Source organism: Hibiscus syriacus, unplaced genomic scaffold (assembly GCF_006381635.1).
Source record: "Hibiscus syriacus cultivar Baekdansim isolate YM2019G1 unplaced genomic scaffold, ASM638163v2 tig00116946_pilon, whole genome shotgun sequence".
In the NCBI taxonomy this organism is placed as follows: domain Eukaryota; kingdom Viridiplantae; phylum Streptophyta; class Magnoliopsida; order Malvales; family Malvaceae; genus Hibiscus; species Hibiscus syriacus.
This window is the reverse complement of record NW_024063481.1, coordinates 136734-208822: the sequence shown is the minus strand read 5'-3', so window position 1 is coordinate 208822 and position 72089 is coordinate 136734. Positions and strand designations below refer to the sequence as shown.

General features: G+C 34.3%; 1 protein-coding gene across 1 annotated transcript; it reads right to left on the bottom strand.

The window, feature by feature from the left end:
• Positions 1-36248: 36248 nt before the first annotated feature.
• Positions 36249-37447, bottom strand: LOC120188505 (leucine-rich repeat extensin-like protein 6). The gene has a single exon (XM_039191913.1). The coding sequence runs from the start codon at positions 37425-37427 to the stop codon at positions 36288-36290; it is 1140 nt and encodes a 379-aa protein (XP_039047844.1). The 5' UTR covers positions 37428-37447; the 3' UTR covers positions 36249-36287.
• Between the last annotated feature and the right edge of the window lie 34642 nt (positions 37448-72089).

Genomic DNA, 72089 nt, shown 5'->3' with positions numbered 1-72089 from the left:
CATCAATATGCATCCACTAGCATACACATATCCATTGCCGTGACATTTGTATATATCAAGACTAACTATACTTAGATAGAATATTGCATTGCTTTGGTTAGACTTTTGTGATTTCACCCAATCCCTATGGAGACGATATTCACTCATCATTATATTACTTGAGCGATTGTGTATACTTGCACATTATTTGCGTATATTTTATAGTACTCACAACACGCGAACAAGTTTTTGGCGCCGTTTCCGGGGATTGGCAGCCTGAAGTTATTTAGTTTTGTCAGAGCATTTTATTTTGTTTTGCAGTTTTTTTGTATAGTTTACTTGATATTTTTGTTTTATTTTTCAGGTTTATTTAGTGTATGCCTAGAAGAAATTCTGAAGAGCCTTTGGAACCAATAGAACCTGAGATTGAAAGACTCTTTAGAAGAAGAAGACGTGCTCAAGGAAATATGTATCAGATTGGAAACCAAGGCATTGGTCAAGATGACGGAAATCATAATGCCGCGGCATTAAACAATGCTGAACCTGCTATCAGGCCTCGTGTTATTCGAGATCATTTAAATCCGATGCTGGATGATCTGAATCCTGGGATTGTGGCACCCGAAATTCAAGCTGCACATTTCGAGCTGAAACCAGTCATGTTCAACATGTTGAATTCCATTGGGCAGTTTGGGGGTATGCCAACTGAAGATTCCAGACAGCACATCCGCAATTTTTTAGAAGTTTGTGATTCTTTCCGCTAAGAAGGAGTGCATGAGGATTTTCTGAAATTAAAGCTTTTTCTGTATTCATTGCGTGACCGAGCAAGAGCTTGGTTGAGTGGTGTACCAGCCGGTTCGATGAAATCATGGGCCATCTTTGCAAGAGTTTCTTATTGAGGTACAACCCACCAAACATGAATACACAGCTAAGGAATGAAATATCATCTTTTTGCCAGGGCGACGACGAATCCATGTATGAGTGTTGGGATCGTTACAAGAGTTTGCTTCGAAAGTGTTCAAATCATGGTTTTCATGATTGGACTCAAGTAGTCATGTTCTATAATGGAGTCAATGCACCCATGAGGATGTTACTGGATGCCTCGGCAAATGGGACATTGTTGGACAAATCACCTACGGAGGTGTTTGCTATCTTGGACAGAATTGCTAACAATGATTATCAATTTCCTTCCTCAAGACTTGGAGTGGGAGGAGAGCACCTGGATCATTCGAGTTAGAAGCCAAATATTCGGTGTCTGCTCAACTCTCCGTTATTACTAATATGTTGAAGAACTTATAATGTTCCACTGATGTGAAGGAAGTGAAAACAACTAATCTGGCATGTCTGTTATGCCAAGGCAATCATCACGAGAGCGAATGCCCAACCAACCATGAGTCCATCAACTTTGTTGGTAATTACAATCGAGGTAATAACAATCCTTACTCAAACACTTATAATGCTGGATGGCGTCAGCATCCTAATTTCTCATGGGGAAATCAAGGAGCCCACAATGCTAATCAACATACTAGGCAGCAGAATCACAATGAGCCTCAAGGTTACCAAAATGCTATGCCATGGCATAATGCTAACAAAGGAGCTTCATCTTCAGCGAGCATAAGTTCCTTAGAAGCTACAATTCAAGAATTCATATCTACTATGAAGACAATGCTGCAAGACCATTCTACTTCAATTAATAATCAAGGAGCTTTACTTCATAGTCAAGGCGCCTTACTTCAAAGCCATAGCTCGTCTCTGAGAGCTTTGGAAGGTCAAGTTGGTCAGATTGCTACGGCATTGCAAGAGCATCAGCAAGGACATTTTCCAAGTGATACTGAAGTCACTAAAGGGCCTGGAAAAGAGCACTGCAATATGTTAACTCTTAGGAGTGGAACACAAATCAATCGACAAGTCAAGGATAGTGGGCCACATCATGATGATTCTAATCCCACTACTGAAGCTGAATTACAAGATGATAGAGTTTCTGAGAAGGACAAGGAGGAGGATTCTGCCAAGGTACCAGATTCTGATGCCAAGGCAAAAGAAAATTCTATTCCTACAGCTAAGGAAGCTAGACCTCCCCCACCCTTCCCGCAAAGATTGAAGAAGCACAATGATGAAGTTCAGTTCAAGAAGTTCGTAGACATTCTTGATCAGTTCCATATCAATATACCTCTCTTGGAAGCTGTTGAACAGATGCCGATGTATGCCAAATTTCTGAAGGACATCTGTACCAAGAAGAGGAAAATAGAGACTGTTGCCACGGCAACAGAATTTTGTTCTTCATTGAGTAAGTTGCCGCCAAAGAGAAATGATCCGGGCAGCTTCATTATTCCTTGTTCAATTAGAGCTAATTTTGTTGGAAAGGCTTTATGTGATCTTGGTTCAAGTGTCAACTTAATGCCGAAATCGATATTCTTGAAGCTTGGCATAGGAGATGCAAGACCCACCTCAGTTATTTTACAACTTGCCGACAAATCCCATGTTAAACCTGAAGGGAGAGTCGAGGATGTCATAGTAAGGGTGGACAAGTTTGTGTTTTTAGTCGACTTATTAATTCTGGACTGCGAAGTTGATGCCAAGGCACCAATCATTCTTGGAAGACCTTTCCTAGCCACTGGACGTATCTTGATAGACTGTGAAAAAGGTGAACTCACCATGAGAGTGGCTGATCAGTGTGTGACTGTCAATGTTTTTAGAACGCTCAAATATGTTGATGACACTGAAGAATGCCAAGGCATTTCTGAATTGAACTAAGTGATTGAAGAAGAGACTGAACATCTTTGCCAGAACAACTTCATTCAGCTAGCAGAAAATGAATATTGGGTGGATGATGAAAGCTTAGTGGAGTCCGACGACTTTCCAATTTTGGAGGAGCAATCTAGCTTAGTACAAGTTAGATCAGGTATGAATTTTGAACCTTGAGTTTTGATGAATTCATTTCTCCTAAGCCTTCATTATTGCATGCACCCAATCTAGAGCTTAAGACTTTGCCAGGGCATCTTAAATATGTTTACTTAGGTAGCGATGAGACTTTACCGGTGATTATTTCCGCTATTCCTTACTGCTAACCAAGAGCAAAGTTTGTTAAGTGTTTTGATGCAGCATAAGAAAGCAATTGGTTGGACTATGGCCGATTTGAAAGGCATTAGTCCCACGATCTGAGATTCTGCTAGAAGATTGCCACGGCAATTCAATTGAACTACAAAGAAGACTCAACCCTATTATAAAGCAAGTGGTGATGAAAGAAATTCTGAAATGGCTTGATGCTGGAGTGATCTACCCTATCTCCAATAGCTCATGGGTGAGCCCTGTCCAATGTGTTCCGAAGAAAGGAGGCACGACGGTGGTTACGAATGAGGATAATGAGCTATTACCCACTCGCACTGTGACCAGATGGAGGATATGTATGGACTATAGAAAACTCAACAAAGCTACGAAGGACCACTTTCCTCTACCTTTCATCGACCAAATGTTGGATCGATTGGCCGGCAAAGCATTCTATTGCTTTTTGGATGGGTACTCGGGGTACAATCAAATTGCCATCGCACTAGAGGACCAGGAGAAGACTACATTTACTTGTCCCTATGGCACTTTTGCCTTTAGGAGGATGCCTTTTGGACTCTGTAATGCCCCGGCAACGTTTCAGCGCTGTATGCAAGCTATATTTTCAGATATGGTTGAGGATTTTCTGGAGATCTTCATGGACGACTTTTCTGTTTGTGGGGACGATTTTGAACGATGTCTCAACAATTTAACAAAAGTTCTCAAGAGATGTGAAGAGGCTGAGTTGGTCTTAAATTGGGAAATATGTCACTTCATGGTGACTGAAGGCATTGTATTAGGCCACAAAATTTCACACAAGGGTATTGAGGTAGACAAGGCGAAAATTGAAGTGATTGAAAAATTGCCACCACCAACTTCGGTCAAGGGAATAAGAAGTTTTCTTGGACATGCTAGATTTTATAGAATATTTATCAAAGACTTCTCCAAGATTTCTAAGCCCTTGTGCACATTGCTTCAATAAAACCAACCCTTTGTGTTTGAGGAATTATGCCTCGGCGCATTTACTGAGCTGAAACGATAACTGATCTCGGCACCCATTATAGTCCCTCCCGACTGGACATCACCATTTGAGCTGATGTGTGATGCAAGCGATTATGCCGTAGGAGCTGTTTTGGGGCAACGCCGAGGTAAAATCTTTCATGTTATTTATTACTCTAGCCGCACTTTAAATGAAGCACAATTGAACTACACCACCACTGAGAAAGAATTATTTGACGTAGTATTTGCTTTTGATAAATTTAGACCTTACCTAATAGGCACTAAAGTTATTGTTCACACTGATCATCGGTTATAAAAACTTAGTGAACAAAAAGGATGCCAAGCCTAGACTTATTAGGTGGATCTTACTTTTGCAAGAATTTGACTTAGAGGTGGTAGATAGAAAAGGAACTGAAAATCAAGTTTCTGATCACTTATCTAGGCTAGAGAACAATTCTGAATGCCATGACACTGTAGATATCCAAGAGGAATTTCCTGATGAGAAAATTTTATATGCCGCGGTAATCCCGTGGTACGCTGACCTTGTTAATTTTCTTGTTAGTGGAATTGTGCCTTTTGATTTGAATAGTCAGGCTAAAAAGAAGTTCAAGCACGATGCAAGGAACTATTTTTGGGATGAGCCATATCTATTCAAACATTGTGCCGATCAGCTCATTAGACGATGTGTACCTGAAGAGGAGCAAAGTGATATTTTGTACCATTGTCATTCGGCCCCAAGTGGAGGCCATTTTAGTGGAGCAAGGACTGCTGCTAAGGTCCTGCAATCAGGCTTTTACTGGCCAACTTTGTTTAGAGATGCCCAAGCATTTTACAAAGGATGTGATCGATGCCAACGGACTGGAAACATCTCCAGACAACATGAGATGTCGCTGCAAAATATTTTGGAGATAGAGCTATTTGATGTGTGGGGCATCGACTTCATGGGACCATTCCCATCTTCTGAAGGAAAATTATATATATTGCTTGCTGTGAATTATGTGTCAAAGTGGGTGGAAGCAATAGCAACATCAAGTAATGACTCCAAGACCGTACTCAAGTTTTTGTACAAGTATATTTTCACTCGATTTGGAGTACCTCGTGCTATCATCAGTGATGAAAGAACCCATTTTGATAACAAGTTGATTGCCAAGGCATTGTTGAGATATGGAGTTCGACACAAGATTGCCACGGCATATCATCCGCAGACAAATGGCCAAGCTGAGATATCTAATCGAGAGATCAAGCAGATTTTAGAGAAAGTGGTGAACCCAAAGCGAAAGGATTGGTCGCCAAAGTTGGATGAAGCACTTTGGGCGTACAAAACAACATTCAAAACTCCTTTGGGGATGTTGAACATAAAGCTTATTGGGCTATCAAGCGATTGAATTTTGATGCTCAACTAGCTGGGGAGCAGAGATTATTAGAAATTAACGAAATGGAAGAGTTTAGAGCACAAGCATATGAGAATGCTCGGATATACAAGGAGAAAACCAAGAAGTGGCATGACCAAAAACTGATGCCACGGCATTTTCATGTGGGGCAACAAGTCTTGCTTTACAACTCCAGACTTAAACTCTTTCCTGGGAAGCTAAAATCTCGATGGTCAGGGCCATTTGAGGTGCATTATGTCTATCCCCATGGAGCTGTTGACATCAAGAGAATATACAATGGGAAGATCTTCAAGATCAATGGCCAGCGTCTGAAATCCTACAATGGAATTCCACCACCGCACAATAAGGACGTGTTACGGCTGCACGATACTGAAGCGTGCTCAGAGGAGAACCAAAATTCGATGCCTCGGCATTGAATTTGTGTCTGTGCATAAATAAAATTTAACATTCAAGTTTTTTCTTTAGTTTTATTTTATTTTATTTTGTAATTAATTTTTGATCTGATTTGTTGGGACCACATTGCTGCAAACCGTACAAGGAGCGGTTACTAAAGGAGGAAAGGACAGAGCATTAATTGGAGAGATATTCTTTTGATTTGTTTCTTTTTATTTAATTTAATTTCTGACATTTCTTTTTCTCTTTCCTAAAACTTGTCCTATCACCATCATTACCTTTTGGCATTTTTTCCCTTCCCTATACATGCACAACCCCCCACCCACTAATTCCTCTCTTAACCGTCCTATCACCTCTTTTCCCTCCCAAATTTTTAACTTTTTCTTTTCTCTTTCTTTATTCATTTTTTTCTCTTTCATGTTAACTTTTACTTTTTCTCTCTCTTTTACTCATCTTCTTCCCTTATTCTCTCCATAGTCGAAATACATCGAAGTTTTTAAAGCTTTCAAAAGCTTATTGCTTTTTCATTTTTCTTACTTCAAAAACACTGAAAATGGTGCGCTCAAGACCAGCTCCAACCGACACGACCGCTTGGCAACAGTTTGAGAAACGATGAGGCCAAGACTCGGTTCTAAAACTTCAAGAACCGAAAACTCTTTTTTGAGTTGGGATTTATTTTTACCGAGGAAACCGATGGTGGTTTTGGACCCGATGTTATGGACATCGTGACGCCGCTCAAGTGGCAGAAGTTTGCCTGTCATCCTGGTTCGATGAACGCCTCATTAGTTAAGGAGTTCTATGCGAACATTTCCAATCCCAATCAACACTCCATCTTCGTTCGAGGTAAGAAAATCCATTTTACATCCACTGCTATTAATCGTTATTTTCATTTACAGGAGGTAGTAGACGGCCATGCCATGTTCGAAGAGGAAGCTGATAGCAAAACATACGATGGGGTCTTGGAGGACCTTTGTTTTGAAAACACTGAGTGGAATGGACGACAAACGAGTAGATACTTGGTCAACCGAGAACGTCTTCAGCCGCGCGTAAAGTTATGGAATCACTTTCTCAAGCATAAACTAATGCCCACTTCCCACAACACTACGGTATCACTTTCACGCTTATTGCTTTTACATTCTATAATGGTATCCCGTCCGATCGATGTGGGTCGTATCATTGTTCAGCAAGTTCACGACTGTTTGGGTAAAAAGGCAAGTGCTTTGGTGTTTCCTAATTTAATTACTGCTTTATGTCGTAAGAAAAAGGTTGAGGAAAATGCTTTTGATGAAATTTTACCTGGATTATCGGGCATCACTAGGGCTAGACTTCCACTGTTGTTGGGAATTAAAAATCCCAAGTCTAACGACCCTGTTCATGAGCAATCTGCAGGTACTACAGAATCGAATGCCGAGGCAAGCTTACTTGCTCTCGAGGAAGCTGTGATGCAAACTCAAGCTCAACTGCATGCTTTACACGATGACATCTGTAATTTCTTTGGATACGTGAAGCATAGAGATGTTGTGGTGGAATTGTTGTTTCAAGAAATTATTCCCCACGGTCAACGGAATTTCCCTGGTTTCCCAGACGAAATTCTACCGACATTCAATGCCGAGGCATCTCCAGAGCCTGAGCACGATGCACCCGATCCTCCTGCTGATGACCCTACTCCTGATACACACCATTCTGAAACTCCTGAATATCCATCCACTGTCCTTGTCGAAGAAACAATCAGCCCCGTCCCAGCACCCAATCCTTCTCATGCACAACGTAGTGGTCGCCGCACCAAGACCACGGCTGGACGCATTGCGCACTATCACTCCAATTCTTCCGAGTCCAGCCCAGCACCTATCCGAAAGCGCACCCGACGAGGAGCTGCTAGCACCTCCAAAGCACCACCAACACGTAAACATTGAGGTACCTCTCTTGCATCCATTTTCATTTAGTTGCATTTCATTGCATAACATATAGTTTATAGTTAGTTTAGTTCTCTTTAAAGCATTGAGAACAATGCTTCCCTTAAGTTTGGGGGAGGTATTGTTCTTGGTAGGTCATATGCATGATAGCATTAGCATAGTATTATGCCATGGCATTAGTAAATGGTATGACAGTTAGATGAAATGTTTTGAGGATACCTGATGATGATAATTTTGTTAGGCTAGAATCTGAATGTAAATGACTGTTGAGAATGATAGAACTCACTCTAGGGCTTGATGCTTTGTGAAAAATATTTACACGATTTGTATGTTTTCTACACTTAGAAAATTTAGGAAATTTTTATGAAGGAACTTTAGTTAGTCTTGGCATTGAAATATAGTATGGTGTTTAAAAGAAAAATAAAAAAAACTCCCTTAGAAATGAAACTGTGAATAAATGCTTAAGCATAGCTATAGAGGGACACTCCTCTTTGCCGTGGCATTTCCTGGAACTTTCTTTAATAAATGGAAGCCTTGTGCATATGAGTGAATGAAAGAAGTCACGGGATGACTCTACTTAACTAGCTCGGGATGGAAGGTATGCTCCCTTTCATCTAGAGTGTAGGAGAGTAGGTGTGATGAGCTGACTCCCTTCGTAACAGTTTAAAAAAAATCAAAGAAAAGGGAGTAAAAATGTGCTTAATGATAAGTAAATGCCTTGACAAAAACTAGGGGACTTGATTAGAAATTGTCTAAATTCGCTAAGTATAGATTGGATACAATCACGCACACACACTACCACAAAGGATTTTGACCTAGGGAAAAGTACTTGAATTCTTGATAAAGTCTAGCATGTTGAAGCCTATCGTTCTGAGGGTTGAAATTCAATTTTGTCCTACTGTCTTACTATCGAACTTTGCAATGACATTATGCTTATGTAACTGCTATCCATTGCTTGAGGACAAGCAATAGCTTAAGTTTGGTGGTGTGTTAACTTCCTAAAAAGGCTACTTTTAAAGCCTTTTTCACTTAAGTTATTATTTGTTTAAAAGCTCATTTTAGTCATTTTAGTATCATGTAGTTGCATATAGTTGCATTTGTGGTGGTTGTGCTATTTTATTTCTTAATGGTGCTATTTGAGGGAAAGGTGCAGTTTGTCTATGGTGTGCAGGGAATAGCAAGAAAAAAGATTCTTTGGGAAGTAATTCCGCGACATCACACGTTGCTAAAGCAGATTGAAATGCCTTGGCATTTCTGGCGCAGAAAAAGACAAAAAGATATTTCTGCATCAGGACAGCTGGCACTGGACAGCTGTCTCTGCACGTGAAGGACTACTGTAACCGCCTGCCAGAGCTGCCAATGGACCACTGCCACTTGGAGGATAAGGTTCATGCACAACATGTGATTCTAGGGGTATGAGGGGTATTTTACACCCAACAAACTCATCATTACCCCTAGATATTTTTATTATATATGACACCTCATGGGAGAGAGATAGATACAGAGAGAGCACACGCATAGAGCAGAAAAATCACATTTTTATTTTCTCTTTTCCTTTCTTCTTCCTTGGGATATTCCTCCATTGATAAAGCTCCAAGGAGTGGCAAGCTAGGCGCCGAAAGGAGCTAGCGAGCTAGGTGGTTCGTGGTAGCCGAGAGGAGACCTCCGGTGGCTCGTCGAAGGCTTCTTCTCACTTCCCTTTTTGCTGTTATTTTTATATTATTTTGTGGGTTGTTGGAACGAATATTTTCATGACTTTGTGTTTGGATATTTCGAACCCCACCATGAACTAACTTATTTGGTGGTGGTTGATTTAATGGTTGTTTAAACTTTATTTTTAATGGTATATTTAAGTTTATTTTTGGTTCTTTATTTGCTTTGCTTATGAATGCTTAACCATCTAGGCTTGTAAGAGGCATGGAAATGTCCATCTCTTAGATGAAGGTTAGGTATTCAGAAGAATCCTAAACTAAAAATACTTGTAAGTATTCGGAAGAAACGCAAGATAAGATCCTCATAAGCAATGGGTTATGGTATTTTCAAGGGGCTTTGAACCGGCCTAGGAATATTATAACTTAATCCCTTAGATCTCGGAAGAGACTAGGATAGGATTTCAACGACTAAGAAGGGTGTCTTTATCAATAGGGTAGGCTGTCCAACATCGTTGAGTGAGAGCAGATGCCTTGGCATCCTATTCTGTTAGGTTCTTTTGAACACCTTAGGAAAGCCCTGTCGAGTAAGTAAAGACAAGATAGCTTAAATATACTTGTGAAATAAGTTTAGAAACCTTAGACCAATCCTTACCATTCATTTCATTGGAAGCTTGTCACGTGAGGATTATTTTCTTCTTATTTTATTTATCTTTTTATTTACTGTCTTTACCATTTCTCATTGCCTCAACATTTCACCATACTCAACATTAAACATCCATCATTGCCACTGCATTTTCATTTGCTACACAATCACACCATCAATCCGCATCCACCAGCATACACATATCCATTGCCGTGACATTTGTATATATTAAGACTAACTATACTTAGATAGAATATTGCATTGCTTTGGTTAGACTTTTGTGATTTCACCCAATCCCTGTGGAGACGATACTCACTCATCATTATATTACTTGAACAATTGTGTATACTTGCACATTATTTACGTATATTTTATAGTACTCACAACACGCGAACACTCGTGAGGCTTTGTGAGAGTATATTCTAGTCAGGTCCTACACATTTCATTTTTCCTTATTTGCTAACATGTATCTTCCATCGAACATCTTTGTAGTCAAAAGAACCTTGAACATTCAAAGTCAAGAGGATGAACAAAGAGAGAACATCTTCCATACCAAATGTCACGTGGGAGATAAAATTTGCGTGGTGATCATTGATGTAGGAAGTTGTACAAACGTAGTAAGTACTCACATGGTGGAAAAGCTGGGTCTCAAGACTTCCAAGCATCCTCATCCATACAAACTTCAGTGGCTCAACGATGTGGGAGAAGCCAAGGTAACCAAACAAGTTATTGTACCTTTCTCAATTGGAAGATACAAAGATGAAGTCCTTTGTGACGTGGTGCCCATGAGTGCAAGCCATATTATATTAGGACGTCCTTGGCAGTATGATAAGAAAGCTACCCATAACAGATTCTCTAACAAGTACCCTTTTCAGCATCAAGGAAAGAAAATCATATTGGCACCCTTGTTACCAAGCCAAGTTCATGAATGTCAAGTAACCCTCAAGTCACGCATAGAAGAATGGGAGAAAGAAAAGAAGGCCAAAGAAATTCATACTCCGAAAATGAGTATATATGCCAGCAGAGGAGATGTTCGGAAACATTTATCGACTAAGAAGGCTCTACTTATACTTATGTATAAGGAAAGTTTTCTACTTACTAACCCTCCAAAAGGCATGCCTTCTTCTATTTCTAATCTTTTGCAGGAGTTTGAGGATATGTTCCCTGAAAAAGTTCCCGATAGATTGCCACCAATTAGAGGAATTGAACATCAAATTGATTTTATTCCTGGAGCCACTATCCCTAATAGACCAACATATAGGAGTAATCCCGATGAAACAAAGGAATTACAAAGACAAATCAAAGAACTCCAAGACAAAGGTTACATTTGGGAAAGTTTAAGCCCTTGTGTTGTACCCGTTTTGTTGGTGCCAAAGAAAAATGGAACTTGGAGAATGTGCGTGGATTGTAGGGCTGTGAACCAAATCACTATCAAATATAAACACCCTATACCTCGATTGGATGACATGCTTGATGAACTCAGTGGAGCCAGCATCTTCTCCAAAATTTACTTGAAAAGTGGCTACCATCAGATTATAATGAAGGAAGGTGACGAGTGGAAAATTGCATTCAAGACTAAACAAGGTTTGTATGAATGGTTATTCATGCCTTTTGGCCTAACTAATGCCCCTAGTACCTATATGCGTTTGATGAACCATGTCCTACTGCCTTACATTGTTAAGTTTTGTGTTGTTTATTTTGATGATATTTTGATATACAGTAAGTCTCTGAAAGATCATGTTGAACATTTACGTTCCATTCTTAGCACTTTGAGAGAAGAGCACTTATATGCTAATCAAGAAGTGTGCTTTTTGTACTAATCAAGTTACTTTCTTATGCTTCATTGTAAGTTCACAGGGGTTGTCAGTGGATCCAGAAAAGATTAAGGTAATACAAGAATGGCCAAAGCCGGTCAATGTCAGCCAAGTCCGAAGTTTCTATGGATTAGCCAGTTTTTATAGAAGGTTTATACCAAATTTCAGTTTTATTGCTGCCCCCTTAACATGGATTATTAAGAAGAATTCGAACTTCTTTTAGGGCAAAGAACAAGATGAAGCATTCAACGAACTCAAGGGTTGTTTAACAAAGGCTCCACTATTAGCATTGCCAAACTTTGAGAAAACATTTGAAGTTGAATGTGATGCCTTTGGAATTGGGATTGGTGCTTTTTTAAGTCAAGAAGGAAAGCCCATCGCCTACTTTAGTGAAAAATTAATGGTGCAACTTTGAACTATCCAACATATGACAAAGAAATGTATGCACTCATTCGATCCTTAGAGAATTGGCAGCACTACATATTGCCAAAAGAATTCGTTATCCACACTGACTATGAGGCGTTAAAGCATATCAAAGGACAACACAAACTCAACAGGAGATATGCTAAATGGGTCGAATTCCTTGAGTCTTTTCCTTATGTCATACACTATAAGAAAGGAAAGAACAATATTATGGCATATGCTCTTTCACGCAGGTATGTCTTACTTAACACTTTGGATTCCAAACTTCTTGGTTTTTCAATCATTAAGGAACATTATGTTACTGATTTGGACTTTGGAGAAAGGTATAAGTTATGTGAAATAGGTGCTCATGATAAATATAATCAGCATGATGGATATCTTTTCAAAGAGGGACGACTGTGTATTCTACTAGGTTCCATAAGAGAAGTGTTAACCAAAGAAGCACATGAACGAGGATTTATAGGACACTTTGGTGTTGAAAAGAAACTTAGCATTTTGAAGGAACACCTCTTTTGACCAAAGATTAAAAGGTATGTGAAAGGTGTTTGGTATTTAAAAGGGCAAAATCAAGAGTCATGCCTCATGGATTATACATGCCCTTGCCGATACCAACCATGCCATGGATAGATATCTCAATGGACTTTGTTTTGGGATTACCAAAAATAAGGAGTGGAAAGGATTCAATATTTATGGTGGTTGATCGATTTTCCAAAATGGCTCATTTTATTCCATGTCACAAGACCGATGATGCTATTCATGTTGCTAACTTATTCTTCCGAGAAGTGGTAAGGTTACATGGACTTCCTCGAACCATTGTGTCGGACAGAGATGTTAAATTCTTAAGCCATTTTTGGAGAACTTTGTGGAGTAAAATTGGCACAAAACTACTATTCTCTACTACATGCCATCCTCAAACAGATGGACAAACTAAAGTAGTTAATAGAGTTTTATCAACACTACTAAGATCTATCATCAAGAAGAACATCAAGACTTGGGAAGAATACCTACCACGCGTAGAGTTTGCATACAACCAAACCATTCACTCGGTAACCAAATATTCTCCATTTGAGGTAGTGTATGGTTTCAATCCTTTAACTCCTTAGGACTTACTTCTTTTACCTGTGATCAAATAGTGAACAAAGATGGAAAGAACAAAGCAGAATTTGTTAAAAGACTCCATCAACAAGTCAAGGACAATATTGAAAGGAGAACGAGATAATATGAACAACAAGCAAACAAAGGAAGGAAGAAGGTAACTTTTGACGTGGGAGATTGGGTTTGGGTACACTTTAGGAAGGAAAGATTCCCAAACCAAAGGAAGTCTAAACTACTATCCCGAGGAGATGGCCCATTTCAGATTTAGAAAAGATCAACGACAATGCCTATAAACTCGAATTGCCTAGTGAGTTTGGTGGCGTCAGTGCCTCATTCAACATCACCAACTTATCACCCTTTTAGAATGGACACAATTTCAGGACAAATCGCTTAAAAGAAGGGGGGATGATATGGTCACACTTACCCCAGATCCGGAAGTCATGCCACAAGGTCCCATTACTAGGTCAAGGGCCAAACAATTCAGGGAAGTTCTCCTAACTAAGTGTCTTGAAGCTTTTGATTCATTTGATAACTTAACACCCTCCTATGTTATGTTATATTAATAGTTAAAGAATAACGTAGTATGAACACAACATGCACATTGATATTTAAGCATATTAGGATAGTTTTATAATCATATTAAACATGATTACCTCATATACATCAAGGCAAACATCATTATAATTCATTTTATTAGTTCATATGCATTTATATTAGCTCTTAAGCTTCATGCATTATCTTACACATATTATGAGGTGATATATTTAGCTCATGACCTTCAATCATAGCTCACATTACCATATTCTTATATGACAGCAAGGTATTTAGCTCATAACAGCTTAATACCATGGACTTACCTTGTTTCCTTGCACATATAGGTACATTGGAGTGTGATGCATGATGAGGTAGCTTGATGGATGACTTGGACATCATATGCAGCTCACAAACAGCTCACAAAGTACAAGGCAACTCATGGAACATTATGGAAAACTCGATTTAGCTGGAAGAGCTTAAGGCTAGCTAAACTCAGCTAGTTGGACTATTTGATGTTAAGTTGCCAAAAGTGATGTCAAAGGTAGCTGAATGTAGCTGAACATGTTGTTATAGAGCTCACAAGGACTCGGCTAGGAAGCTTGCTCACGAATAACCCATAATTGCTAAGATAGCTCCACACTTAAGCTAGCTTGGAAGGAGACACATGAACGCCCAAGATGGAGCACATGACCAGCCATCATTCCATGCACAAGGCTGCACCACAAGGTTCCCTAGAACACCCATGTGCATGCCATATGACCAGCCCCCATGTTCCTTGCATGTGGTCTCATTTAGGCGCCAAGATGAAGAGCCCTCTCCCTATTCGGCCAAACATCATCTCCCATCCAATTTGGCACCAACATAAAGGGACACTAGAGCTATTCGGCCAAGGGTTATCACCCTCCATTTAAACTGAAACATCATCTCTATTTTTGTAATTAATTATGTCTCTATAGGAAGGCACAAGGCTAGCCGAATCCCCTTGTAACCATTCGGCCATGCCTCTCTATTTCCTATAAATAGGAAAGCATATATCATTTGTATTTAGACCTTTTTGATTAATATAAGTGAGATTATTCTCTTCCTTAAGTCCTGGTGACTTTTATCGACTTATCAAGTATTTTATACTTGTGGCGTCAACCCCTTTATTTTCACCTTGATACTTTGGTTCCTAGTTCATATAACTAGTGGGTCAAAGTACTTAATACCACCCCTTGAAGAAGCAATATAAAGTCTGGGTCTTTGCTCTCTATAGCATTGGTTCTTCTTTAAGACTTCTTCAAGATACTATCCTCACTACCATCCCTTTGTTTCATAAGCCATAACCATAATTTTATCAACCATCTTTCTCTTCCATCTCTCATTTTAAACAGCCCACCTATTCACCATACGTCTACCACCCTTAACCCTATCTTTTTAAGCCATTCACTTGTGCAAGTTGTTTGCTTCCTTTCTAGATCCACAATCAATTTGTTAAGGTACAAGTGCCTTACATCAGCTTCTTTAAACTATTTATCTAAATTGTTTTTGGTTTCTGATGACACAGAATATTTTTAGGACATGATACCTGATTTCTTGAATACTTTTTATCTGATATCTAATTTACCGTATATTTATGATATTATCTCCGGATTTTGTATTTATGTATATGATTTCCAGTATGGAATATTTTAATGTTTTAATGGATTAAATTAATGTTTCACTCGAATACATGCATGCTTATTACTGTCATTGGAAGGTATTATTGGAGGAAGTATATGAGGATTAGTTATGACTTGTAAGACCTTATCGCAAGCTCCTCTGCTTTGTGCACAGGGTATGTCCTTATTGCAGGTCATTATGCTATATGTATAAGGCCTTACCGGGCATACAGGTGGGTGTATGGTTCTGGGGAACCTACACATTCTGGTGATCGAATGTGGGTAGTGGTCATAATTTTTAAAACATGTTTGATAAACTGATTTTTATTGAAGTATTTTATTTGTATGTTTTTATACATCGTAAGGAGCACATTGGACTTTTTAGCTTATTATGTAAATTTTAACCATTTCAGATAGTAGCAGACCGTAGACTAACAGACTTGGCATCAGGAGGACCGACTACTCCTATTTTTGTACCATTGTATATATTTATATGACTTTTTGTTATACTTTAGTGCCATGTGTTTTTGCTACCGTCTCGATATATCTATTTTACCGGTATTTTGTTATGTATATGTTTTATACAATTTTTTTATATATATCGTATGAACCTTTCTTATGACTAATTTCATATTATACTATTATATGGTTTAACATTGTTTTAAATATGAAAAGAATTTTTGAATACGATATGTAACCGCCTAGATTTGGGCATAATGTCCAAGTCGGGTCTAGGGGGTTACAGGTCAGGTACCTGACCTGAAAAATCGAGTATTTTCAAAATAAATACCCAATATTTTTAATCCGGTCAACGGATCAGATATTTTTAAACACCAATACCTAAACTTCTGATTTGGCATTTTAAAATAAAATAAAAGACAAATGAGGGTATACACGTGAGCCCTAAAAACTGTAAATATTAAAAAACTCAAACTAAATTTTGACCTTATCTTAGTCTGATCGTTTTATCAACATGAAATGAAAATATATTTTCTTCTCTTTTTTTCTCCCTCAATCTCGTTTACATTTAAAAGAAAAATACTTCCGTTAATCAAAGAGTCTCAAATTTTGAAATTGAAAGTAATGTTTAAAGAGTTTTGGCATATTTTTTTCCCAAAAATTTTAAAATGGCATTATAGAATGGCCTAATAACATTTTTTACCCTTGAAATTATAAGAAAAAAATTATTTTATCCATTAAACTTGATTCATCTTTTTTAACTCTCAGACTATTCAATACATTTTTGATAAATTTTAATAATTTTAATATATTTATAAAATTGTTAATATTTTTTTTATCTTTTTTTCAAAATTTAAGTTGTAAAAGATAAAATAATTGATGTTAATATTGGGAAAAAAGATAATAAAAAAAGTAACGGCGAGTTGCATTCCTATGGATTAGTTCAATTTGAAAAATATAAAAAGTCTGAGGGTCAAAATAGATAAATAGAAGTTTATGGGTTAAATTCATTTTTCTTTAAAGTTTAAATACTAAAAATATCACTATGCTTTAAATAATTAACAACCAACCTTCAAATAAGTGGAATTAAAAAGTTACTGATAAAGTTAAAAGATCATAGTTAAATATCAAAATAAAATTATAGGATTAAAGGCACCATTGTCCCCTAAACTATATTATTTGAAATGAGTTGTACCCTAAAGTATTTTTCGAAACGTTTTGTCTCTTGAAGTTTAAATCGTTACCTAGCTTACCCCAAACAACAAACACTTTTAAAAATATCATTGGTAAATTACAAATATAGTTTGCCCCATACATTATTTTGGCGGTTTTTTTGTTACCAAATTATTTTATTTTGTAAAATCATCACTAAATTTATATTTTTGTTGCGTTTTGGCCACCCAATCCGATTCCCTAAATTTGTAGTATATAAAAATTTATTTGTGCCACATAAGTTTTACTCGATACATAAATTTAATTTATATTAATCAATAATATTATAACCTAATTAACAAACAACATATTGAATTATTTATTTTCAACTCTCTCGATTGTCAGCACCACTGCCAATAGGAGGCCTGTTTTGTTTTCAACATATGGCTTTGCATTTAAATATATTATCTTTATTAAGAGCTGAATAAATGTAATTTAATAAAATGTTGGAAGCTTTGGTGGAACACAATATGAATCCATAATTTATAGAATATTATTATGAAAATATAAGTCAAAATATAAATCGAGCTAGAGATTGTTTTTTAATTCTTTTGAACGTAGTGTTAAAATTTTAATTTCGTCAGGTTTTCTGTACCTTGACTCTTCGGTTCTAAAAGCTTATCATAAGACTTTTGTTGAGATCGTATTCCAGAACAACAAAAACATCATACAGAACTGATTTTTCAATAGCTACTCTTTGTTTGTTGTTAGGTAAGCGGCATGTAATATTTCACATAAAATATATATGCAGGCCTACAATTGTGCTAATATATATATATGTTGGCTTGGAAACCATATTGAAATGCAGTAAGGATGGAGAGTAATAGACATCAACTACTAGGGACATATACAACCTCCGAGACACCATTTCTCGTCGTATCACTCAGATAACGAAATCAGCCTTGCATTTTTAATATATATTAAAACCAGTTTTATAGGACAACAATTTTGTTAATACCATTGATATTCGGTTGAAAGAAAAACTTGTGGTGGTGGATGTTAATCGTCCGGAGCTCAAAGTTGGGTCAAGTGACAAAATTTGAAACGATAAATTAAAAATTTAAAACACAAACTTCAGGGTTGGTGTGTGTAAAAATTTTAAGGTAATTCCATAAAATGATCACTTAATCATGTATTACTCATTTTGGTAAAGCTGAGAACTGACAAAAAAAAAACTAAATAATTTAAATGCAAAGCAATAAGCTGAAAACAAAATATATTTAAATGCAAAGCAATAGGTTGAAAACAAAACATCTCTCCTCACTGCTGGCAGTGGTGCTGATAATCGAGAGTTGAAAATAAATAATTTAATATATTGTTAATTATTTATGTTATAATATTATTTATTATTATAAATTAAATTTATGTAAATAAATAACTTTTTATATAGTACAAATTTGAAAAAAAAAATGGAATCAGATTGGGGGACCAAAATGCAACAAAAATATAAGTTTAGGGATGATTTTGAAAAATAAAATAGGTTGGTGACTAAAACAAAATCGCAAAAATAATTGAGTGACTATATATGTAATTTACCCATAATATTTTTATTAATGATAATTGTTTGGGACAAATAAAATAACAATTTAAATTTTAAACGACAAAACATCATGAAAAATACTTTAAAAGGTACCATACAAATAGTATAGTTTATGGGACAATAATGCATTTAATGGTATAATTTATTGGCCAATGATGCATTTAAGGTGAAAAGATTGTGGTAACAATTTTGGAACAGAGGAGAGCGGGTAGATCAGTGAGATTATAATAGTATTTTGGCTTAAAGAGTTAAAAAAATAAATGATTGTCCCTTTTTCCCATATATATGGGGTAAAGGGATGTAAGATAGTAGGCTACTCCCAACACCAGGTTGAGAGCAACTTCCGTAAGAGACCTCCGAATTATGAAATGCCCTCCGTGAAACTCGATCCCACGACCTCAAAGTTAAGAACCTTGTGCTCTACCAACTGAGCTGGATGGTCATTTCGGCTTAAAGAGTTAAAGTTGACCTTAAAGTAATATTATTTTCCAATTATTTGAATTACTTTTTAATAAAATAAAATTTTAAATTATTATATTCCATTACTGTAAATTCAGTTATATTTTAATAAAAAATATTTCGTTAATAAGATATTAATCTATTACATAAAATTATTTACTTATTTTAATAAAAAAAATTAATTTAGATATTTAAATTAAAAATACATATTTCATATATCAAATTTAACCAAAAATAATATTAATATATAAATTGATTACATTTAATAATTTAAAATTTTATTTTAACAAAAAATAATATAAATACTTATATAGAAAAATTAGTATAAGGACTTTTTAAAATTTTATTAGCTACAAAAAAATGTTGTCAGAATTTAGGTATTTTCTTCTCGATCTCCCAACCTCAATGGTTGAGGTAATTCTTCAGTACCACAACTTAATTTATGGTTGAAGAATAATAGAGAATGAACACAATTAAAAATGTGATAAAAATTATAATATTTTATGTTGGACATAACCTAAAATGTTAACTTTTTATAACATTTTCGGTTAAAAAAATGTTATCAAGAATATAACATTTTTAGTTGTCAATCGAAAATATTATAAAGAATGTAACATTTTTGCTTCAACTGAAAATGTTAGGAGAAAGTTAACATTTTAGGTTGCACCTAATAAAAAATGTTATGTTTTTTATCATATTTTCGATTATGTCTATTCTCTATATTTCCTTAACCTTAAATTAAATTGTCATTCTTTAGACTTTTTTCAATGGTTGACTATAAGTACTCGAACAATAAAATGATAAAGTTCACCTCAACGTGCTGTATATATAAGGTTGAATTTTTTTCATCATTATTATTTTTTAAGCAAAAGGGTACCTGATGCTCCTATACTTTTTCAAAAAATTCAATGTGGCCATCAAATTTTTTTGCATTCAATGTGACCCTCGAACTTAGAAAAGGAATAATGTGACCCTTTTGACCAATGGTTTATGTAGTTGACAGTTAGGATACTAACGTGACATTTCACGATACTGATGTGACTATCTACAATATTGATGTGGTAATCCATGATGGTTAATGTTGTGGCTGATGATGTGATAAATTGGTTAAATTGGTTTTTTTTCAAGTTCAAGGGTCATATTGATTTTTTAAAAGTTAAATTTGACTTTTTTAAAAATATACATATTTTAAACTTAAAATATAAAAATACCTCTACTTATTAGTATTATTTATTAAATAAAAATAAGTTATATATTTTTAAAATATTATTATTTAATTTAGTTTACTATTTTATTTTTCATTCAAATTACAAAAGACGACTTTGTATTTTTCGTGGAACTCAATAACGATAGTGATCTCCTCTGGTTGTCATGCGATTGTTCCACTTTTGTCCAAGGCCTAGGAACACCTGGTGGCCCAGTAATCCTATTTTTACCCTTTTTTTTAATCATTTTTTTATTTCATTTTTATAAAAAAAAAAGAGAATCTCTTAAATGTTATAGTTTCATTAATTACTCCGATCATATATGAGGTGTGTTTCACTTAAATTAGTATAAAGTTAATTTGAATTTATATATTTTCTTAATTTTACAAAGATTAATATTTCAATAATTTGATGGTCATATTTTATTTTCTATTTAGTTAAATTATACATCAATAAATGACATAGTTTTAGACCAATATGATAAAGATCAGATTGATTCATAGTTTTACATATATGACCAGAGGCGGAGCTTTGTTGAGGCCCAAAGCAGCCCCAACCCTTGTAATAAATTTATATATTCGATATATTTTGACCTAATAATATTTTTGTTAATGTAAAAATAAGCATTCAAATTTAAAAATTATAAAGATTTAAGCAAGGGTCGAATTAAAGAAGGATAATCTCATGTTCTTAAATTTTTTGTCTAATAGCAATTGAGGTCATTGTAAGTTTAAATATTATACAAATTAAATATTTTCTTATAAATTTTAAGTTTAAATACATAATAAGTCATTGTACTTTTTCTTAAAACCTTCAATATTTTAGTTACTGTCAATATTTAATCTTGGCTCCGTCCTTGTTCATGACAAGTATATTTATATTGATATTTGATAGTTAGATTATTAAAATATTAATTGTACAAAAAGTTATGAAGTATATATTATGCACTTTTTTCAGTTGTTATGAATTCTCATTATCATTATTTTAATTAATTCACGAAAAACCATTTTAATTGATTTTTGTCGTAAATTTCAATGAAAAATTAAATAGTAAATTAAATAATATTTTAAAATTAAATATAAATTATTTTTTACTTAATAATAATACTAATGATTATTGGTAATTTTATATTTAAATTAAACTAAAAAATGACCTTCAACGTTTTAAAAAATCAATTTGGCCATCGAATTTGAAAAAAACCAATTTGGCCCATCTACAACATCACCAGCCATTGTGGACTGCCACGTCAGCACCATTGAATATCATGTCTTCACCGTGAAGTGCCACATCAGTATCGTAATGGTCAATGACACAAACTGTCAGTTAAAGGGCCATATTGGGTTTTGTTTTCTATGTTTGAGGGCCACATTGAGTGCAAAATTATTCGAAGGCCACATAGTTTTGTTTTTTGGAAAAGTACATGTGCCTCAAGTATTTGTTTTGCCTATTTTTTATCAAAAAATTTGTTTATTTTATATAACTACTAGTTTTTAATATATTGATTGATTAGTTTAGGTCGGGTACTACATATGTCCATTATTAAGGTGACTGTCCCATTATAATATTCTCTGTTCATAACGTTAGAGTTTGAACTCATGATTTTGCTTAAAATATTTGTTTAATACACTTTTAGGTACCTAAATTTTACCTCAAATTAACTTTTGGTACATAAGGAATTTTTGTTAAAATTAGATGCCTAACATTTTCTCCGTTACACTTTTAGATGTCTGTTATATTTTTTTATTTTTTTAATAATAAAATATTATTTAAAAAAACATTGAAAAAGAAATCAAACACTCTTGCATTGTCCCTCTCCCTCCTATCCCCCACCTTCGACGACGATGAAGGGTCGCCACTAATTGGGTTTTATTTAGAGCAGAGTGAGGAACTCAATGGTGACAACCGTGTAACGTAAGGTCATCTTGCCGTCAGAATCATTGGAAAACAACAAATGAAAACTTAGAAAATTGGTGACCCTTCACAATGTTTTTCACGATGATTAGTACAGTTTCACGAGAGTGGAGACTGGGTTTTGGTCGCAGTAGCGAAAAGATTCTAATGGTGTCAACAATGACAGCCAGTTGGCCACGAACCGATGGTGGCCAATCGATGGTGGAATTTTAGGATTTTTTTAAAAATTATAATATTAAATCTTTTTTTAATTTCATATGCATGCCACATGTCAGATAACTATAAAATTTAACGGTCTTTAAGTCTAGGCACCTAAAAGTATAACATTGGAAACATTTGGTACCTATTTTTAGTGAAAATATTTTTAGGCACCAAAAGTCAATTTTAGGTATAATTTAGACACCTAAAAATGTATTAAGCCTAAAATTTTTTGTGACGCCTAATCCAATCAAACTCGAAGATCGAAGGATTAAAGTGTCACACAGGTCCATCGAAGTGGCTAACACAAAAATTTTCTTTAAAACATTTGTAAATCAACCTTAAATCATACTAAATAACCACAACTGATCCATTTAAAAATAAAAAATAAATAAGGAGTTAATGTTTAAAAAGAGGGTCCCAAATAACATTACAACTTTTATAAACAAAATAGAGTTATGACTACACACACGAATGTCTATGAACAATACATGCCCTCTAAAATATAAATGAAGATATACTCTAAAGCCTTTGCAGGTCTGGATCACTGGTGACGATGAAGCTCCTTGAACGGTCTCCTAAGAACATGCGCACATAAACAATTTTGAACACTGAGCTTACGAGTTTAGTGTCACACTAATAACTAAACTATACTATGTGCATTCACTAAATGAGTATGCTAGTGACATAGGTACGAACACATAAGGTTTCTAACATACAAAGCTGAGGTAGGCATCATGGTGTGGTTTGAGGGTTCTACATCTTGGGATGCACACCTCTCTAGCCTACTTAAAATACCCTTGGGTATCTAGGTTGAGATCTGTAATTACATAAGAAATGTACAACCTACTAGCTCACTCCAGAGAGTATTGGGCATTTGTGCCCATCCAACAACCGAAGTTCCTTGGAAGTAGCTGAATTATATCTAGATATTTCTAACTAAAAGATGATCGTCAACTGCAAAAGTAACTGGGGTGTTCTGGTTTTTTCCCGAGCATCATACAAGGCTAGTTTTAGGTTATCCTAGCTAATATTGTTTCTAGTTCTGACTGCATTTATTTCTGTTCTCACTTGTAAATTTATTTGATGAAGTTCTAGGCTATTAGGCCCCTATTTTGTAAGTCTTTAATCGGTTGGGTTTTATACCCAAAACAATGTGTTGGTATCGATATCGTGCCCTTCACTATTATCGGTACTGATCCTTTAGTATCGATGCCCATACTGGGTACCATTACTAAAAATGGCTATTGAAATATGAAAAGAATGTGTAGTATCGATACTTTTGAACTACGCTATCGATATTACACTAAGTATTCATACCAAAATTTTTTTTGATGTTTTGAAAATTAATTTAGTGTCGATAACCCTATTGAGAGTAATGATGCCCTACCCTTAGTATCAATACTCCCATGAGTACCGATACAAAAATAGGCTACTAGAATATGTGACCTAAACTTAGTATCGATACCCAACTAACAATACTGATACCCAAAGAACGAGTATCAGTAGTCCCATTCTAAAAGCTCCTTATTTTTGGGCTATCTAATGAACAATATCGGTATTGTTATTCCAGTACCGATATCCAAGCTCAAAAATACGATGTTTAAGCACGAAAAAGTCACCTCGTTTCTCCTAAAAGTCCTATTGAGGTTCCCAAACGTTATTTAAGTCTTATGTATGATAAGAGGGTCATGATAGACCAATAAACATGTTGAAAAAAAATACTGAGATTTACCATGCACATGCTTATATGCTTCATAACTCATGCAAACTAACAAAGCACATCTAGTGATCTACAGGTGGTAGAGATGAGTTATAAGTGTGTTACATGAACTCCTAAGCAGTTCAAAACTCTTTCAAATCAACCAAGGGTTAGCTTTTCCTTTCCTTTACTTTTAAACTCTCCAAAACTTCTCTCACTATACACAATCATAAACACGAGTTACTAACTGATATGAAAGCTTAAAGAAATGCTTAAAAAATATCCTAAAGCTTTAATCTTCCCAAAACGAGTTGAAAATCCATGGGTTTCTTAAACCCTATTAAAACTCTTTCCCATGGCTGTCATGGCCAAAACTTAATGTTGATAGCTTGAAAGGAAGCTTAAGATGAGGATGTTATGATTTTTACCATTAGAATCTCAAAAAAGATTGCTAGATCACAAATTCACTATCTTTCTCAAGATACAATGAACGATGAAAAGGGTTTGAAAGGGAGAATAAGAAAAAGGTGATGAAAAAAAGATATGAGAGGAAGGCTCAGACATGATATCATCCATACTTAATGGTTTTCAACCTTTTAAACTAAAATTGGTATAATTACTTCTTTGGTTCTTTAAGATTTGGTCACAATTCAAAAATCTCCTTTTAACATCAATTATGCTCAATCTAAGACTAATTCCACTCAAACTTGGACCAAGGTTTCCTACAAGCTAATGGATTTATCTAACGCCCTCCCAGGTTAGCCAGAAACTCCTAATCAAGTATTTTGGGCATTAAAAATTTAGTGTATCATCCTATTAGATAAACTAATTATCAGTAAAACAAACTTTTGTTTATTGAAGAAAACTATTACATTAATAAAAAAATAGATACATTCCCTTAATTTACAATCACTTTATAATTTGTAATTTTCCTTTTGGTGAAAAACTCGAGTAACATTATTCTCATAAATTCAAGAATTCTTATGAAAACATAAGTGCCTAAACTATGTTTAAAATAAGTTTCAAAATTAGTTTAGGCAACTAAAGGTGTATTAAGCCTAAAAAAGACTTAATACAATAATAGGTTCCTAAACTACACTCAAATTTGACTTTTGGTGTCTATTTTTTTAAAAATAGGTGTCTAATGTTTTATCTGTTACACTTTTAGGTGTCTAATATTAAAAAACATTGAGTGACATGTGTCACTAGTGCGTGTGTGAGTGTACTGTATTTGATACTCAAATTGTGCAAGTATACACATCAAACAAGTAATGCAGTTATGAGTGAGTATTATATCCACATGGAATTGAGGGAAATCAAGTACAATTTATGCACTTAAACTATAAACAATAAAGTGTAGAATGGTATGAACAACTTGATAATAATGTTGTGGCAAAGTATTGAAGTGGGTGAAATGTTGTGACAAAGAGTAAAGTAAACAACCTATAGTTAAGTTAAGTTGAGTAATGGAGAATGAGAAAAGATAAATTGACAACCTCTCACAAACAAGCTACAAGAATGATAAACGATTGGCAATGGAAGCTCACATGGACAACTGGCAGAGGAATTCACATGTGGGCTCACATGGAAAGGTAAGCATGAGTAGAAGTGGGGCCACATAGACATATGGTAGAGGAATTCACATGTGGGTTGGACACCTGGCAACATTAAATAAATATCTTCATATTTTTTCTTTTTATGCGCCTATGAATACTATAACAATTCTCGAATTCTTCTTCAACCCTATTTGCATGTACATTATCACCAAAACACCATATTTCCCTTAAGGAACACCAATTTCGTTAATAAAATGTTGTAGCAAAACAAACACCACCATATGCAACTACATGGGTCTAAATGAAAATATATGCCATGAAATAGGATTTTAAACAACCAATAGCCTAAGTAAACGATACGAAATATAGAATTTTTACGGGGTTATCACACCCCAAACTTAAGCTATTTATTGTCCTTAATCAATGAATAGTGATCAACAGAAGAAATGCTACAGCAAAGTTCAGTCCAAGATAGTTATAAGGCATAAAATTTAGCCCTCAGAAATAATTGGCATCAACATGCTAGAAACATCGAGATTTTAAGAATTTTCCCTATGATTAGGTTATTTGCAAATGTGTGCGTAATTGCATCCAACATATGCTTAACAAAGTTGGAAAATTTTAAGTAAGTTCTCTAGTCTACCTTATTATTTGTTTAACTTTTAAGCACACAATTACTCTAATTTGTTTATTTTTTTAAAAAAATTACACTGCTACGAGGGGAGTCAACATATCAAGCCTACTTTCTTGGACTTGAAAATGAAGTAGAGCAAACACCTCCTTCACTAGCCTATTGAGTAGCGTTATCTCGTGACTACTTTCATTCACTCATATGCTATTACTGCCATTTATTCAAGGGGATTTCTAGACAATGCTATAGCAAAGAGAAGTGTCACTCTACAATTATGCCGAATCATTTATTATCAATTCAACACATTCAATAAGCACAGGGAGTTTAAATTAAGCCTTTCATGCTATCATTGAGCATTAACCATTCATTAATTTGACATCATACTAAAAGGTATGCAAGAGTTTTTTCATAAGAAGTTTATAAAATCTTTAAGCATAGAAAGCATGCAATCATGTAAGTCTTTAATTGCAAAGAATCAAGTCAAAAAGTCAATTCTGCCAATCTCAACAGTCATGTACATTCAATTACTACCATAAAAATTCATTATCATTAGAGCTAACATATGCTACAGAAAAAATCTGTTGATAACTATAAATGAAAATGCCTAACTATGAACACTACCTCCCCCAAACGTGAAGGATTCAGTGTCCTAAATACATGAGAACTAAATTAAACTAAACTACTTGAAATGCAAATGAGAATGAAAATGGAGGTACCTCACTGTGGTAGTGGTGGAGTTGTCATGCTCCCCATGTGTTTGGTGTGCTTTTTCCTTAGTGTAAGGTTGGGTTGTTCATGTTCTTGGGTAGTGGGTGGTGGTGTAGTGGCTTTAGATGCCTCAATAAGAGGAGTTCAAGCACAACATGCTGACCTTTTCAAGCGATTTCTACTCATTAGTGGGTTAGTACGCTACAACATTTTTGGTGATGAAGGATTCTAATCACTAGTCCATCTGGTACATTTTCGACATCTTTTGAATGCTCGTGTTTATTTTGGGGATCTTGGCTCTTCTGCTCTCCCGTTGTTTCTTTTCCCTTATCACCCATCGAGGATGGGCATGTAATGATGTGCTTAGTTGGGACGGGTACCGTGGTGATCATCTCCTCAACTTGTGTTGCTTCATTTTCTAGTTCACATCCAGAGGATGCTGCAGGATTCTTTGATGTTGCAAGTAAGGATTAAGGGAAAAAGGAAAATCGTCTGATGTTAAGGGGAATCTCCTTAAAGTGAGAGTATAAAACCTCGTCTCTTTGTTTCACATATATGAAAAAAGTAAGTAAATTTTTCCTTAAGCCTTCCAATTTCTTTTTGGTTTATTTGGAGGACTTAACAACAACAATCAATCTTACTGTAGTAATTTTCTTCACACCACGCTCGAGTGTTTCCTTTGGTTCATCCTCATTAAAGCCTAGAAACTCAGAAATCTTATCTTTGGTGAGGTTATTTTTTTCGGAGATAATCTCATCAAACAAGGCATATACATTCTTCTTTTTACTCAACGCGGTGATCAAACTTGGGAAGATTAGAGGGCTTGATTTTCTCTTTAGGTAAACATAGACTTTATCCACAATAATTTTTCCGATGTTTATGAAACGACTAACAATGATAAAGTAGAAAATAACATTCGCTGCAATGAGATGATCGTGTGGTGGGATGTAAGCTTTAACCTTGTTTTTAAGAAGTGGTTCTACAACTTTGCCTTTGGTTTAAGTCATTGTCACTACACGATTAACTTACTTGGAGTGGCTCCCTTCCATTTGCTACTTGGAAACACAAGTCTTCATGGATTCCTTGGTAGGTTTCCTCATATGCATATTGAACAAAGGAGGAGTGTTAATCTGCCACATCTTTCAACTTGAAGAATCGATTAATGGTAGAAGGACCAAATTTTCTCACCTATCACAAATAGATGATTGAGGAGGGTTGGTAAGATGTGCGTAAAACTCTTTCACCAATGTCACAATGACTACACTGGGGTGTTGCACAAATGTTTTCCACTTATGCACATTCACGACTTCTATCACTTAATTTCCAAAGCTTTCTTCCTTACAAGTAGGGAAGATCAGCCTTTGTTCGAGATAAACCCGGTGGTCATTGATGCGTTGAAATCTCTCATTGGTTGTCTCGTTCTTGAACTTGTTGCTTTAGATTTACTGCGGCGATTTAGATTTACTACGGCGATTTCGATGAAGATGCACCAGTCACTTGTTTAAAACAAGGCATGTAGAGCTAAGATGAAAAAGAATCAAGCTTTTTGTGTTTTGGTTAGGGTATTTGCAGTGGGCACAAGGAAGAAAAAAAGGAGAAAAAAAAAGAGAGAAGATAGAAGAATGAAAAGAAATTGAAAAAGAGGACTGAGTGATATTTAATGGGGATGACATGATGTATAGCAATTTTGGGAATAGGGAAAAAAGTTAATGAGGAGTTAATGTTAAGGGAAAATGTGGTAGAGAGAAAACGAAAAGGTTATTTGATTTGGTGGGATTTAAAAATTGAAATTAAGGGTAATTCTTCCTTTTACCGCCCATAAACTCTGAGAAAAGAAAATCTAGGTCTTATCCCATCTTTCCTTGTTAGATTAAGAACAACATAACCAAAAGTTTGAATTATCTTATCTCCTAATCCCATGACGTCATCTGTCAAAATATTCGGCACAAAAACCTAAAAGACATGTGAAATAAAGGCTATAAAATAAGGAATAAAAAGACAAAGAAGGTATGAGTAAGATAAAATAAAATTTTATTTATGAAAACAACATAAAAGAAAAAATGCTATAGCAAAATAAGAAAAAACGATGGGTGCAAACTCTTATACGTCATGGAGGAGGAGTGAAGACTTGTCACTCAAGATGGGAGCACCAGTGTAGGCCTTCGATCTTTGGGCATTGACTTTGAATATTATGCCATCATTGAGGTTCTTAATATCCACATCTATGTGAGGGTGAACCTTGTGCATTTAGAAGGGGCTTGACCAACGTGATTTAAGCTTTCCAATGAATAGTTTGAGCCTAGAGTTATAGAGGATTACTTATTTGCCTTCATAAAAATGTTGTGGTAAATGATGCTTTTCATCACACCTCTCGGTTTTCTCCTTGTATAAATGAGCATTAACATAAGCTTGATCTTGAAATTCCTCCATTTTATTCAAATCCAATAACCTTTTTTCTTCAGCCAAATGAGGTTCATATTGACCTTTTTGATAGCCCAGTAGGCCTTGTGCTTTAGCTCCACCGGAAGGTGACATGCATTGCCATACACAATGGGAAATTCTGAGAGGCATGTTGAAGGCTGTTCGATACGCCCATAATTTTTCATCAAGCTTTTGAGACCAGTCATTTTTTGGGGTTGACCACATTTTCAAGTATTTACTTTATCTCTCAATTAGAGACCTCAACTTGGCCATTGGTCTGAGGTTGATATGTTGTAGTAATTTTATGTCTCGCCCATATCTTTACAGTGCGTTGGAAATGAGCTTGTTTTTGAATTGGGTTCCTTCATCGCTTATGATGGATCTATGGGCTCTAAATCTCATGAAAATGTTCTTATGAAGAAACTTTAGAACTTTCTTGGAGTCATTCTTCGGTGTAGGCACTGCCTCGACTTATTTATACACATAGTCCACTGCTAAAAGGATGTAAAGATTCTCAAATGAAGAAGGGAAGAGTCACATGACGTCTATTCCTCATACTTTAAAAAATTTCTATTTCTAGTATATTTTTGTAATGGCATTTCATGTCTCTTAGAGTTTCCAGTTATTTTTCATCTATTACAAGCCTTGTAGAATTCGTGTGCATCCTTGAAAAGCATATGATAATAGAATCCAGATTGTAGAACATTTGTAGGACCTTTGCAGCAGTCATTCGAATCATTTGATCGAAACATTTCTTGAACAAATAAGGCTTATCCCAATAATAGAATCACACATCATGACTGAATTTGCTCATTCCCTGGCTATTCAAATCAATAGGAAAAATACCACTAACAAGAAAGTTAACAATATCAACATAGCATGGAATTTTCACAGCAAATAATATTTTCTCTTCAAGGAATTCCTCATTGATTTATAAGTTTTCGTCACATTCACTCTTGTTCTCTAGCCTAGAAAGATGATTAACAACTTGGTTTTCAGTGCTCTTTCTATCCTTAACCTCTAAATCAAATTCTTGCAATAGAAGTATCCACCTAATAAGTCTATATTTGGTACCCTTTTTAGTCACTAAGTATTTAATGGTGAAATAATCGGTATGTATAATAACCTTAGTGTCTATCAAGTATGCCCTAAACTTATCAAAAATAAATATCATGACAAGTAACTCTTTCTCAGTGATTTTGTAATTATTATGCTTCATTTAAATTATGTCTAGAATAATAAATAACATGAAAAATCTTACTTCGGCGCTACCTAAGCACTGCTCCCATTGTATAGTCACTCGTGCATCACACATTAGCTCAAATGGAGCAGTCCAATCTCGGGGAACAATGATTAAGGCTGAGATAAGTTTCTCCTTTAGCTCTTTGAATACACTGTAATAATCCTTTCCAAACATGAAGGGTTGATTTTGTTGTAGAAAAATGCATAGAGACTTGGAGATTTTGGAGAAGTCCTTTATGAATCTCCTATAGAAGCATGTTTGTCTCAAAAATCTTCGAATACCCTTCACTATGGTGGATGAAGGTAGTTTCTCAATTACTTCAACTTTTTCTTTGTCCACCTCTATCCCTTTTGTGAGATATTATGGCCTAAAATAGTGCCTTTGGTCACCATGAAGTGACACTTCTCTTAATTCAAAACTAGGTCAGCTTCTTCGCAATTCTTAAGAACCTTAGCTAGATTGCCAAGGCATGATTTGAATTCATCTATATAGACGAAAAAGTCATCCATGAAAATCTCCAAAACTTCTTCCAACATGTATGAGAATATGACCAATATACACCTTTAAAAGGTAGTTGGACCGTTGTAAATCCCAAAGGGCGTCCTTTTAAAGACTTAGGTACCATATGAGCATCTGAAGGTTGCTTCCTCTTGATATTCTGGTGCTATAGCAATCAGGTTGTACCCTTAGTATCCATCGAGGAAGCAATAAAAAGATTTATTCACCAACCAGTCTAGTATTTGATAGATAAATGGGAGAGGAAATAGTTCTTCTTGGTTGCATTGTTGAAATTTTGGTTGTCCATGTAGTTCTTGTAGGTAAGATTTCGTTTTCCTCATTTCTCACCACGATCACGCTTATTTTCTTGGGCACACATTGCACCGAGCTGACCCATGATGTTAGATATTGGGTAAATAACTCCAGCATCAAGATATTTAATGATCTCCTTCATTACCACCTTCTTTATGACTGGATTGAGCCTTCTGTGGGGTTCAATAGAATTGTTGTGGCATTCATCAACTAAAATTTTATGCATGCAAATAATAGAGCTTATACCCTTCAAGTCAACCATAGTCCAACCTAAAGCTTTCTTATGTTGAGATAATATATTCATCAAGCTACGTTCTTGTTCAGACTTAAGACTAGAAGAGATTATCATAGGAAAACTCTCAATACTACCAAATAAGCATATTTAAGGTGAGATGGAAAAGGTTTTAACCCTCAAGTAGGTTCATGCTCAATTAAGGGTTTTGGAGGAATAAATTCATCGAAATCTAAGGGTTCGAATTGCGTACCTTGTCTATCTATGATTAAACTAGATTGATGCACCTATATTGTGAATTCCTTGAGCTCCTCGATACCATCTTCATTAAACTTCACATAGTCTTTAAGCTACAAGAAATTGCTAAACATAATTCTACAACTTCATCTCCCACCATAGAGTCCATGTCTAGAACACATTGACACTTCTTGAAATCATCCACATATTTGAGAGTGTTGAATACATTGATGGTAACCTTTTGATCAGCCACTTACATTGTAACACCCTTCTCGCAGTCGATAAAATTCGATAGGTGGTTAGAAATGGTCGCCTCAAAATGATGGGTGTATTATCATCAATTTCACAATCAAGGATTAGAAGAACATATAGGAAAACAAATTTATCCACCTTTACCATGACATTCTCGATTCTCCCTTTAGGTTGAACGTGAGATCAATTTGCCAAATGAAAGATAATAGTGGTTGGTCTCGCATTTCCCATGCTAAGCTTTAGATAGAAACACTGACTTGGGTATTAAATTCACACTCGATCCAATATCACATAAGGCTCTCCCCACGTAATTATCGCCTATAGAAAAAGGAATGATAAAGCTTCTAGGATCTTTTATCTTCACTGGAAGGTTGCTCAGTACAGAAAAACACTATTTTGTTATAGCAATAGTCCCATACTTTTCAACCTTTATTTTCTTGGTGACAATTTCCTTTAAAAACTTAGTGTATGTAGGAATTTAATCAATGGCCTCCAAAAATGGGACATTGATGTACAATTGGTTCAGAATATCCACGAATTTCTTGAATTGAACGTCTTGGTTTTGCTTTTTCAATTCTGAGGGAAAGGTGGTAGAGGTATGATTTATTCTTCTGCTGGCGGGGGTCTTTATTTTGTTGTGACATTATGATGTCTGTCTTTATTGGGTTCACTCGTTGAACCATCAGACTTGTTCTGTATAAGAGGTGAACCCTCACACTCTTTAGACTCTTCTTGCACAGTTTATGGGTCGAGATCATCAAGTGTTCCGCCTTAACTTGTTTTCTCTGTCAAGTTAGGAGTCAATCCTTAGAGTGAATGCAATATAATGCTCTTTGCATTGATCCTTAGTGACTTTAGTATCACTAGGTAAACTGCCTTGTGGGTGTACATGTATTGATTAACCAATTTAACCCATTTGGGTTTCCAAAGCTCTCAAGGATGAACTATGACTTTGCAACAATGCCTCTTGACTTTGTAATAATACTTATTGGTTCTTAATAGATGTCGAATGATCTTGAAATAGAGCCTTCAAGGTCACCATAAAGTCTTGAAGAGTGGCTTCTAAAGTGTTGGTGTTCGATGAAGATGTTGACCCCTTGTTGGCAATTTACCACGACATATTTTGCTGAAAACCTGGGGGTTCAGTTAGATTTTGTTGTCAATTTGAGATGCTTATTTTGTTAGCTACTTGATTCCCCCATGAAAAACTTGGATGCTAACACCATCTTGGGTTATAAGTTTTTGAGTAGGGGTTGTGGTTCTTGTTGTTCATATTAAAGTTTCCCACGTAATTGGTAGACTCATGGTTGTCAGGACACTCACTCACATGGTGGCTGCCATTGTAAAGAACACAAGAAGAGCTTGCAACCTTGACTTCCTCCACTTCAGTAGGACATTAGAGATTATTCAACATATTGGTAGTTGTCGATAATTGAGCTAAGACAGAATCTTTAGCGTCTAACTCAAATGCTCTTTGAGAATTATTCTCATTCTTAGCCTCGAAGAAGGAAATTGATAGTCATTGTTTTCTATCCTATCAAGGATATTAAATGCTTCTTTAGGTGACTTGTCCAGCAAAGTACCATTTGTTGAAGCATCTAGCATTATACTCGTTGGACCATTCACACCATCGTAGAACATAATAAGTTGCATACAAGAATGAAATCCATGGTTTATGCACTTGCGAAGCTATCCCTTGTTCTATCCCAACACTCATACATAGACTCTCATGAGCTTGATAAAAGGAATAAATATCATTTGTCAGTTGGGTATTTATATTGGGTGGATTATACCACAACAAAAAGCTTTTACATAATTTTGTCCATGATTTTATCGAACTAGAGGGTACTCCACTAAGCCACGCTGTTGCTTGATCTCGCAAAGAATATGGAAATAAATTGAGCTTCAACACATCCTCGTGCACTCCTTGCTGTTGAAATGAATAAAAAACCTACAGAAAGGCTCGAAGATGTTGCCTTACATCTTCATGAGGCTCACCACCAAACTGTCCAATCAAGTTCAACATGGCTGAATCTCGGGATCTATAATACCAGGGCTGAGATCATCTAAAATGGGAGCTAAGTGACTTTTAATAGCATGTGGATGAGCTACAATTCCTTCATTATGAATTGTTGTAATATCCTTCACTTGGTTTTGAACACCGTACATGGCTCTTTGAGCTATCTAAACACGTCTTCTTTGATGAAAAATGTGTTCGATTTTAGGTACCAAAGGTAATAAAGGTTTCTCAAATCCTCTACGGGTCATGCAACAACATAACACCTAAAAAAGACAAAAAAAAGTAAATCTATATAAAAAGAAGAAATAAAATAGTGCCAAAACTAAACTTAAAATCATCGTTTGCTAATCCCCGACAATGGCGTCAAAAACTTGTTGCGTGTGTGAGTGTACTATATTTGATATGCAAACTATGCAACGAACAAGTAATACAATGATGAGTGAGTATTGTCTCCATAGGTATTGAAGGGAAATCGAGTAAAGTTTATGCTCTTAAAGTATAAATAATAAAGTGTAGAATAGTATGAACAATTGGATAAGAATATTGTGGCAAAGTATTGAAGTGGGTGAAATGTTGTGAAAAAGAGTAAAGTAAAGAATGCTATAGCAAAGTTAAGTTGAGCACTAGGGTATGAGAAAATATAACTTGATAACCTCTCACAAACAAGGTACAAGAAGGATAAACAATTGGGTTTAGTAAGGAATCTTATGCCTTGTCTTCTAGAATGGTTCACATCTTCCATGAGTATACTGTTCGACAGAGTTTGCAAAAGTGTTTATAGGCTATCTCTAGTAAGAAACCTGATAGTAAAAATGCTACAACAATACCTTTCAACGTAAACATCAGCAATATTCTATCGAATAAGCCCTACTCATTTTAGTCGTTGAAACTTTATCCTAATTCTAAGGTGAGTAGGGTTTTTCTTTCCAACTCAACCTCATTTCTTACGACGATCTAAGGCTAAATCTCTCGATATTAATGATCAAACATAGATATCGACTTTCTTAAAAGCTCTTACAAATCTAAACAGTTAAACAATGAACAAAGCAAGTATGTAACACGGAAAATAATAAACCATTCATTCAAACAAAAACATATTTATTCATAACAAACATGTGCCAAATAAGTTAGTTCATGGCAGGACTAGAATCAAACACCTTCAATATTTGTTTCATTACAAACCCACAACCAAATAAGAATGAAAATCAATTAAAGGAGAAGAGAAGCTCCCAAGTGTGAGCTATCATGAAATGCCTTAACAAACTAGCTTCTCTCAAAGGCCTAGCTTGTTATCCCCTAGGAGCTTGGCTATGTAGGACACCACGAAAAGAGGAAGAAAAGGAAGAAAAATGGAGTCTTTGTTGCAACCGCCTCTTGCTCACTTTCTGATCTCATACTTTCCAAAAAGCTATCCTAAAACGAGGTGTCCTTATCTATTTATGCTAAGGGCTCCTAGGATTTTATGCCCAAATTCTTTTTGTACCCTAAGGGATCATTCCCTTCATGTGATGGACAATTGGCAGCATCAAATAAATATCTTCGTCTTTTTATCTTTTTCTAAGTCTAGGAATGTTGTCACGTTAAATGACAAGTGTCACGTTTATATATATATATATATATTTAAAAATATTATTTAAAAATATGTTTTTAAAAATATGAACATGACACGTGTCACTTAACGATATTTTTAACAGTAGACACCTAAAAGTATAATGGAAAAATTAAAAATTCTTTAAATACCAAAAATCAATTTTAAGTATAATTTAATTACTTATTTTTATATTAGGCCGTTTAGAAAATGTAAACAAAGAAAAATTGGGATGTTGATTCTCAAAAGTCAAATTGCAAAAGATTAATAATACGCTTATGTATATTCTTAATTTTCATACATGACATCATCATCACCACCAAAATGAAATGAATTCAAGACCCTTTCTTTTAACACCGGAGCACCGGTGGTGACATCATCATGCACCTCATGGCCAGTGATGCACAGGCGGCGGCAGGGGCGGCGGTGAGCACCCAGAAACACTACAATCAACTGGATGTGCATAGAAAGACTTGCAGTCCATTGGTGAGTTCTGCAATGGCCTATAAGGGATACAATTCTTCCTATCATCTTTGGCTCGCAACTCCAGGCATTTGGAAGGTTCGGAAATGAAGAAATTGTTGGAGAAGGTGAAGTTCTTAAGATTTGGCAACGAACAAATACTTTGAGGAATATAACCAGATAGTTTATTATTAGCCACATTAAGCAGCTCCAAGCTCTTCATTTCCCCGATAGCATCCGGCAATGGCCCAACAAGCTTGTTGGACCTTACATCAAACACCGTCAGTCCCTTTAAAGCCCCAATTTCCGGTCTCAAACACCCTGTAAATTCATTGTTCATCAAAACAATTTCCCTTAGAGTTCCTGCCATTTTCACCAAACTTGACGACGGAAAGCAACCGCTGAGACCGTTGTTCGCCATCACGATAACCGACGCAGGCGAGTTTCCAAAATTATCCGGTATCAATGACTGGAACTTGTTGTCGTTAAAGAACAAAGCATCGAGTTTCAGATCGAACAACTGTGATGGGATTCTCCCACTGAATTCGTTGAATCTGATGTCGAGGAATTTGAGTGACGTTAAATATAGAACAACGTGAGGGAACTCTCCACTAAACCTGTTATTACTAACATCGAGCTCATAAAGAAGGTTGAGTTTCCTAAAGCTTTGGGGTAGGGTGCCGTAGAAGCGGTTGGAGTTTATGTGGAAAAGAGCAAGGTCAGTGAGGAGGCCAAGCTCATCGGGTAAAGAGCCGGCTATGTTGGCGTGGTTTAAGTCTATTCCAGCCACCACGGTAGCGTAAGCATCGTCCGTTGCCTGTGCACAGAACACTCCCGTGTAGTTGCAGACGTTCGGACCGTACCAATTGGAAGCGAATCCATTGGGGTCGGAGATCATGGCATGTTTCCAAGCTTTCAAGGCTATGTAGGCGTTGAGGAGTCGAGATTTTGGGATCAATGGCGGATTAATGCCGGTGTCGACAAGTGCGTAAGAGGGTGTAGAGGAGAGAAATATGACAGTGAGGATCACTTCAAGGAATGATGATAGATATGTTGTTTTCTCCATTGTTGGGAAAGGGTTTGCCATGAATGTGTTGGTATTTTTGCTGAGAAACCATATTAAGAATTATATATAAGCATTATCCACTAGGGCTGATCGTTCAATGGAGTGAATTCCAGTCACAAAATGTTAAGTTATTCGAGGTGACAGTATTATTTTATATCACAAAATTTATCTGAAATTTCTTTAGTCAAATTGTTTGAGTTTCATTAACTTAATAGTAAATTTTTATAATATCATGATACTATTTAATTTTATTTTAAACAATTTTCTATAATCATATACAATATATATATATATATCTTTTCATATGTGATATACATATATCATACACAATTATGAGTTTCGACTTAAATTTGAGAATCAATCTACTAATTACTAAAAATTTTGAGTTATTCGAGTTTTGTTTTATAACTCAACTCAAATTTTAAAATAATTTAATCGAGTTTGTAAAACTATGAGTCTATTTAATTTGAGTTATATATTTAAAATCAAGTCAACTTTTTTAAATTAAATCTTATTGACAACTCTTGGAGAAGGTTGCATGTTGTTGTCATTGAAGATTTTGCTATCAACATTAAAAAAATTTCAGTTAGAAGGATGAAAAGCTTGACTATTTCTCGCCTTTTATTATTTATCAGATATTTGTTTGGAAAACTGGGGATATATTTAGTGTAGTACAGAATTTTAATTATTATTTTACTTATATTAAAAACCAACCACCGCCAATATATTCCTCTTCTTCTCATTGACTTAACCTGCTTTTACATCCTGTTTGTGCCAATTTTCTGTCGTATAGTAAATTTTGTTGTTGCTGCGTAGAATTAAGTCTTCATTTATTTAAAATATTTTTAAAATATTATATTAAAAATATGTCTAATATTTAATTAAATAATTATTTTTATTATTATCAGTTTTCTAAAATATTTCGGTCTTAAATTTCATTTTAAAGTTAAAGAACTTTTAAGGTTTCACTAATCAATCACTTTGACTTGTATTTTTTATCATTTTAATTCTCAAATTTTTTTAAGACAAAAATTTCTTAGTTTAGAATGCCAACGGTTTGTTTATCAACTGATTTCTATCTATTAAGAAATCATTTTATCATAAATTAAAATATCGAGAGTAAAATATTCTAAAAATAGAATAAATATAAATTAATTATTTAATCAAATGATAAATATATTATTTTGCATTATATATTATTTTAAAAAATATATGTATTAAAAGTATATTTAGATATAGGGATATGAAATATAATTATTTAAGATCTTTGTAAATATGACTTTCAAATATAAAAAATGAAGATGAATGGTTCAACCGACACTGAAAAATTATGTTTACCAAAACTACGGTTTTCACCTTCTGATGGACTAAGTGTAATTATTTATTATTTTTGAACAAAAGGTTTATATTTTAAGTCTAGAGTTATTATAGAATGCAGGTTGGAAATTTTAATTTGACAAAGTAAACAAACTCTAATTAAATTAGTGGAGTGAATTTATCAAGTGATTTCAATTGTTAGAGACATACACAAGATTATATTAGGAGGAGTGAATTTCTAAAATTTTAGAAATGGACGAATTTCTAAAATTTTATGGAGCGAAAATAGATCTTCAATAAAAAAACATAAAAGAAAACATAAAAAATATGGTAATTTTAAGTTTTTAGGGGATAACTGCCTGCTCCCGCCCCCTCGATCTAGCCCTGTCAACAATTAATGGGAGTGTTATTCTTCTTTGAGGTCCTAGGTTCTAGCAACCGTATTTACAGGATGCATGCAATAGTTAAGAAAATTATGAACAAATACTACTTTATAATTCTCTAAATTATTAAAAATAAATAAATCAATTTAATATGCAAAATAAGCATGCATGCGTATTTGATGAAATATATAATGATGGGCTAACGACTGCCCCAGAGTAAGCAAGGAGGTTAGTGGAGCTGCTAATTTCAACGGGAACAGTATGTGGACAGGAAATTAGAATCTGATTAATTAATGAAGTTGCATTTTTTTAATTATTAAATATTTGAAGTTTTTGAAATAAAATGCTGTCAGTTGTACATGCAATTAATATTTAATAACATATTGTCACAGTTGACAAAAGTAAATGTTTGGTTAAAACAATTGTTGATTGTTGATAATCAATTATATATTTCACAAGTTAACGATGCTTCGTTGGAGGTTCCACTTTTCTTGCTCTAGTGGTAAAACAAGAGGGGAAAAAAGTTAGATTGCCATAAAGTCCAATCTAAATTTTAGATCCGAATGGTGCAATCCATGATCCATGTTAAATTAAGCTATCTTATGAAAAACTTGACTGAAAAAAAATATTAATATCATCTATGATAAATGATTATGAGGAAGACATATTTATGTCCATTTGATTATATTTTGATCATTAGTTTTTTAATTATATTAATTGTAATAATGGCATGTGTTATTATCTAATTAAAAAAATAAGTGTAATAAAACGTTGTTGGGGAAGAATTAAATATGAGGCATGTAGAGAAAATAAGACGTGACCTAACCATTAAGACAAACTCCACTTTTAAGAGATGAATTATAACATAATATATATTTATATTTTAATTAATGTTAAGAAAAGAGAAAAAGAAATCAATGGGGGATTTTAACCTAGGGTATTTAAAGAATATTTTAAATTCTAGATAATATAAGATTAAAATTAAATTTTAAAAATAAATCTAATATATTTATATTTTAAATAAAATTTAATATTTTTTTCTCATCTATGAATATACATAATTATATTGAAAAAAAATTACATTAAAAAATTATTTAGCAAATCCAAACTCACAAGCAAAACTCAAAGCATAAGATAAATTTAAATTCGTATCTTAAATATTTGTTTTCAAAAGGTTCTTTGAGAATTATTTCTCATTCACTTATAATTGATTTCAATCATGTTAATATTATAAATTAAAGTATACATTTTCATAATAAAAAAATTAAATAGAATATTTCATTTAATTTTAATAAAAAATCCAGTATGACACGTTTTCATATACCTTTGTGTCACACTTTCTTTTATCTTTTGACATATTTTTCGGTCATTTGACAATTTTTTCATTTATCTTTTTTTCTAAGGATTGATTTGAAATCGTCACGACTGATCAAGATGGCGTGATACCCGTTTTGCTTTTGTGGAAAATTTTTCACATCGTTCGAGTCTGATTTACGATTTTGTGGTCTTTCAATAGCTTGATCCCCTTTCATAGTTCGTTTGCTGATGAAATCAGATCTATTTGTGTCTATCTTTGTTTGACTTTTTTTATTAGATTTTTAATCTTTCTCGTATGGTCCTTATGATCTTATTGTTTAAATGATTGTAGATTTATGATTCTGATTGTAAATCTTATAGAGATATGGTCGTTGGCTCCCACGACGGATCCCCCCTGAAGAACTTATAGCCCTTGACGATGATGACATTGATTTGATGGAAGACGATGTTTGGGTTGGAGTGACTGCCAAAATCCCATTTATTAACTTCTCCGAACGCATGCAACATCTTACCTTGAAGAGTATGGGCTTAACCCCAGTAGTGAAGATATTTGGTCGTAGGATTGGATATACAACCCTCCAGAACTGAATCTTATTCAATCTGAAAGCCCTTTAACCTCCTGAAGCTAATCGATATTGAAAACAATTATTACCTTGTCAAATTCTCGGTGAGGAGTGACTACCTAAAATTGCTCTTTAAAGGCCTTAGACAGTGTTTGGATGTTACATTACGGTTGAACCTTGGTCGGTATATTTTGATTCTTCATAAGCATGCCCTAGTAGAATTATGGCATGGGTTAGACTTCCAAGTGTCTCAGTTACTTGTTACAAGCGAAGCATGATCCAAGGTAATGGAGAGAGAGAATTGGTTTTGTGATCAAAATAAATTGCCAAACAGACAACGGTTATCACGGTTGATTCACACGCATGGCAGTCAACATAAACTTGAAGAAGCCCTTAGTTTCAAAGCTTACTATTAATGGACGCACACAAGTTGTGGAATATATCTTCCTATAGTTTGTTTTCATTGTGGAACCTATGACCACATGTGTGACTCTTGTCCTAAGAAGACCGATAATATGGATGACCTTGATACTATCCATGTTGAGATTCTTGCAATTGAAGTGCATCCAAAACTTGTTGTCCTATGGATGTTGGTAGAGAAGTGTAAACATAAACCTCCGTGTAGTCACTCATTTTCGTACGAGGCTTATTTAGTATATATAATAATATAGTATAATTTTTGAAAAACATATAATATAGATTTTAGAAAACGGTTTTTGAAAGCATATAATATAGAGTTTTTTAAAAAACCGGTTTTGAAAATATATATAATATGTTTTGAAAACATATTTTTTGAAAACGTATATAATATATAGTTTTTTAAAATGATTTTTGAAAACATATAATATATAGTTTTAAAAATGATTTTTTGGAAAACAGATAGTTTTGAAAACATATTTTTCGAAATATATACATATTATTGTTTTCTGTTTTTTATTTTATTTTATTTTATTTTATTTATTTATTTTTATTATTTTTCTTATTTTTCGGTCCAATCAGGCAAGGTCCATGTCCAAGCCCAAGGTAGTAATGAAGGGTTCGGTTAGCATCCAGGCCCAACCAAGCTTACATGCCTGACCCAACAGGAGAGCCCGTTTGAAGCCCAATCGAAACAAGCCTGACCCAGCAAACCCGGGGAATCTAGCAAAGGAAGAGAGGGCCAGCCCCAGGCCAAAACAATTAGGGTTTTATAAACCCTAAAATAACATAGGCACCGTACGAGGGAGACCAAGTGGCCAACGGTGGCGCGCGTGGAGGCCACGCAGCAGCAAGGCTGAAAATCAGGGAGCAAATTGAAGGAAATCTTCCCTGTTGCTCAGCAACTAATGGCGAAAAATCAGCTATAACCAAACGTGCAACAACGAACCAAAATCCACAAAAATCGGGAATGAACCATCACCGATTTAGTGGGGAAACAACCCCAACGAGGGGCTATAAATACTTGCAAGCTCATCGAGAAAGACACAAGAGAAATCTCAGCAACCACAAAAAAAAACAAATCGAAAAACACACCTGAAAAACAACAACGCGTAGAATCCTTGTCAGAGGAGGAACAATCGTCGAGAAAACGAAGGAACTTCATCGGAAAAAGGTAAAAAACTGAAACTTCGCATTTAGATCTACATCGGGGGAAGTGTTTTTAAGGTGTTTAGGCATCAGTTTTAGGTTCACGGGGTCGATGGGAAATTTTGGGTAAGCTTTAGGTTTTCCAGCCACCGGAGGCGGTGGCCGGAGTGGTGGTCGGTGCTGCAGGGCTTCGTCGGAGTGATTATTGACCATAGGTCAGTTGAGAGAGTTTAGAGAGAATAGATAGGGTTTGATTTTGGGAGAAATGAGTGAAATGATATATTTTTTTTGATTTATGGGCTATTTATAGGGAGGACCTTTATGTAAATATGAACTTCTTAAATTATTTCTATAGTCCCTAAGTTTTGATGTGAAATCCATTTTGGTCACCTATTATAAATTTTCCCTTAAATTTTGAATTTATTCAATTTAATCCCTATTTATATTTTTTATATTTATGCAATTGACCGATTTAGGGCTATTTATAGGGAGGACCTTATGTAAATATGAACTTCTTAAATTATTTCTATAGTCCCTAAGTTTGATGTGAAATCCATTTTGGTCACCTATTATAAATTTTCCCTTAAATTTTGAATTTATTCAATTTAATCCCTATTTATATTTTTTATATTTATGCAATTGACCCCTCACTTCTTATTTTCTTCTTTAAGTCTTTCATTAATTCTGATTTGGTCATTGATTTTTAATTATTTTCAATTTGGTCCTTTTAATTCAAATTTTCTTTTCATTCTTCATTTTATTTTATTTTTTTATATTTAACATTAATTTGATTTATATTTTTTAGGTCAATTTTAAATCCTTCAATGGTAATTAATTCGGATCGAACTTTTAAATTTTAATTTGACTTTTAATTTTCGTTGTTAAGACAACCGAGAAATTAAATTGGTAACGAAAGGGTAGTATAGGGGTGCTAATCCTTCCCTGACTGTAATCGACTCCCGAATCCGATTCAATTATGGTAAAAATGCAAATCGGGTAAAAATGGTAAATTAAGGTATCCGATCAACCTAATTTTAAATGATCGATGGTGGCTCCATCACATCGCAATTAAATCGGAACCCGATTCCGGGCCCACCCGAAGGACAGTTACGACAGCTTGGCAACTCCGCTGGGTATATGTAAGCGAGTCAGGCTAAAATTAATTTTCAGTTGTCTTCTTGAACGAAAATTGTAAGTTTAAATTTAAATTTATCTTTTTGATCCTTATTATTTACCTTTGATTATAATTTTTCAAATAAATAGTAATACTGATGGTTTTTTTTAATGATTTCATCTTTTCAAAAATTTCTCTCAAGCTCTATACTCGAGCTCCAAACTACTTTTTATGTGGACATGAAAGCGACGCCTTCGTGGGAATTTATTCTCTGTATGGGCCTAGGAAGTAAGCTTCGGGATTCATATACCTTGTGTCTTCGTGTGAATTTATTCTCCGCACAGACATGAGGGAATGTATCCTATCGAGTTTAACTCAGTCCATACAAGCTTGTAATGGGCTTAAGACTGAGGGTCTGGCAAGCCCAAGGGGACACCGGCAAGGAGAACTCGGGTACCTTTTTGTTAGAACCTAAACCGGGATGCTGCAAAGAATTAGAGCTCACCCTGAAACTCCATTTTAAAGCCTAGGCTGCTTGAGTTATTTCCTGCTTTATTTTCTGTTCGACGCATGCGAATTAGAAATATATGCGGTTAGGATTTGTGTAGAAAATTAACATACGTGATAGAAATCAGGTAGGAAGAAAAAGCATGTGGGGTAGATATCATGTGGAGTAGGAATTATTTATTTTTATTATCATTTTGATTATTATTTTTTTATTTTACAAACTTGTTTCCTTTCATTTTTGTTTCTTTTTTTATTTCTAATCATTTGTATCATTTAAAGAGGTATTGATCCGCAAAAAAGTGTTCGTTAAAAATCAAATAATTTGAATTAGACAAAGGGGTTGTAATGCAAGAGATGAAAAATACAAAGGTCCAACTATGGTCAGAGAAGACTCAGAAGGAAAAGGGGGACAATCTGCAAAGTAACTATGTGTCAGATCTGGTTGGCTATTCTTCTGGCAGCCTTAAACAAAATGATATTCAAGAGTTACAGAGCATTTGGGACAACTGGAAAAATGACAGGAGACAAAGATTCTGCTAGCGGTACAGTGATATTTCACATATGCTCTATGTCCAGATTGATGAATCATTGATTTGAGCATTAGTGTAATTTTGGAACATGGGTTACAACTGCTTTACATTCAACCAAGAAGACATGGTGCCCACAATTGAGGAATACACTACTCTATTGCATTGTGAAGGAGTCAAAATGGACCGGTTGGCAAAGGTCACAAGGGTAGATGAAAAGTGGGTAACTGACCAGATTCAGCACAAAGGCAAGGGAGAAGGAATTGCTTGGACTCATATCAAGCAATTAATGAAGAATCATCTTGATGAATAGAAGGTGATTGACTTTTTGCACTGGGCATCTATGGCTTGGTTATCTTCCCAAAACCTTTGGGATATATTGAGTCAGCTATGGTGGAACTGTTCGATCAACTACCTAAGCGAGTGAACCCTGTGCCAACAATCTTGATGTTGAAAACATTTTGATGTTTTGATATAACAAATAAGTGTAAATGAATTTTAAGATTTTATATTCAATTTCAATTATAATATTTGATTAAAATAATCGAATATTAAAAATATTCCTCCAAGTTTTTTAAATGTCAATTTTACTCTTTACTCAAGTGTAAAATTTTGTTTTAATCTTAAAATATTTTTGAAACAATTTTTACAAAGTATTTCAAACCTTAATCGAGCCAAAAATGAAATTTAAGTAGGGGTGTACCGATACACTCTTCGAATGTACCGATACCCCTGAATTTCGAATGTAATAAGGGTATCGATACATAGCCGAATGTACCGATACCCCTCTGAATCCTAGAAACATCGAATGCAATTAGTGTACCGATACCCCAAGGAGTTACTGATACAATTGGTCAAATAACGATCGAAATATTTGAATTTTACACTGTGTGTACTGATACCCTTTTTCAGGTGTACCGATATCCCTACACTCCCAACAGATTTTTCAAGTGGAAAACATACAACAATGGTTCTATTGACTTCACCAATGATCCCAAACGTTCATAAGTGATCCAAGGTGTATTTAAACAAGTTCTAAAGCCATTGATCAAAAAGAATTAAGAGATAAACAAAGAGAAAGCATCAAACCTCAAGTTTGAGAAATTCAAAACTATTTTCATTCAATATTCATTTTTTCTTTCAAGAACACAATTTGTGCTCATTTGTATTTATCTTTTAGTGTTCTTTCCTTGTTCTAGAATTGTGCAAACAATATACCTTATGAGGTTTTTCAGTAAAGTTTGAAATTTTGTAATTTTCTCTTTGGGAGAGAGTGTTCTCAAGAATTTGGGGTATAATTCTTGAGGGAGTTATAAGGTTACTCTTTGTCCTTAAAAGAAAGACAAATTACTGAATTTGTAAAAAATCCTTAGTGTAGATAGCTAAGGTTATGGATGTAGACTTTGTTTGAGAATGTCGAACCACTCTAAATTGTTGTGAAAATCTTTTCAATTTTCTGCAAAAGATTCCATCGAATTTTAATTGTCAATTCACCCCCTCTTGGCCAATTCATCCGATCGATTAACTCAATAATTGGTATCAGAGCTGCACTTATTTGAAGGTTTTACCACCTCTTGATTCGATTCGGAAAGAGTTATATCAATATTCAAGTCATCAATGACCTCCACATAAAAGTTCGACTTCGTTCTTGAGTCATTTCCCGTCAACAAGCCTCATTTATTCAACGGAGCTAACTATGCTTATTATAAGAATATGATAAGGTACTCCATTCAAGATAGTGACATAAGAGCATGGAAAATCATGATGAACGGATACTCTGAACCATCCACAGATCCAAATTTGTGGAGTGAAAAAGAGACGAGAATGTTCCAACTTAACTCAAAGGCTATCCATATTATTTTCTGCGCACTTAGACCAGATAAATACGGGAGAGTTTCATCTTGTACAACCGCCAAGGAGATATGGGATAAACTACAAGTCACTCATGAAGGCACCAAGGAGGTAAAAGAATCCAAAATTAGTCTTCTTACTCATAGCTATGAAAATTTCAGGAAACTTAACCAAGGCTATCCATATTATTTTCTGCGCACTTAGACCAGATAAATACGGGAGAGTTTCATCTTGTACAACCGCCAAGGAGATATGGGATAAACTACAAGTCACTCATGAAGGCACCAAGGAGGTAAAAGAATCCAAAATTAGTCTTCTTACTCATAGCTATGAAAATTTCAGGATGAAACCGGATGAAGACATCAAAGCTATGAAGGATAGATTTTCCATTATTGTCAATGGCCTCAAAGAATATGGAGAAATCATTCCAAATGAGAAGCTTGTAAGGAAGATAATTTATTCTCTTCCAAAAGCTTGACAATCAAAGAAGACGACGATTATCGAAGCTAAACATTTAAAGTCTTTAACTCTCGATGAACTCATCAGTTCTCTCCTCACTCATGAAATGATGATTCAAGATGAGGTAGACCCTGAGAAGAAGGACGAGGCAAAGAAAGAGACAGAGAAAAAGAAGAACATTGGAGTTTCTCTTAAATCCACAAAAAATGAGAGTGATTCTGATGATGATGACGATGCTGAAGAGATGACATAATTTGCCAAATGGTTCAGAAAATTAATGAAGCCCAATAGAGGAAGAAATTCAAAAGAAATGAAGGCTTCAAAAATGAACCAAAGGAGAAGGACCCGATCATTTTCTATGAATACAAAAAGCCCGAGCATGTCAAATACGATTGCCCAAAATTAAAGAAGAATAGTCATTCCAAGAAGAAACATAAAGCACATGTGGCTACTTGGAGAGATGATGAATGCTTGATGGCCACCGGGGAAGATTCTCAGGTAACCTCTAACTCATTTGATTTAGAAGATTATTCTTTTGATGAGTTATTAAAAGAATATACTGGGTTAGCTTCAGACTATGAGAAATTATTTTCGAAATACAAGAAAGATATTTCTAAATTGAAAACGGAAATAATCTCATATCCAGTACCAACAATGATATTGAAAGTAAAATTAAATAATTGCAAATCAAAATCGAAGATTTTGAAAAGAAAAATTCTGATTTGCATAATTTACTTTTAAGAGTCCATGATATCATCAAAAGAAAATTGATGATCTTAAAGCTTCTTTCAATAGAGTTGGACTAAAACATTTTGAAAAAGGAGAAAATTCAAAATCCAACTACATTAAAAAGAATTTTAAAAACTACAAGTATAGAGGTCCCCAAAGAACCTCTAATGAAAAAATCGTTAGAAGTATATGGGTCTCTAAAGGACTCAATACTATTAAAGGTAAGTATATCCTAAATAAATGGATACCTAAGGGGACTAGGATTTTAGGAACTAATGAATATGGACCCAAATGAATTTGGGTACCAAAAATAAAAAATAATCTATGTTTGTAGGAAAAGGAGCATTTCTACAAGGCACAAAATACAAGTTTAAATTCATGGTTCCTTGAGAGTAGATGCTCAAGAAACATGACCGGAGACAAGAGCCAGTTTATAGAGCTTAACGACAAAAATGGAGGAGTAGTTACCTTTGGTGACAACTCAAAATGTTACATTGAAGGTATAGGTACTATAGGTAATACCTCTCCCATACAAATAGAAAAAGTATTATATGTGAATGAGTTAAAGCATAATCGATTGAGTATTATTCAATTATGCGATAAAGGATATAATATTTTGTTTGAATCAAGTTGTAAAGTCATTGACATTGCATATAATTAAAAATGGTTGTCCCTTGTTCCCATATGTAATGGGGTAAAGGGGAGGTAAGATAGTAGGTTGCCCCCAACACTAGGTTGAGAGCAGCTTCCATAGGAGACCTCCAAATTATGAAATGCCCTCCATGGGACTCGATCCCACGACCTCAAGGTTAAGAAACCTTGTGCTTTACCAACTAAGCTGGATGGTCATAGAATATGCTTATTGGTCATAGAATAGGAAACATATACATGGTGCATTTAGATTCATTAAATATGACTAATTATGCCTAGTTGCCAAGGATGAAAATGATAGTTGGTTATGGCATATGAGACTAGGACACACTAGCATGAGTGTTTTATAAAGACTAATTCAAGGAGATTTAGTAAGAGGGTTGCCAAAGCTAAAATTTTGATAAAGATAAAATATGTAATGCATACTCAACAGGAAAACAAAAGAAAGTTTCCTTTAAATCCATTAATGATGTATCCACTAGTAGAGTATTACAATTGATTTGTAGACACTAGTTTTTTGCCTATTTATTTTATTATTATTATTATCATTATTATTAAATAATAAATAAATTACAAATAATTAATTTTTAGGCCCAATAGTATACCGAAGCCCATTACACAACGAGTAATACAACTCACAACAGCCAAATATCAAACCAAAAAATAAAAAGGAGAGAAGCTTACCGAAGAATGCACGGACCGGACCTCCTATAGCCTCCACGCATCGCTGAGAGAGTCGAAATACCGAAGGTATTTCTGTAGATCTAGGAAATTTTGGGGCTGTTTAAGGGAAACGGACACCATAATAGGCTTTAGGGCGTTTCGATCTATATTTTATGGTATTTTGTAATTTTTCGGAGAACGGACACCATATCGGTGCCGGAGTATGGTGGATGACGGTTTTCGGAATTCCCTCTGGTGAGGAAAGTTAGAGAGAAGGGAAAGGTCTCTCTCTTTAGAGAGAGAACCAAAGAGGAAAAATGAGAAAATCGGCCCTTGAAGGCCGATTAAATGGGTTTAAATACCCCTCCTCGAATGGCGTCACTTTGGGGAGGGGTGTATGTGTAATTTTAGAAAATGGGTAAACACGGTCCGTGGTCCCTGCTATTTTGTAAACATCTATTTTGGTCACTAAAATCAATTTTTATACGTTTTACTTATATCTTTTAATTTTGTTTTATTATAATTTAGTTACTGCAATAAATTTCCATATATTTTAATTCAATATTCAAATTTTATTTTAATTTTAATTTAGTCAATGTATATATATGTTAAAATATTAGGGTAAATATCACAATTAGTCCTTTTAATTTTATTATTATTTTTTTAATCTCATATTAATATTTATGGCTAAATTAAACTGTTAATATTTTTATTTTATGATAATTTTAATTATGTCCATTAATATTTATATTTTACAATTTAATCATATAGTTTTAAATTCCTTTTATTTTGGTTATTATTTAATTGCAATTCTATTTTATTTTATTATTGTCTTTTATTTTTCAATACTTTAAATATAGTACTTTAATTATTGTTTTAGTTACTAATATTTATATGAAATACAATATAATTTGAATAATTTCATAACTTAATTAAATAATAATATTTATTTATTTTTTAATATTGAAAAAGGGTTGTCTTAAATTAACTAGATGTCATTTTCTGATATTTTTAAGTTAATAAAATATTATATTTAATCTAGTTTTATTTAAATTAGTTTTAGGAAAAATTATCATATTTTATTATTTATTTATTTTTTAATATTAAAGAAAGGGGTTGTCTTAAAACAACTAGATGTCCTTTTCTGATATTTTTAAATAAATAAATACCTTATTTATAATTTATAAAAATTATTTCTTCCTTAAAATTATGCGATTGAATCTGAAATAAGAGGATCATAAATTAAATTTATAGTCAAATTTTTAAATTCTATTATTAGAGACAATTTATAATTAATAGGTACCAATTTTGGGCGTTGTAGGGGTGTTAATCATTCCCCAAACGTAACCGACCACGAATCCCTTTTTATTATTAAAAAGAACGAATTTTTTGTTATACGCATTCCAGTTTACCTTTTAAATAGTTTTTTTTCTTAAAAACTCTTTTAAAAGATGATTTTTAGGTATTCGACCTACCTTATCCAAAAAGGTCGATGGCGACTCCTAAAACATTTCCTTAAAAAACCATTTATTCATTCACATTACTTTTCCGCCAAGGAATATTCATGCCCGGGCGAAAACCGGTTACGACAGCTTGACGACTTCGCTGAGGACTCTGATCAACCTAAGTCGATTATATATTGTCTCTATTGTTAGAAATTAAGAATTCAATTTTATTTAATTTATGATTCTTTTGATTTCTTTCAATTTATTATACCCTTGTATATTAGATATTAATTTTTGTGTGAAAATTTCTCCTCACGCACAACATTTGCATTGCATAACACAAGCTTTATACTTGAGGTCTTTTCCCTTTTAAGTTGGAGTGAAAGCGACGTCTTCGTGAGAATTTATTCTCCGTGTCAGACCTAGCAAGTAGCTTTCAGGGTTCATATGCTCTATGTCTTCGTGAGAATTTATTCTTCGTGTCAGACATAGAGAAATGTATCCCCTCGAATTAAACTCGATCCGCTTAAGTCTGTAATAGACTAGGATTGTGGGTTTGGCAGCCCAAGAGAGCATCAACAAGGACAATTCGAGTACCTTTACTTGTAGAAGCAAAACCCTGCATATAATAAACCCTAGAAATTCACCTGATCTAAGACAATGCTGAAACTCTGTCTGTAGGTATACACTATAAAGAATGAGGTTAGAATTTATATATAGATACCATGATATATATAATCTTTTCTTTCAATTAATTGGTACTAACCATTCCATTTTTTTCTTATTTTATCTATTTCTACTAGTAGAAAAACCCCCTTTAATGATGCGCATTGTGCGTCATCAATGGGTGCGGATGACACACATTTACCTGTCGTTGAAGCCTCCGACATAAATTTAAGACGACGTGCAACTGTGCATCATAAATTTATGACACACATTTATGATGCGCATTTATGACGTTCATTGAGCATCATTGAAGCCCCCGTCATAAATTAAGATGACACACATTTGTGCGTCATAAATATATGACACGCATGTACGACTTACATTGCGTGTCATTGAAGCACACACCATTTAAAAAGATGACACACGTTCGTGTGTCGTGATTGTATTTTGTATATATATATATATATATATATATATATATATATATATATATATATAATATATTATATATATATATATATTGTAGATTGACAAATAATCAACTAAATCACATTTAATGCCTCATAATACTAAATATATATATATCATATTATATATAAGTAATCCATTTGCATACAATATATTAACATTAAGTTATCAAAAATATTGTAATCATATATCGATACAAAATATCACGGCTTAATAAAGTTGTACTAATATGCCCTCGCCATCCGGGCATGTACACAATAAATAATTGAAAATAATTGTAACAGTTAAAACTAGTTGCAATATATAGAACAAAAACATTCCTAATATGCACATTAAACTTCTGAAAACACCTTCCTTGGTCCAGTATATTTAGGCACAAACATGCACTCATGTTTCAACAAACCAAGTGACAGCTTACTTTTTGAAACTCTATCAGATTTTTCAGCAACTTTGTATTCTCAATTCCAATAGAGTTGAGGCTTTCTGATTCTAGTTGTGTTTCATCAACCATCAAGTTTGAGTTTGCAGGTAGCTGAAGAACTCCAGGAATCAATCTGCAATACAACGTGAAGTTATTTAGAAAAGAAAAAGCTGAAGGTTCCAAGCTGCTTTCTTAATGCTTGCAGACATTAATTTCCCCTAGTTGCAGGGATTCGATTAAGGATACTTGTTTGTTTGATAATCCTTTTTTGGGGTAAGAGAGGCAGTGTTTAGATATTCCAGTGGAGAATTATATATATGAAATAAAAAATAGAAAATAATCAGCCTTGGTTGAAAAGATAAGAACAAAGGGATTAAGAATTATATATCCCAAGAAGCAATAATCTGATACAAATACACCATGTATATGCAAGAATAATCACCTAGAAATAAGACACACATATCTAGTAAATGTCTTTATAAAAATAAGCAACAGATTCTCAAATCATTCAAAAGAATTGCAAATTTTTCATATACAAATATAAGAATTGTTCTCAGGTCCCACATCTGTCCAATTTCTCAGTACTAATGTGGTTTTACAAATAAATCCAAATAAAACTGCTACATGAAGCATAAATTTTCACTTCTAGAATATCCTACAAAAAGAAATGAACAAACTAGTTGACTAAAAACACATTGACCAACTGTTGACCCTGCACAATCAGACATGGTTCTATTCTTCATAACTAAGCACAACTAAATTAAACTTGCTTCTTTATACAGTGAGATTCACAGATGGCAAATAAAGAAAAAGAAAATTTAGACTTCAATCACTTCACTGCATGGCCTATCTTTAAAAGACCATCACTAATTGTCACTATAAAGAACAAAATTAACTATAGCAAACTCATAATAGCATTTGTTTCATCATTTTGCTTTAGGTAAAAATAAAGGAAGACGAAAATGTTAACAATCAGAATTTGAGCCAGTTAAACAAAAGTAGATAAGAAAAGGAATAAACTGTTGATTCGACAGGAAGCTTGTTTATTCATCACCCAGATAAATTTCATAAATTTATATGACCATATTCATGAAAATTTTAAGGTCATCCCTCCATACTCCAGACAAACTCACTTAACACGTGATAAGCAAACTGTTGAAACATTTTAATATTTCGATATAACAAATTAAGTTAAATGGATTTTAAGATTTTCCAAATGATTTTCTAAGTATATTCGATATAACTATTCGAATATCAAAACATTACTCCAAATATTTCAAAAATCATTTTTGATCCTTACTTAAGTGTAAAATTAAGTTTTAATCATAAAACAATTTCAAAATAATTTTACAAAGTATTTCGAACCAATTCAAAGCCAAAAATTCCAGATTGCTCAGAGGGAACCGATTCCCCCCATAGGAGGAACCGATTCCCCCTGAATGGTTTGGCTCCGAGATTTCCAGAATGCTCGGAGGGAACCGATTCCCCCCAAGGGGGTACCGATTCCCCCCTGTTCAACGGTCGAAATATTTGAATTTTACACTTAGGGAACCGATTCCCTATGAGAGGGAACCGATTCCCCCCACGCTCTAAGCTGTTTTTATTAAATGTTTTCACACTAAAACGGCTATAATATCTTCTCTAATTATCCCCAACGTTCAGAAGTGATCCAAGGTGTATTTAAGCAAGCTTAGAAGCCATTGATCAAAAACAAGAAACATCAAGCAACTAGAATCAAGAGAGAATCAAAGAGAAAGCATCAAACCTCAAGTTTGAGCATTTCAAGCCTATTTTCATTCAATATTCATTTTGCTTTCAAGAACACTTTTTGTGCTCATTGTATTCATCTTTGAGTGTTCTTTTCTTTGTTCTAGAATTGTGCAAACATCTTACCTTGTGAGGTTTTCTTGTAAGTTTGCAAATTTGTAATCTTCTCTTGAGAAAGAGTGTTCTCAAGAGTTGGGGTATACTCTTGAGGGAATTGTAAGGTTATCTCTTTGGCCTCAAAAGAAAGAACAAATTAGTGAATTTGTTGGAAAATCCTTAGTGTGGATAGCTAAGGTAGTGGACGTAGACTTGTTTGAGAAAGTCGAACCACTGTAAATCGCTGTGCAATTACTTTCAATTTTCTGCAAAAGCTTCCACAAAATTTTATTACCAATTCACCCCCCTCTTGGCCAATTTCGTCATTCGATTAACTCAACAATTGGCATCAGAGCCTAACTCATTTGAAGGTTTTATCGCCTCTTGAGTCGATTCGGGAAGAGTTATATCAATTATTAAAGTCATCAATGGCCTCCGCTTCAAACTTCGACTCCGGTCTCGATTTGATGCCCGTCAACAAGCCTCCTTTCTTCAATGGAGCTAACTACGCCTGTTGGAAGAATAGAATGATGTACTTCATTCAAGCAAGTGACATGGGAGCATGGAATGCCGTAGAAGAAGGATACATTAAGCCTATCACTCATCCAAGGTTGTGGAGTGAAGGAGATACAAAAATGTTCCAGCTCAACTCCAAAGCCATCCATATTATCTTTTGTGCTCTTGGACCAGATGAATACGGAAGAGTTTCATCGTGTACAACCGCCAAAGAAATATGGGACAAGCTTCAAGTCACACATGAAGGTACCGATGAGGTAAAGAAATCAAAAATTAGTATTCTAACGCATAGCTATGAAAATTTCAGGATGAAACCAAATGAAGACATCAAAGCTATGACGGATAGATTTTCAACGATTGTCAATGGTCTCAAATCATATGGAGAGATCATCTCAAATGAAAAGCTTGTGAGGAAGTTAGTCTACTCCCTCCCAAAATCATGGCAATCAAAGAAGACGGCAATCAACGAGTCTAAGGACCTATCGTCCTTAACTCTTGAAGAACTTATCGGTTCACTCCTCACTCATGAGATGATGCTTGAAGATGTGGTGGACCTTGATAAAGTTGAAGAGACACCAAAGGAGAAGGAGAAGAAGAAAAACATTGGAGTTGCTCTCAAATCCACAAAAGATGAGAGTGATTCTAATGATGATGATGATGACGAGGAAATGGCATTGTTTGCCAAACGGTTCAGAAAAATGATGAGACCTTACCAAGGAAGAAAATTCAAAAGAAACGAAGGCCTCAAAAATGAACCAAAAGAGAAGGACCCAATCATTTGCTATGAATGCAAAAAGCCGGGGCATGTCAAATATGATTGCCCACAATTGAAGAAAAAGGGTCAATCAAAGAATAAGCACAAGGCACATGTGGCTACATGGAGCGATGAAGAAGGTTCCGATGAAGAGGAACAAGTAGTAGCAAACTTGTGCTTGATGGCATTCGGGGAAGATTCTAAGGTAACCTCTAACTCATCTGATTTTGATGATTTATCTTATGATGAGTTATTTGAGGAGTACAATGGGTTGGCTTCGGATTATGAGAAATTGTTTTTAAAATATAAAAATGATGTTTCAAAATTGAAAATGAAAACAAACTCATATCCAAAACCAACAACGATCTTGAAAGTAAAATCAAAAATTTGCAAATCAAACTAGAAGAGTTTGAAAAGAAAATTTTAGATTTGCAAAATTTACTTTCAAAGATCAATGATGATCATCAAAAGAAAATTGATGATCTTAAAACTTCTTTTGATAAAGTTGGAACAAAACATTTTGAAAAAGGTGGAAATTCAAAATCCAACTTTGTTAGAAAATGTTTTAGAAACTACAATCATAGAGGTCCCCAAAGAACCTCTAATGGAAAAATCATTAGAAGTGTGTGGGTTCCTAAAGAACTCATTACTACTAAAGATAAAAATATCCTACACAAATGGATACCTAAGGGGACTAGGATTTTGGAAACTAATGAATATGGACCCAAAAGAATTTGGGTACCAAAAATCAAAAATTAATCTATGTTTGTAGGGAAAGGAGCATTGCTACAAGGCACGGGAAACAAATTCAAACTCATGGTACCTTGATAGTGGATGCTCAAGACATATGACCGGAGACAAAAGCCGGTTCATTGAGCTTAACGCCAAAAATGGAGGAGAAGTGACTTTTGGAGACAATTCAAAAGGTTACATTGAAGGTATTGGTACGATAGGTAATACCTCTTCCATACAAATTAAGAATGTTTTATATGTGAATGGATTAAAGCATAATCTATTGAGTATTAGTCAATTATGCGATAAAGGATTCAATGTCTTATTTGAAATTAATGGTTGTAAAGTCATTGACATTGCATCTAATCGGATTATGCTTGTTGGTCATAGAATAGGAAACATTTACATGGTGCATTTAGATTCTATTGATATGACTAATTTATGCCTAGTTGCTAAGGATGAGCATGATAGTTGGTTATGACATAGGAGACTAGGTCATGCTAGTATGAGTGTTTTGCAACGGTTAATTCAAGGAAACTTAGTAAGAGGGTTGCCCAAGCTTAAATTTGATAATGATAAAATATGTGATGCTTGTGCTAAAGGAAAACAAAAACGAGTTTCTTTTAAATCTATTAATGATGTATCAACTAGTAGAGTATTACAATTGATCCATTTAGATCTTTTTGGGCCAACTAGAACTACTAGCTTGGGAGGAAAACAATATGCATTTGTCTTGGTAGATGACTATTCTAGATACACTTGGGTTCTATTCTTAAGTACTAAAGATGAAGCATTACAAAATTTCATCACATTTTCAAAAATAATCCAAAATGAAAAAGGTTACTCTATCACTAGTGTTAGAAGTGATCATGGAACTGAATTTGAAAATCTTGGATTTATTGAGTTTTGTAATTCTAATGGTATTAGTCACAATTTTTCAGCACCTAGAACCCCTCAACAAAATGGAGTTGTTGAGAGGAAAAATCGAACTTTAGAAGAAATGGCTAGAACCATGCTTTGTGAAAATAATTTGCCAAAATATTTTTGGGCGGAAGCCACAAATACCGCTTGTTATGTTGTAAATCGAGTAATGATTAGGCCAATTTTAAAGAAAACTCCATATGAAATTCTCAAAAATAAAAGCCTAACATTAGCTATTTTCATCCTTTTGGATGTAAATGTTTTGTTTTAAACAACGGTAAAGAAAATCTTGGTAAATTTGATGCTAAAAGTGATGAAGGAATTTTTCTGGGTTATTCCTTAAATTCTAAAGCTTATCGTGTATTTAATAAAAGAACTTTAGTTGTAGAAGAGTCTATACATGTTGTTTTCGATGATAATCCCCTTCCGAGGAAGGATTCTTCTGTTAATGATGATGTAGGTATTGTACAAGCAAATGACGTTAGACATGACGTTGGAGAATCATCATCAAGGGAAGAAACAAAAGATGAGGAAACTCATGATCCCCTCGAGAATCCAACCATTGAAGAAAGGGAAGTATCTTTTCCAAGAGAGTACAACTATGTCAAGGATGGTGAAATTATAGGTGATCCATCAAAAGGGGTAACTACTCGATCTTCTCTTAGAAATATCTGTAATTATGTTGCATTTATTTCATGCATAGAGCCTAAGAACATCAAAGAAGCATTAAAAGATGAACATTGGATTATGGCTATGCAAGAAGAATTAAATCAATTTGAGAGAAGTAAAGTATGGACATTAGTTGAAAGGCCTAGTAATAAATCTATTGTAGGTACTAGATGGGTTTTTAGAAATAAACTTTATGAAAGTGGTAATATAGTGAGGAACAATGCTAGACTTGTTGCTCAAGGCTATACTCAAGAAGAAGGCATAGACTATGATGAAACATACGCTCCCGTAGCTAGGATGGAAGCAATTAGAATGTTATTAGCATTTGCATGTTTCAATGAATTTAAATTATATCAAATGGATGTTAAAAGTGCATTTTTAAATGGTTTTATAAAAGAAGAAGTGTACGTGGAACAACCTCCAGGTTTTGAAGATTCAAATTTTCCGGATCATGTTTTAAAATTGACAAAAGCTCTTTATGGTTTAAAACAAGCTCCTAGAGCTTGGTATGAAAGATTGTCAAATTTTTTAATTGAAAAAGGTTTTTTAAAAGGAAAGGTTGACACTACATTGTTTTTAAAGAGAAAAGGTAAAGATTTATTAGTAGTTCAAATTTATGTTGATATAATATTTGGTTCTACTAATGATGTTCTTTGTCAAGAATTTTCTAAGCTAATGCAAAGTGAGTTTGAGATGAGCATGATGGGGGAGCTCTCATTTTTCTTGGGACTCCAAATCAAGCAAAGAAAAGATGGCATCTTCATTAATCAAGCTAAGTACGTCAAAGATATGCTTAAGAAGTTTGGACTGGAAAATGGGAAACCTCATGACACTCCAATGAGCTCTTCAACAAAGCTTGACTTAGATGAAGGAGGTAAATGTGTAGATGTTAAATTATATAGGTCAATGATTGGCTCTTTGCTTTATCTAACTGCAAGTAGACCGGACATTATGTTTAGTGTTTGCTTATGTGCTAGATTTCAATCATGTCCTAAGGAATCACATTTACTAGCTGTTAAGAGAATCTTTAGATACCTTAAGGACACTCCTAGTTTAGGACTTTGGTATCCTAGAGACTCTAGCTTTAGCTTGCATGCTTTTTCTGATGCATATTATGGAGGATGCAAATTAGATAGGAAAAGCACCTCCGGTACTTGCCAATTCCTTGGAAATATGCTGATTTCTTGGTTTTCAAAGAAACAAAATTGTGTTGCATTATCTACCACTGAAGCCGAATACATTTCAGCTGGTAGTTGTTGTGCACAAGTTTTATGGATGAAACAAAAACTTTTTGATTATGGAATTGAAGTAGGTACCATTCCTATCAAGTGTGACAATACTAGTGCTATTTGTCTCACTAAAAATCCCATCCAACACTCTAGAACTAAGCACATTGAAATAAGACATCACTTCATTAGAGACCATGTCACTAAGGAAGATGTAGTTCTAGAATTTGTTGATACTTTGCACCAATTAGCGGATATCTTTACAAAACCCTTAGACAAGGAAAGATTTTGGACACTTAGGAGAGAATTAGGTTTGACAAACCTATCTTCACTTAGTGTTTAAAATAATTTTAGCACTTTTAATAAATCTTGAAAAATGCTTATAATAATAATTTTTGATTGCATTCTTGCTATTAGTTAGGGGGAGTTTGTGATTCTTAGTAAAAATTAATTTTATGTTAAAAAATCTATTAAAGATTAATTTAATTATTTGAACATAATTAATTTTTGATATATGAGTTGCCAATACCACTAGAAAAGATTAATTTAGCATTTTGTGCTTAAAAAATCGGATTTTAGCATTTTGGTGCAGAGGGAATCGATCCCCCCCTGAGGGAACCGATTCCCCCTTTGAAGGGGAACCGATTCCCCCCATAGGGGAATCGATACCCCCCTGGGGTTCTGCTAAAATCGGGCAGAACAACCCCCAAATCTCAAAAACCCTATTCTTCTCTCTTCACCATTTCTTCCCTCTAAATCCCTCAAATCTCCATTTTTGCCTCAAATCAACGATATTAATCGGAATTTGCTTCATAAAACATCTTCCAAACCTGTTGGAATCATTAAAATCGTGCAAACAACATCTAAATCCCCTCAATCTTCATATTTCAAGGTAAATTTTTCTAAACTCTTTATTTCATTATTTTTGAACATAGGATTAGTTTCAATTAGTTCTAGGTTGAAATAGTGATCGGGCATTGATTATTTAGTGATTAGAAACTAGATGTTACAACTAATTTCATCAAAAACACAAGAATTTTTCAAATTTTTTTAAAATTTTCGAAATAAAAAAAATGTTATTTTTCAAATTATTGTGTTTTGATTAAATTATTGTTGTTATGAAAAACTATACATATTGTTTCTCAAAACCATATTTTTCAAAAGTTTTTCAAAAACTTTGCCCATTAGGATTGATTTAGAGAATCTTGAAATATTGAGGACTCATTTGAGTTTTGGGATTAATTGAATTGCATACACTTGTTTTAAAATTGCAGGTTATTATATCTATTCCGATTTCCTTCACCATGTCAAATCCTAAACGTCCTAGGTCTTCATCTAGTCGTTCTAGTCGTCAACCAAATCCACCTCCAAATCCTCCTTCTATTCCAATTTCTAATCCCAATCCCACTGATCCTAACTTGACTATCCAAAATTCGTGTTTCAATCATCCTGGGTCTAGAAATCACCGATATTGGTATTATCAATATTTCGATTCTTACAAAATCCGGGAAGAACGTATTCCTTCTCGTCAATCTATGTTAGCTATCGATTTTAAATATCTTCCCATTTTACAAGAATGGAAATTTGATAAACTATTTGATCTTGAACCCATCGTTTACCATCAACTTGTTCGTATATTCTACTCTAATGCCGTATGTGTTAAAAACCAAGCTGAAACCGAAACCATAGGAATTCGTTCCTACCTCCTAGGACAATTCTTATATATTGACCCGGCATATATAGCCAATACATTTGGATTAGATAATGATGGTATCTCGAATGAAAAACAAATTTTAGGTTCTCGTTATAAAAGAAGAGAGTGCGAGTGTCTTAGACCTACATGAGCGTTTTCTTCATCTAATGATTTCTTGGTGGTTTCGACCATCCGGAGGTCGTTATTCTACTCTTAGAGCTTTGGATCTTTGGTGGTTACATTGTTTCGAAAACCGTATTAAAATTAACCTACCTCAGATTATTTTTGCTGAAATTGTTGAAACCGTAAATCTTGTTCCTAACAAGAAACACTGTTCATCTCTAGTTTACGGTTTCTTTTTGAGTAATCTGTTTTCCAAAGCTGGGCTTAGAGTCGGTCTAGATGCCGTTTTTCCTCTTAAGAAACAAATAAATCTTCTTTCCTTAACGAGAGCGGGATGGGTAAAGGACAAAGAAATCGGTGAATGGGTTCGTTCTTCTACTCCGGGAGCTAGTTCTTCACAAGCTCCACCCGAGGCTGACGAAGATCCCGAGTTTGAACAATTAATGAGGGATATTGATGAAGCTGAAGAAGAACCTGAACAACCCGAAGAACAACCCGAGGAGCAAGCACAACAAACGCATCAAATGCCTCCATATTTTCAATCCTTTATGGAGACATTCGATTTCCGATACGCTACCATGGACTCGCGCTTTTCCTCTATAGAGTCTCATTTATCTACAATGGGAGCTCAACAATTAGAGATTCTTCGGGAGATGCGTGCAAACAATGAATCAACCAACGCTCGTATCAATGAACTAACACACGAGATGGCCGCTATGCGAGCCCGTTTTCCTCTTACCGATCCGGATGCTTAATTTTATATTTAGCTTTAAAACTTTGAACAAAATGAATATTGTTTCAACATTTTGAATTGTTTGATTTTGTGGATTGTTGGATTTTGGATTTATGAATGGTGTGAACTTATATGTTTGGTGTTTTATTTTTGCATCACTTACATTATCATTAGTAATATGACCAATTTTGCCATATCACATTATTTATGAATATTGATTTATGAAACTAATGGCTAACCTCTCTTTTGATTGTGATCTTAGCAGCTTAAGCTTATAATTAATAAATCAATTGGCTAAATGATTTTCAAAACCTTGTTTTACAATGTCTTTTTGATTTAACAAAAAGGGGGAGAAGAATAAGTGTTAAATGTTTTACATGATAAATTGAAGAAGTGTTAAAGTAAGGGGGAGTAATTTTTTTTTGTAATTTTTTTTAACTTGATTTCAAAAATCTTAAAATTACTAAAATGTTTTGTTTATCAAAAAGGGGGAGATTGTTGAAACATTTTAATATTTTGATATAACAAATTAAGTTAAATGGATTTTAAGATTTTCCAAATGATTTTCTAAGTATATTCGATATAACTATTCGAATATCAAAACATTACTCCAAATATTTCAAAAATCATTTTTGATCCTTACTTAAGTGTAAAATTAAGTTTTAATCATAAAACAATTTCAAAATAATTTTACAAAGTATTTCGAACCAATTCAAAGCCAAAAATTCCAGATTGCTCAGAGGGAACCGATTCCCCCCTGAATGGTTTGGCTCCAAGATTTCCAGAATGCTCGGAGGGAACCGATTCCCCCCAAGGGGTACCGATTCCCCCCTGTTCAACGGTCGAAATATTTGAATTTTACACTTAGGGAACCGATTCCCTATGAGAGGGAACCGATTCCCTATGAGAGGGAACCGATTCCCCCCACGCTCTAAGTTGTTTTATTAAATGTTTTCACACTAAAACGGCTATAATATCTTCTCTAATTATCCCCAACGTTCAGAAGTGATCCAAGGTGTATTTAAGCAAGCTTAGAAGCCATTGATCAAAAACAAGAAACATCAAGCAACTAGAATCAAGAGAGAATCAAAGAGAAAACATCAAACCTCAAGTTTGAGCATTTCAAGCCTATTTTCATTCAATATTCATTTTGCTTTCAAGAACACTTTTTGTGCTCAATTGTATTCATCTTTGAGTGTTCTTTTCTTTGTTCTAGAATTGTGCAAACATCTTACCTTGTGAGGTTTTCTTGTAAGTTTGCAAATTTGTAATCTTCTCTTTGAGAAAAGAGTGTTCTCAAGAGTTGGGGTATACTCTTGAGGGAATTGTAAAGTTATCTCTTTGGCCTCAAAAGAAAGAACAAATTAGTGAATTTGTTGGAAAATCCTTAGTGTGGATAGCTAAGGTAGTGGACGTAGACTTTGTTTGAGAAAGTCAAACCACTGTAAATCGCTGTGCAATTACTTTCAATTTTCTGCAAAAGCTTCCACAAAATTTTTATTGCCAATTCACCCCCCTCTTGGCCAATTTCGTCATTCGATTAACTCAACACAAACCAAAGTTCTTACTATGACTAAGAATACTAGATTTTCAAGTGAACAATCCTATTCCAGTTTTAAAAGCATAAGCTAATATTACATAGGATAAAATTGAGGAACGTTGACCAGAATGTCAAACTAGTCAACTTAATATTCTTTTTTATCTCATTAGTTACCTATTGCAATAATTACATCTCACACTTTATACACATTAACATGTAGCTCAAGCACATACAACTGTGTATGAAAATACCATGCACATGCCATTGTCATTAGCTATTACCAATTAAACAAAATATGAATATCATATAAAACTAAAAGAAATGGTGACAAACACAATCTCATGATAGAAATTTGTAACTTCAAACAAATAACACCAACACATACCGGAAGGAATTTTGATGATTTCTTCATAACAGCTAATGTACTACCAAGACAATCTGATCGCTGTCAAGAGCAAATGTAATTGTATCTTAGCTGAGAAAGCATTTTAAGAGAAAAAAACAAAGTTAAAGTGCTAAGTAGAAAATTTTCGAGCACAACCAAATATGTTTTAGAATGGATGTTTCAACAGTATATAAAATGTTCCGAGTTGGAATACATTAATTACAGACCTGATCCAAAACCCATCCAACTAACCAATCGATATCACTTCTGTGATTGGATAAGACAAGGGCATGTTCCTTCAATATCAGATGGCAAGTAAATGATTCAAAAGATTTAGGATAGAACAATAGCCATTATCCATGTAACTCTAAGCCCAAGACCTAAGTTTCTTAGTAGAGGAAATTGATGTCACCCATAAAACAGAAGCTTTCATGGTCTGCAAAAACTTTAATCTGCAAATAAATTGTATCAAAGATCTAAAGTTAATTTTCAGGAGACAGCTAAAGAAATGGCATTCATGGTACCAATTCTTTTTCCACATTAAATCCTAGTTGGCTCAATAAAAGTAAATAATTAACAACTTATTCACATAAAACCTATAGCCCTTAGAGAAGATAGGAAACTACACAACAATTGTTCAAATAATTATTTTCCTAAAATCTAGATGAATTGACAATGCACCAATCTTTATGCCTCTGGACATCAAAAATATGAGTTGGGCAAACATTCTTCACCTAAATATAACTTACCAACAAAGTTTGCCACACTCAGAATCCCAAACGAAACAAAGAGAATCTTTAACTCGATTCTGCATCTTGGTACTTAGCATGCAAAGATTATTTTGGAGACCTACTTTTTGAAATCTAGTTGGAAATGGAAATATAAAACAATTTAAGCATTTGGTCATCATAAAATGTTGTCTCAGATTTTAGGATTAAAACAATACAATGCCAGAAAGGATTTCAGAATTAAACTATGCTATCTTCAAAAATGGCCAAAAGGAGTAATATCTTTAAACAAGATTTCAAAATTAAACAATGAAATAAAAGAGTTGGTTAACACCTTAACACCCGCCCACCAATCATCAAGCCAAACGAGTTCTGGCCACAACAAATCTGCCACCACAGGGTTGATCTTTCTATACGTCTTCTTATACAGTGGTCGGATGAGAACAAAGCATACTGCCTAAAAAAGCTTCATATTGTATAAGATTGAAAAGGGTCATTGAACAAGAGAAAACGAAATTTACACACCAGCCAATGAAACAAACTGAACCAACTTATCTAACCTAATAAATTTTGATTGCTACAAAAACATAGGCAACGAAAATGGACTTTAAAAATCCCATTTTTAGCATCAAATAAAAGCGGAAGCTTGTAAAAGCTGAAATCAAATATCCCAACTTAAATTTTCTTTTTCTTTTCCTAAATTTTAGCTCATAAGTAAAGTAGAATCCAAAACTCATATTTGCATATACAAGCTCATTAATAATTCAGCTCAAAAGGAAAACCCATTTATCGACATTTTAATCCAACCATATCATAATTGGAAACAAAACGGGGAAAAAAATGAAGGAATCAACATTCAACAAAAACAAATAGAGAGTGAAAATTACCAAAGAAAAGGGGATACAAATACAGTTTATTTCAAAACAAATAGGGCAACAGTTATTTTCCCCTCCTTCAACGCTTCAAATTGAGATAATACCTGAAGGATCCGAGAGTTAAGCTTGACTTCTGAAAGTTATTCCACACCAATCACCTGCTGACAATACAATATCAACTAAGTCTAAATTCCAGCTTTGGGGACTGAACGATAATCTAATCAAATAGTTGATCAGCCAACAAAACCACAAATGGCAAACATACATAAAAACCAAAACTGCCAGCAGCAAATAAGCTCCCCTGAATTCTCCCGAAGAAAACCATTTTTGTTTTTAGTTTATACTGAACTAGTTTATATCCTTTCATCGAACACATGATTAACCAATAAAAGGAACAATCGACTTTTCACCACTATCATCCAAAAAAAGTCACCGATTTTAGAGTTTCAATCTAAAATACTGAAAACCGATCTGGCATATTCTTATATATCATTACCATTTATAGAAGTCAAAAACAGTATCAAATCTACACACACATATATAACCCATAAAAATGAATGAAAAATCGAACGCAAATGAAAGAAAAATCAGTAATACCTTTGGGTGAACCGTGGGGAGAAGCAACAAAGAAGTAACCATCAATAACAGTGGGGAAACCATACCCTCCATTCCCAAAGAAAATGGCAAAAATAGAGGATATTGGGATTAAGAATGGGAACCTTTGATAGACCCGATTCCTGGAACAGGAGGTGGAAGAGAAAAATGGGGGAAACATGCGGCGTGAATTTTGTTATCGAGGGGGGAAGAAGCGGGGAAAGGATGAAAATAATGGGGGAGGGGAAATTTAAAATACGACTTTTACAGATGACACACAATTAAAACTGTACTCCGTGTTTTTGAAATTTTTTTGGATTATGACTATTAAATATGACACACATTACTGTAAGTCATAAATCGTTCAGAGTTTAAAAAACATGACATTTTTTATGACACACATTTTTTGCAAGTCATAAATTAGCGTGTCATCGTTCGTGTGTCATTAAAGGTATATTTTCTTGTAGTGTTCGAAGATACATTTTTATTTTGCTCTAATTTTTTTATATTGATTTCTTTTTCTTGCATTGCATAATTATGGCATAATCAGAAGGTGTTGATTCGAGAGAGTATTCATCAAATTGAAAAGTTTTCATAAATGGACAAAAAGTTTTATGATCAAGCAAACTATGACGCAGCCAAGGAATGGTATCTTGAGAAAGCTTTGAGGATAAAGGAGAGCTATGCACATAAACATCTTGTTAGATTGATACCAAAAGCATTTTATGGTAAGAGTATCAATAGAAGCATTCAGAAGAAGAAAGTTTTTATGAAGCTCAAACACGTTTTTGGAAGGATGAAAATAAGAAATTAAGTACAAAGATGAGCACCATGGGTGAGGATTTCCAAAAGATCAGTCAATCCTTTCAAAATGCTGGCATGAGAAAAACCCCAGAAGAGTGGATAATAGGGGTCATCAAACTGAAAAAGAATTGCAACATACATGAAGATCTTGTCCAACCGTAACCATAAAGATTCCATCACAAGGGAGAATGAGCAAGATTGCCTACAATTCCAAGAGTTGACACAGAAGATGAAAGAAACTATTGTCTAGACAAGCATTATGGCTCATAAGCTGATAGACTTAGCTGACTTTACACGGAATTGAAGCAGATTGATAACTCAACTTTTGAGCAGGAAGGGAAATTAACTTGGCTTTAGAGAAGTTAGGAGTGAAAGTTATCCCCTATTTGTAAAGTTTTGTTGAAGGTAAGAGTGAAAGCTATCCCTATATGTAAAGTTTTGTTTGATGTACCTAAACTTTTGTGTTCAATGAAGGTTGTTTTAAGATGATCACTCTTGAGTAACACTTTTTTCATACATGCATTTGCATCTTTACATTTCAATTTTACATTTCACTTCATTACATTTGCATTTACATTTGCATCTTTGTATAGTTACATTTATAGTTTCAATATTACATCATGCACTTGTAAATTGTTAGTTTCAAATTATATTACATGCATTAAAGCATGAAAATATGGGAATAATTCATGAAGAATTCCATGGCAGAATTTCTGAGATCAAATTGGAGCTAACTTGGTCTTCTTAGAGAAAGATAAGAACCATGAATGAGATTTTAGCAAGGGTTGGTAGAATCGAAAAACTTCAAGAACAGCTCATAAAGATTCAACAAGAGATGATTGATCAAGCAAAAAAGTTCTAAGAAAATTCAAAAGATCAAATGACAAAATTAATTGATATGGTGAATATTGTGATCCATTAAGAAAAACCCTTAGAAGATCCTGTTGTAACAGATTTGAAAGGGATTATAAATGTTAGTGGTATAGTTGATGCGATGAAAAAAATAACCAGGAACTTGCCAGGGAATGTGGGAATCCAATAAGGCTCCAAAAATCGGGTATGATCCTAGAAAAGGAAACATAGATCAAGATAAAGCGAAGCATAAAAGAGGTTCAAAAGCCATTGAAGAAAGCTAAGAAAAGCAAAAAGAAAGTGATACCTCTCATTCCAATTCCAATTTCATATTCAGACTTGTTACCGTTTCTCTTAGAAAGTGGTATTGTAACACCCATTCCTCCTAGAGCTTATTATTGGCATCCAGATTGGAAAGATGTCAAAGATTTATACAATTATCATTCTGTAGATTTCAGTCATTCTACAGAAAATTGTATAATTCTGAAATTAAAAGTCCAAGATCTTATAACCGAAGGGTTGCTATGTTTTGAAGATGGGAAACCTAAGCTCTTCAAAAACTCAAAACTGGTCGAGAAAGAGAAATTTTCGAATTACTTTTTGTCTCATGATGTTGGTCAAGAATCAAACATTCAAAGCAAATATTTTGGTCATCAGTCGTGGCAAAACAAGAAAGCAAAGTAAACAATTGTAAGGAGACAGTAATGCCAAAGGAAATTCTACCCAAGTTCCCTTCAATTTCATGCAGCAAGTTATATCTTGAGTTACTCAAAGCCCAACTTATTGCCCCATGTCAGGCTAAGCCTTTATTTCCTCCTTACCTGAGATGGTATAATGAGAAAGTCTTTTGTGAATATCATGTTGGAATCTAAGGACACTCCATCGAGAATTGAGGTAACTTCAAACGACGGGTTCAAGACCTTTTGGTTCATGGAATCATAGAAGTAGATGTTAACAATCAGTCCATTTTGGTCAAAAAATTAGGATTCAACCCCCAAAATGAATTTAATAGGGTCGAGGCAAATGAAGATCATACAACAGAAGATATTGAAAAGAATAAAGGCAAAACTAAAGAAGGTGAAGTATGTATGGCATATTTAACTCTCGATACTTATCTAGTGTAAAGAATGAGAAAGAGATGAGAAATGAAGAAATGAAAGGAAAGGTAATTCGAGATTGACCCATAGGTCTAAGAAGGAATAGGCAGATGTAACCCAGAAGACACCTCAGACACCTATATCAAATTTTTTGAAAACAAGTGAGGTAGGGGGAAATTTAATGAGTCTGACGAATACTACACCAATCATAGCTGCAATGAGTATTCAAAACACGACAAAACTGTCATCACCAAGGAAAGTTGTTCTAGATCTAAAATTGATCCCAATTTCCAGTTAGGGAAAAAAAGATGACGATGGAGATTGCCCAGGAGGAAGGAGAGATTCGTACATCTGAAAGTTTATCCAAAGAAGTTGACACAAAATATGATCAAGAAATGAGGGGCAAATGAGGACAAATATTCTGGTCCAATTATACACCCAACATTATAGAAATAATGAAGCATAATAGATAAACAAGTGGAAGTTATTATCTACAACTGTAGTACTTTCTATTTTCAGCATCTTGTTTGAACATGTTTTTTTTTCTTTTCTTCTCCTTTTTGTGATAAATAAATTTGTGTTGCTTTTATGGTTATGAGCAAGAAATCAAATTTTAATCTTGAATTTTTGAGTATCAAGTAAATTAAATATTCTTTTAATTTTTCAAGAGTCATAGATCTTTAGCAAGTGGTAAAATTATACCTTCCATATCCCATCCAACGCCAACTACTTGACCCTTACAAAAACCAATCCTGACACTACATTTATCTGAGACTCTAAAGTAATGTCTCTACCCATTTTTGAGACACCAAATCCAGATGTTTACCTACTTGGGCAAAGTTGATTAGTTTATAACATTCCACCATATACACGACTTCAAAAGTCATTCATTTGTCCTTCCAGATACAAAACTATCATACTGGTAAAACCAAAACCTCAAAAGAACAAAACTTTTAATTATCCGTGAATCTTCTTGCAAGAAGAGACAAGATGGGGCATCATGGATCACAATGTCGAAGATAATTTTGAGTAATTAGGGCATGCTCAAAGCAAGAAGAAAAATAAGGGGATTGATTTAAATAATTATATCATGCATTAATTACATTGTTTTCATGTAAATAAAGCCTGAATATTCATCCCCTGGGGATACCTCTTTTTACAAAGACTTTTGTGTATGAAATGATTTTTCTTCTGATTCAACCCTAACCAAGGATCACCCTCCACATTGGGGGGAAAAGATGACATACATCTGCTCGCATGAGTGAAGATCATCAATCCATATTTTGCTACAGAAGTAAATCATGGTGAATTAAAGTGAGAAATATCAAAATACCACAAGGTAGATCAAATAAAAAGCGCTTGAAGATCAATCCATTCAAGAATAACAAAAGAATTTCTGAAATACAAGAGGAAAAGGAAGTACTCAAAGCAATTGAATTCCTATACTCATCCATCAGAGAAAAATAAAGAGAAAAAAGAAATTGAATCAAGATGGGTGATTCATTGAGCCTCAAGTTACAAGGTTGACCAAGAGCAATTAGTTCAAAGATTCATATTCAACAAGAAACGCAAGAAATGTTGGAGATATAAGAGGGATCTAGAAAAAGAAATGATGAAAGGCAAGTAGCAAAGCAAATCCAAGTCAAGCAAAACAAAATTGAAGGCATCAGAATGAATTGAACCATGAGTCCTGGACTACGTTACGTACCTGAAAAGTCCATTCTAATCATACATGGATTTCTAATTAAAATATACTATCTTCATATTTCATTTCGCTTATCAGGATTGATTTTTATTTACAAAAATTGGTTTTTAAAATATTTAATGCATGATATGAAAAATGATAAAGCGGGGTTCAAGATGTAAAATTTCTAAATAACGTTTTGAAACCAAAGGAGGATTCGAGTTGGAAACCTGAAAAGGCGGCTCGAATATTGAATAGTGCAACAACAACATAAGAGACGATCTTAAGCTCTTGATGAAGCACCACACATACCAAAAGCACCACACATCCCAAAAATGTTCCTGAGATTCTGGAATCAAGAAATATTTGTATAAGATGAATACAACAACCATTTCTTCAAGTCAGAGAAAGCTCAAAGAGATATATGTGCTGGACCAACCTGAGAAACCTTACTTTACCAGAATCAATCTACACCTTAAATCAGTCAATAATTGTTACACTTGTCATATGACTATGATTTTTTGATTTGAAAGTGTAGTTGATTTATTTGATATTCATTAAACTCATGTTTTATGATTTGATTCAATTGTGAACTGGTAAGGAGTAATACTTTACAAAATTCTTTCATTCTTTGATAAAGAAAGGAGGAAAAACATTTTCAAACAGGACATTCTCAAATGAGGAAAGTCCTTGAAGCAAGTTACTGCCTATTCTACCTCTATAGGAGAAAAAGAATGAGCGATTCTATAATGATGAAGTACTTCACATTTTTGAAATCAAGTGGTCCAAGAAGTCAGAAAGTTTGGAGAATTGAACTTGTAATACTCTCTTGTGACATTATCAGCATCCTGATAAGAAGAAGATGATTACCCTATTCAAAAAGGGAATATATCCAAGTGCATAACAAAAAGGGCAAGAATGTGACCAAATCAAGAAGGAGATGGTCACCTCATTCAGAAGAGGCACATATCTCAGACATTTCTGTCAGAAGGATTGATTACTTCTTAAATGTTTGTGGCAATAATAGGAAAAATCTTTAAGCTACTGAACAACACCATTGTTTAGTGGCACCAGAATAAGAGCATTCAAGATTAACAAATTTGTGCACGAATAGAGCCACGAGTACCCTCAATGGGGCATTAGCAAAATTGAACCTTGTGGGGATCATGAGATTCAAATACAACAAACATTGAGAGTAAGCCTTACAATTTAGAATGTTGGGCATTTTTGAAGGCCCAATTAGACAGATCCATGTATGACATATTGAAGGCTCATTTCAAACAGAAATAGAATGTTGGGGCATTTTAAATACCAAATTCAAACTGAAATAATCAATATGGGGATTTTGAAGGCTCACAGTAATATGAAATTTTGGGCATTCTTGGAGGCTCATCTCAGTAAGAAGAAATGTTAAACGCATTTTTAACATCTATATCAGCGAATGTTGGGGCATTTTAAAGGCCACTTCAAACAGATACATGTGGGGCATTTTGAAGGCTCACATAAGTATGAAAAAACGTTGGGGTATTTTGAAACCTCACATCAACAAGAAGCAAATGTTGGGGCATGCTGAAAGCCCATTTCAATCAGAATCAGGAATGTGAATGCATTTTGAACGTTTATATCAGTAAATGCTGGGCATGCTGAAGGCCCATATCATCTTGTGGAAAGATCATTGAATTGAGCAAAGATTTCCAATGAGACAGAAAAGTATGAAGAATGAAAATGGTGAAGCAGTGACAGTAGAGCTGACTATACATAATTGCTTTGTTCATCATACAGTTGCATTATTTTGGTGATTTGGTGCTGGAAAGCCAAAGCATCCCACTTATATTCCCACTGAGATTTGTTCTTTAGTGTCCTTGTAATGACCTGTAAAAACTAAACACTATGCAAGGAGTTCACTGATTGAGAAATATGTGTAGAAACCATAGGAAAAGATGAATCTGTTGTCAAATGTTTTACAAACATCTGGGCAGAAGCCATAGGAAATGATGAATGTGTTTTCAAATGTTTTACGAAAATGTAGGCAGAAGCCACAGGAAATGATGAATGTGTTGTCAAATGTTTTATGAACCAGTGATTATGGTGCTGAACCAATGTTGCAATCATATGGCATTTCCATTTATGAACCCAATATGAAGTTGTTTGTTTTCTTCAACCCAAAGATTAGAAGTAAGAAATGATGAAGATTTCTTTCCAAGGAAGGGACGCTGAAATTTTAAC

Bases quoted from the DNA above. Each gene is read 5' to 3' on its own strand.
- LOC120188505 (XM_039191913.1), bottom strand. From the start codon at position 37,427: ATGGAGAAAACAACATATCTATCATCATTCCTTGAAGTGATCCTCACT.